At 40.3% G+C, this 72,089-nt stretch overlaps 2 protein-coding genes across 4 annotated transcripts in view; one reads left to right on the top strand and one right to left on the bottom strand.

Moving 5' to 3' along the window:
- The first annotated feature begins 9,762 nt into the window (after window positions 1–9,762).
- Window positions 9,763–45,751, top strand: cbfa2t2 (CBFA2/RUNX1 partner transcriptional co-repressor 2). Of its 2 annotated transcripts, none has more exons than XM_030730452.1 (11): window positions 9,763–10,016; window positions 35,291–35,449; window positions 35,653–35,894; window positions 35,988–36,077; window positions 38,383–38,567; window positions 38,673–38,926; window positions 40,533–40,618; window positions 41,279–41,471; window positions 42,879–42,947; window positions 43,152–43,342; window positions 43,902–45,751. In XM_030730452.1, the coding sequence occupies exons 1-11, from the start codon at window positions 9,989–9,991 to the stop codon at window positions 44,241–44,243; spliced, it is 1,839 nt and encodes a 612-aa protein (XP_030586312.1). In that variant the 5' UTR covers window positions 9,763–9,988; the 3' UTR covers window positions 44,244–45,751. The 2 variants fall into 2 exon arrangements, with proteins under 2 accessions (XP_030586312.1, XP_030586313.1); XM_030730453.1 differs by lacking the exon at window positions 9,763–10,016 and adding an exon at window positions 24,508–24,892.
- A 5,358-nt stretch (window positions 45,752–51,109) lies between these two features.
- The window catches only part of necab3 (N-terminal EF-hand calcium binding protein 3), a 38,008-nt gene continuing 17,028 nt past the window's right edge, over window positions 51,110–72,089 (bottom strand). The window contains exons 6-13 of one of the 2 annotated variants that reach the window (XM_030730171.1): window positions 70,383–70,519; window positions 67,160–67,281; window positions 63,241–63,320; window positions 60,100–60,153; window positions 58,180–58,295; window positions 57,635–57,712; window positions 56,904–56,995; window positions 51,110–52,140 (exon numbers count right to left, since the gene is read on the bottom strand). In XM_030730171.1, coding sequence (XP_030586031.1) covers window positions 52,112–52,140; window positions 56,904–56,995; window positions 57,635–57,712; window positions 58,180–58,295; window positions 60,100–60,153; window positions 63,241–63,320; window positions 67,160–67,281; window positions 70,383–70,519 — 708 coding nt within the window. In that variant the 3' untranslated portion in view covers window positions 51,110–52,111. The remainder of the gene's footprint in view (window positions 52,141–56,903; window positions 56,996–57,634; window positions 57,713–58,179; window positions 58,296–60,099; window positions 60,154–63,240; window positions 63,321–67,159; window positions 67,282–70,382; window positions 70,520–72,089) is intronic. The other variant, XM_030730172.1, reaches the window with a different exon arrangement.

Below are 72,089 nucleotides of genomic sequence, written 5' to 3' on the forward strand. Positions count from 1 at the left end.
AACAATTTTGGTGGTGAGGGAGAAAAACAAAGGCCAAATTTAATGGCCTGGTGTGACAAGGCCGTTTAATATTTTGTAAAGATTTCCACAATATTTGATGGGCTACTTGTGTAGATGATCTGGAGCCAATTTGGTGTCAGTGGGTGAAATGCCCTAGGACGAGTTCGTTCAAATAGCAGGCGTGGAAATCGCAAAAATTGACACCTTCAATTGAAGATGGCCGACTTCCTGTAGGGTTTGGGGTATGGGTCCAAGAGACTTTTTTGTACGTCTTAGTATGTTACATGAGCCTGTACATTTTCATACATGTAGATAAAACGTAGCTCCGGGGCTACTCAAAAAACATGCTATTTTAAGATATTCCGAGCTGCCACTAGGCGGCGCTCTAACGTTTATGGACTTTATGCATATGAATGTGTTCAGGGCAGCATGCTTATCACACCACTGAAGTTTGAGCCAGATTGGGCAAGTTGGCTTAGAGTTACAGCCATTTTTGTGTTCATGGCGAATCATCGAACTTTGCCGTCCCATAAGGGTCACGCCCTTTTGTCAAAAAGTCACAGTTTTGAAAACACAGTAAGTCCAACTTCTTAAGGCTTTCCAGGTGAAATTTGAGATGGTTCTGCTAAACCACCTTGGAGCTGGACCTCCAAGTGTAAAATATGACATTTCCTGTTCCCACTAGGTGGCGCTGCGACTGATATTAAATATTGTCATATGTATGTGTTCAGGGGGGCACCCTCATCCTACTGGAGAAGTTTGATGCACATTGGATCATGTAGGTATGAATGAGAGGCAATCAAATTTTCATGGCGAATGATCAAAGTTCAAAGGGGCATAAGGACCCCTCCCCCTTGGCAAAAACTCACCATTTTCGAGATTTAGATTCCCCTGGGGGTGTAGGTTAGACAAACCAAATATGAAGATGATAACGTCTAAAACCTCTGAGTTATTAGAAAAAGTGTGAGGGCTGCAAATCGCCAAATTTGCATAATTAATTCAAAATGGCGGACTTCCTGTTGGGTTTAGGGCATGGCTCCAAGAGGATTTTTGTGCGCCTGGACATGATATACATGTGTATGAAGTTTCATTCATGTACGTGAAACACAGCGGTGGGGCTCCAGTTTAGGGGGCGCTAGCGAGCCATTTGGGCGCGCCCTTGCCCGAGCCCATTAAAATACTTAAATTTTCACCAGGTGTGACGCATGTGCAAAGTTTCATGAGTTTTTGAATATGATAAAGCCCCCAAAAAGCCAATTCATTTGCCTGAATAATAATAATAATAATAATAATAATAAAAAAAAAAAAAAAAAAAAAAAAAAAAAAAATAATAAACGAAGCAATTACAATAGGGCCTTCGCACAGTTCGTGCTCGGGCCCTAATGATGTCGTCCAAAGCACGATTAGCCCAAAGCTCTCCTCCAGTAGGTACCAAATGAATTGGCAGCATGGTATTCGAGCATCGCAAAGGATGAATCAATACTGGATACAGACCAAGACCAAAGGACCTCAACTCCCAGACTGGGAATTTCATGAAAGTGAAGAAATGAGCTTAAAAAAAAAAATAGATGAAAACTTTGCTGTTGGGTTTCATTACATTTTTCAGCAGTTATAGGGTAGTATCATGGTTTAGGTCAGTAAACTGATTCCACCGGGGCTATTGCCAAAAAATTCAAACTCATGGTGTTTCAGAGAAAAGTGTTCTCCAAATGGCATTGTATGCTAAAGATTAGTGCCAGTCAGTGCCCCCCCATTGCAATCATTTTAGGTCCACAATGTTCCATTTTAAATTTCCATTTCTGAGTAATTTTTTAAGTTTTTTTTTTATTTTCTTCTTCAGTTCAACCTGTTTAGCAAGTCTTTCCATTTCTGCTGCAATTTGCACAAATCTGCTACTCTAGCTGTCACTTCTTTTTTTCCCTTTCAATAGTAAATAGTGAAGATTGACTGAAAAATATTGAAAATGATGTGTAATGTGTATTTTGAACTGTTTTGCAATATGCCATGATTTCAACAGTAATGAGCAATAACCAAGCCATTTAGTCTCAGTCTTGACTGAAACTCAACATGGATAAGTACTGCACTGTTGTGGTGACTCAGCAGAGGTGCACTTAATTGTGCAGAGTAGACATTAAGATCATGAAGGAGTCACTGAAACAAGCTGATGAAGCAGTCCTCATTTCCCATGCTCTGTTGCATCTGCAAGGAATCTGTCAGTCCTTCAGCTCTGTGTGTGTGTGTGTGTGTGTTGGGGGGGGGGGGGGGGGGGGGGGGGGGGGGCTGTGTTGCATCTGCTTCACAGCAGGTGAAATAGCAAAGAACTCCCAGCACTCAGTTTTGGTAAACACTCTTCTGGGTGGGCTGTTGAAAAGCAATTGCTCCCTTAATAAAAGCAAGTTTGACTGACTGAAAACTGCATTTAAACCCACACAGATGGTCTAAACATGCTCAACTGTCAATAAAATTTCTTTAAAATATCAAAGCAGCTATCAACGCGAATATTAATGCTTACTTGATTAAAATTGCTTCATGCTTACTGCAGTGAATATTGATGTGGTAACTTTATTTCTAATAACTTTTTTTTTTCTTTTTAAATCATGGCCCATATTGTACACTAAATATTAAACAGGGAATTTTAAAGCATGGTTCCTAATCTTTTGTCTCCCCCTTGTGATTAAAGGGCTCCATTACATCAACACTGGAAAAGATTTGAACAATTTATCTGTGAAAGGTTAAAGATGCAGATATTGTGTCATTAAAGGACATTACACCCCTTGATTATTTAGTTCATATCCAACCATATGCCCATTAGTATCCATGCATCTGTTAAGCAAATCATGCCACACAGTACTCAAAGGACAAAATAAGATTTTGATCATTTGAACAAATGCTGGACCCCAGCTGTGCAGCCCAATCACACATATTACTAAATTTGGGCTTTTTAGTTGACGAGGTGCTGAGTGTGACATTTTAAATTAAAGACAGAGGGTATACTGGGAAATGCTAAAGATACAACAATTATACTGTTAATCAACAAGCAAGACAAAGCTCGTTTTTATTGTCATAGTATATAATTTAATATAATATAGATTATAGTGGTGGTGAACATCATCTAGCAGTTAAAAATGTTGCTTCCATAATTCACTGAGGGCATGGAAAGCTTTTGCGATTAGAATAAATGTTAAAGAGTTCATGCTTAAATGAGTCAATATTTTCATTTTTAAAATATCAAATAATTCCTGTGGTTCCACATAATAGTTCCCTTTTTTTTTAAGTTTCCCATTGTTAACATGTGCTAATGTACTCTGTGATACAAACTCAGCTCTCACACCAACCCTGTTGTTTGCAACAACAGCAGGCAGCTGTTTTTAGTATTTTTTAAAAAGACAACTGTGATGAAACTGCTGTATGGCAAGTGTTCAAGTGTGAACACACTGGGACATTTAATTACCTGATAATTTGCCAACTAGAGTCCAGTTAAAAGACAAACAAACAAGAAGAAATTGTATTGTATTGAACTCTGAATGAATGCTGCAGCTGCTACATGTTTATTGGATTATAGCGGGAAAATGTGAGCCTGTTGTGGACAAGTGGCAGTCTCCTGGGCTGTCCAAGCAGACAAAAAAAAACAAAACAAAAAAGACAGACCCCATAGCTCACCTGGTAGTGTGTGCACAGTTTGGTTTTGTCCCAGGCTATTTACTGCATGACATCCTTGTCTTCCCGTTCTAAGAGGGCAGAACCCCCCCCCCCCCCCCCCCCCCCCCCAAACAAATCTTTATAATCAAAAAATATGTCACCCAAAGGAGACAGCTGTTTAGTTTCTCCAGTAAGTGCATATAAAAAAAAAAAAAATCAAGTCAATAATAGAATCCCATTAAAAATGACAGTGAATTACTGAGCCACCTTGCTAACCAAACTAGCCAGTCGTGGCATTAGCTAAAAACTTCCCAGCTTTAAGCTCTTGTCGTGATGCAGTTTTGTTTTCTTGCTTGTTGTTGTTAAACAACTCCAGGTTCCAAAAATTATGTAGCCCACAAACAGCTGGGTGACAGCTCTGTGTCTGTAGCTATATATACAGCCAATGTGGTTTAAGATTCAGTTACTCTTGGTACAGTTAGCGTAAAACAAACGATTTATATGAAGTTTAATTTCACATTTTCTTATTCCACTCATAAGCCTTCTCTTTTGTGTACTTTTGTTTAGACAATGATACTTTCTTATACTAATTAGTGCATGTATAGAACCACATATATAACCTGTTCAGCAAAAATGAATGGGAGACTTGAACAGCAGTGCTTGACTTAAAAAGTCGGTCTACATGATGATGAGTTCGACCATCTGACCCCGTCTATGCATCTGTTAGTATATTTGTGATGTGAGTGGCAGGTGGCCAGCCTCTCTTTCACAGTAGCACAACTTAATATATTTGCAAAATTCTGATGAATGCAAGAGCAGGATATCGTTTGAAATTGTTTGGATATCACACACAAAAGAAAAAAATGTAAAAAAAAAAAACAACACAAAGTTTACTTTGTTGTTTAAAAGTTTACACAAAGTTGTTTAAAAGTAAAATTTCTGTTAAATAAATGAAATCAAGTTAAATACTCAAAACATTTATGTACACACACACACACACACACACACACACACACACACACACACACACACACACCTGGTGACCCCTGAAGGGAGTACTCTGCCTCTCACCTAAAGTCAGCTGGGATAGAATCCAGCCCCTTCCCGTGACCATAGCTGGATAAATGGTTAAGAGAATGAATGGAAGGATGTACACACACTCAAACAGATAAACTACCCCCCCCTCCCCCCCCCCCCCCCCCCCCCCCCCCCCCCCCCCCCACACACACACACACACACTCGTCATCTCCTCTCATTCAGTTCAATCAGTCACATATATGCATGTTTCAACTCCCCAAAGACAGCGGACAGTTGGGGTGGCCTACTGATTAGTTTCAACCTCCCCCTGCATCCCTCTGCCTGCTCCTGCCATCCTCCAACCATCTTTGCTTCCCTCCAACCATCCCTCCCCTACTCTGCTAAGGGCAACAGCTCCAGAGGTCTACCATATGGGCTAGTGTCTGAGCGGCTGACAGCCTGCCTCCCTGCAGCTTGCCTGTGTGTTTTTGTGTGTATGTGTTCATTTCAACCCTGTCCTGACTGTTTAGTCTGCCCCACCTGTTCCTCTGTAACAGACCAGACCTCTCATCAAGCCATCCACGATAGATAGATAGATAGATAGATAGATAGATAGATAGATAGATAGATAGATAGATAGATAGATAGATAGATAGATAGATAGATAGATAGATAGATAGATAGATAGATAGATAGATAGATAGATAGATAGATAGATAGATGACTGGGACATTTTAATCTAGCAGAACAACTGGGAAATGTTTTATTTTTAAACACCTGGAAGTGTTTTAAAATGTGCTCAAAATGAGCAAAAAAGGGACAAAGATAAAGAAATGGGACAAAAGGCAGGAAAACAGATGGATAAGCTGAAGCAGACAGACAGATGAGGGCATAATAATAGATTAAAAAATCTGGAATAATTTAGTCTTAAAATATGAATGACAGACTGTGCTGTGAACAGACAGCAGTAGACAGACATACCACTCTGCTTCCCAAACACCCAAGGACACGGGATAACAATGAATGTATTTGGGGTGATAATGAGAGGTCAAACAGAAGAATAAGTCTCAGGCTTGTACACCTGTGGCCCACCTTCTGCCATCTAAACTACTCTGCAACCACAACCACCACAGTATTCAGTTACTCTCATTAAAACCTACTGAATAATGTAAAGGTATATATGGATGAGGTATTCAAGCGGAGGAGAGGAGACTGCACTGAGAGTTAGCAGGATCTACATAATAGGGGTATCTCTCTCTCCATCTGGTCATGTGTTTATAATCTTCCCCTCCTCCTCCTTAATGCTGATCTATCTGTTTGACACCCCCCAATCAGCTTCTCTAATATCATGCTCTATCTAGAGCCTGCCTTATTTTGCGTATTGAATATTGTGCGTGTGTGTCTATGCAAATGTATGTGCGTTTGTCTTTATCTGTGTAGTTCAGTGTCTGTTTGTATGAATTGACACAAGCACTTTGCAGCCTCAGAGGAATTAACCAAGCGTCTGCCACCTGACCCCGTTGACTCTGACCATCCTGGGCTCAGCTGATACGCGTGCCTTGTGGCCCTGACATGAGGAGTTTAAAAAAAAAAAAAAAAAAAAAAAGCATGAGGAGTGGGAGGAGGCCAGGGACAGAAGGACCGGCAGGCAATGAATGATTATGATGACTGGGGCCATCTTGCTGGCCTCGGCAGCCTCCCCACCACACCCCAGCAGAAATCCTGGCCTTGGCCCTGGCTCCCACATGGACAAGTGATCTGGCTTGGGTCGGCGTGGGTGAAGTGTCACCACCAGGCAGGGTCTGGCCTGTCAGCTGTCGGGGGATGACAGGAGGAGAGTAGAGGAGGTGTGTACATAATAGAGGAAGATCGGTAAAGGTAAATAATCACAAAAAGAAAATTGCTGAGGATTGGGAATCTGTGAAAAGACAGCAGGGGGAACAAGGGAAAAAAAAGATAATATTGGAAGGAGCAGACTGAAACAATGGATGAAAAAGAACAGGTTTTGCGGAGGTGTCATATCTGCCAGGCCTTATGCAACCTACAGAACTCACACAGATGGCACGACTGCTGAGAAAGTAGGGTAAACAGTACCAGCTAATGACTTGCCCCCTCTTGACTTTTTACAGTGAATTGAGAAAGTACATTACTGGAAAAAAAGAGCATTCTCTCATGGGGATTAAGAATCTGTCAGGCCAACCACTGTACAGTGAAGAGTGAACAGGTAAATATGTGGCTCATGTAGTAATTGTAGTGCCAACAGTACTGTTGGCAATGTCAGACTCCATGGACTTTGCAGAAGCAGTGCTCAGCAGCATGGTTAAAGAAGAATACTATGTCTCTACACTGAGAAGAAAAACACACGGTTTCTCAGAAGACCTTATTTCATAGCTAACATTTCTCAAAAAGGTTTATTAGTGTCATAGCGCTGAAATGCACTGGTGACCCTGAACAGGATAAGCAGCTAAGAAAATGGATTGATGGATGGATGAATGGGTGAATGGATAGTGGTATTACACTAGAGAAAATAGCATGATAAAATCATACTTTGCCAACTATTCTTTGTTTAAATAGTGACTAACTTAAGTTTAAGTTGGCGAGGAATCATATGGTAGGTTTTTATACCATTTTTGATTAGAGTCCCTTTGCAGTGCTAAAAAAAAAAAAATTGCAGATAAGAGCCATGAACTAAAGTCTGGAAGGCTGTGAAAGTAAAACAATGAGCAAGTAAGCTGATAATTATCCCATCACTTTACATATAAGAATTTATTTTCTCACTTTCTGACAATTCTTGACTGTTGTGCTTTGTACACACAAAATATCATTCATTTTCTTGGCATAAGCTTAAAAATGAACAATTTCATGCATTAGTTTACACGGTGATATTTGTCCTGTGAGTTAACTATATAAATGTGGAATTTTACATATTGAGAAAAACTTGCATTTGGATAGTCATCCAGTCAGTTCGTAGCTCAGGTCAGTGTATTTGTTGTGTAATAGTCCTGGTTTGATTAAAGAGGCTGCAACAAAGAGGCTGAAAGGGGATCAAGGGGGGGGCGGGCAATGGCCAGCTGTCGCACCAAGGGACCATAATGGCCACTGAAAATCCTACCACCATATAAGCCTGTTTCTTCATTGACTTTAGCCTCCCACCAACTGACTACTCACTTCTTTGTTAACCTGTCACTGGGCTAGTTGGCAAGATGAGTTAGGACATTGTTGTCACAATCAACGATAATGTCTAAACTTATTCATTTAATGGGCGACTCACTGAATGAGATTAGATCACCACGACTGATGGATTTCCCTACTGAAATAATCAAAGATGTACTATTATACAGAGATATTACATTATTTCAAATAAACATGTCTGAAGTGGGACACTTGTACTTAATTCATCCACAGAAATGGTTTAAAATTTGGGATCTATTCCACAAAATTTCCAGTTCAACCACTGTTTAACTTAAACAATCAGAGAGCTCATATTAATAGATTTAATGCTCGTTTTTCTGCATTAAACCTATTCACTTTGTGTTCTTCCATTTACTGTGCGTACTTGCTGGAGATCATGTTGGTGGTTGACATGTCTCCTGTCTTTACTGTGTCACTGACAATATCCTTCAAAATAAGGCAACTTTCAGTTTATGTACTGCAGCAACAGCAACATTTGTAATTTTTACTTCTACTACTAAGTGTAGCTTTACACTAATTGTAATTCACAAAACAAAAATATCTTGAGTTTTTCATTCGTATTAATGAAATATTATATATTTTCATATATCCCATGTTATTTCCTATTGCGACCTGCACAGGGTATACCCTGCCTCTCACCCTATGACAGCGTGACCCTGAACAGGATAAGCAGACAAAAATGGATGGATGGAAGTTTACTGCAAAATTTTAATGGAAGGTTATACAAAACAAGGAGCTTATTTACTGTGACAGTAATTAGGGTTCTTATACTAATATTAAGAAAGTAAAACTGTGTTACTCTCTTGTAAGTGTAACTTACCTTACAAATGCAAATCTAATGAAATTTGAAGATGTGAAACTATTTTTCTTAAGTAATCATTCAAGGTCTTTTTTAAAGAAGGGGTCTCATTCTGTTCTGTTGGGAATGTGTATTCTTTTGGTGTTACATTGCTTATGAAAACAGCACAGTCAGTAGCACCTGACTTTCGCACACACAGACTTGACACAGCATATTGGCTCATGTGTCCCCAAACTGTAACTCCTCCTGATCCTCTGCTTCTCATTTTAAACAATTAGTGTCCCTTACCTCTTTGCACATGAAGGGGGGGGCAAACAGCGCCGATAGCTGATAGCTCCTCAACTCTTCCATGGCAGGAGTAGTAGGTAATGATTTCTGCCTGCCACGGTGGACCTTAATTTGTTATTGTAGCACAGCAGCTGTGCAGCATGCTGCAGAGAGCAGGTGGCAGCCTGGCAGGAGTGGAGGATGGGGAGGAGGGGAGGGGGTTGCTGGAAGGGAGAAGAGGAGGAGGTGCGGGGTGGACAGGAGCGTGTGGCATATGTGGGTGGGTGCAGGAGGGGTGGGTGGAAAGATGGTGTTGGCTGTGTGCGTATCTGCGTGTGTCGGAGGTGGTATAGTTGACAGCCTTCTCAGCCAGCATCTAAATATTATGCTAGTAAAGAAAAATAACACTTGAGCATCTGGATGCAATCCAGATCCAATGCGTTTTGGCTTTCGGATGTCTGGCTTGGACTCAACAGATGACACACCAAATATTCAACTTTGTTTTAACTTGCTTGTAAGTTTATTGTTCAAATGCTTAAACATCAACATCAGTTCATCCCTTACGGTTAGACATCATATCCATCATAGCGTCCTTGCTCGTTTCAATGACAATTTGTGGGAGCATTCCGAGCATTAGATTTAGGCTATGCAAAAACAAAATCAATACACCAACAAGTTGAGATCATAAACGACTTTGCTCAAGGCAGCTGAAGTGTGTCTGCTGTGAGGATTATGCGAGCTGAACTAGTGTCCTATTGTTGCCGCTGGGAGTTAATCATTACCGTTTCCCTGCTGCAAAGGAGCGTTATTGGCTTTCTGCTTAAATGCTTACAATTAGTACCGCCCACTCAAATATTCTCTGTTGCGTTTGAGAAAGGATACCTGATGCCTGGCGTTGTACCGGATCGATTGTGTCCAGCAGACAGTGCTTCACTGTTTCTTTATAATTTGAAAGTGTTTAGAAGGTATTTTATTTGGAGAAAGGTCTGCCCAAGAAAAGCAAGAGAAAGTACTTGAAAAGACGCGCCAACCATCGGTCTGCCAAGAGCAAGAAGACTCAGAAAGACGAAGGGCATGGTCGGAATGCCGAGTGTTTTAACTTGTAAGTAATCCCTTTCTTTATATTTTTCCATACTGTCATTCATCTTTTTTTTTGATTAAGCCGTCTTTTATCTGCCATAGTGAATATCTACAGGTTTTCTGTTGATTTGCACCTGCACTCTTGTGCACACTGTTGAACCAGTGGCCCACATGTCTTAAGGGTTATTCTTGAGTTACATAATTAAGAATCCAGAAGCTCAGATAAAGCGATACCACCTAATGAAAATAAAGCAGAACTTTATCTACTTAATATGTGAGGAAAACAGTATTACTCTCAGTCTTCTACCAGAGGGGAGGGTAAGTCTTCACAAGGCATCTTTGAATGTGCTTCTTCACGTTACATCAAATCATTATGATGAGCAAACAAAAACTCAGTTATCCCTTTGTCTGCTAAGATCTTACGCTCATTACAATCCATTAAAGAGAGAGAATAAACTATGCATAACACATACTCTGTTGGATGCATTATCCCTCATATAGCCCCCACAACACAGCTATTATGCTCCCATTTGATTGAATAGCAGCTTGTGGTCTATGTGTCTTTTCAGTGGAGGATTTGGAGCCCTTAATCCACCAGACTAAGTTTTTTTTCTCTCTTTCCACCATCTGGAGTTTACAGCTTTTCAAGACAAAAACACCAGGCGGTGTGAAGCCAGGCTGGAGCTGCTGCTTGATGCCAGGAGGAGGTTTTATTCCTCTTTGCCTGTAGTTTCTTCCTGCTGTACTGCTGACACTGGGGGGTCAATAGTGCAGCCCTGCAATGCAGCTTGAATGTGGTGTACTGGATCCCACTTATGCATTTTGCTAAGTGTGGATTTGGTGCGAATGGATGTGTTTAAACACTGTATTTATAGCATCTCTTTGTAGCTCACTGGTCCACATGTGAGAACCACAACAAAGAATCTGGCATCTTCTGCTGAAATAATTATGACCAATGTTGCACGCAAGTGGGGTCAGCGGGGCCTCGAGGTTTGACTCTAGACATGTGTTGCTATGACCCCTGTGAGGATGCCAATTGGTCTCTTCTCACCACAGAATAACAAATAATCACATGCCAAACATGACTTTAATAAGATGTTGATGTGGTGGTGGTGATGGTGATGATGATGATGATGATGATGATGATGGAGTTACAATGGCCACCAGGGAGCAGCAGAGTGTGTACTCTAATGTGTAACTACATACATGATGGATGCTGGATTTGAAAGTGATTATTGTTTTGGAAAATTTGGTTCCAGTCTTAAATCAGAAAAGGATCAAATGTGGATTTTCTTCTGTTTTACCGTAATTGTTGTTTAGTTAGAGTAATTTGATGTTATGCAGAAAGCTAAATAGCCCTCTGGGAAGCATAGATGTTCTATGTTCGCTGGGAGAAAATGTACTGAAGAGCATTTGTTTCAACATTGCTACACCATAGTTGATCATTTCCATTCTCCCTTAATTTAATTAACTCTACTTGAAAACATGTGGATAATCTTGAACCCCGATTATTTTCCCCTTTCTCTTCTTCTCTTTGGGGTGGGTTATAGAGTCAGATTCCAATCCTCTGACATTAAAAGGGGGAAATAAACGACAAAGGGGCCCTGCAGGTTTGCATTAGAGACTTTTAATTGGTTTTGGCTTGAGTGGGCTGTTAGCATTGCCAGACGTGGGCCCTTAGTGTTTTGCCATGTGGGAGAATTTCCCTGCGCTGGAGGTAGAGAGGTGCCTGCAGAGCTTTTCTGAGTCACCCCTGCTCTGTTTCTTGTTGAAATGTGCTGATAACATGCATGTATTTGTGTCTTTATTTCAGTTATATATGTTTTAATGTGTGTTATAAATCCTTGTAGCCTGTATGGCTATGTGTCATGCATGTTGTTGGCTGTATTTTTATAAAATACGTGTGCTTGGGTGTGTTTGTGTGTGTGTGTGTTTGTGTGTCAGGCTGTGAGCCCAGTATCCTTCTCACTCCCTCTGGTCTCTGCGTGGGTCTTTTCCACCAGCACTACCACCTGTTAGTGTTTTACTCAGGCCCCAGGGCTGCAATGACTGCAGAACCTTGCAGATTTGCTCATCAAGCCCATCAGATCGGCTCTCTTGCCTTAAATCTGGCTCCCATTTCCGATCACAGAACCGTTCTGAGCTGGATTCCTTGCAGTTTAGCTGAGTCAAGACTGTGGGGGCAACTGAACAAGTTTGAGTCGAGCTGAGTTTGATTAATGACTCGTGAGTGACAACATTCTATTCAGCATGCTCCACTGCTGGATTCACACTGTGTTTGCTAAGTGTGGTTTTAGCGGTTAAAGAGATCTTTAAAGTCTAGATTTATTAGGTTACTTTGTAGCACAATTCGGAAAATGTGTCATACACAACCAAGATTCTGGCACCATCTGTTTGAGTAATAATTACTAGTGCCATATATCTAGTGTTAATCTTCATTTGTAGTGAAAATTGTAGTCAAAGATTTAAATGAACACTGATTGTAATAAACAGTATTTACTACCTTCTTACAGGAAATGAAAATATATCAACTCTGCAGCCTAAACCACTGGAGACTGCATCATCAGTCTATTCAAACAGATGGGATTTGTCATGTTTTATGTTTCGTGAGACCTCTGAGCTTTCTGTCCCATTGTCTGTTTCCAATTCAACCCTCTGTGATCCCCGGTCTATTACTTCAGACAGTGTGGCAACCTGAAGCAAAGCTTTTTTTTAAAAAAAGAGAAAGACAGAAGTGACCTAACAGTTAAAGGAACAAAACAGTGAGAGAATGAGAGTAGAAAGGGATTAACTGTCAGGGAGAATGTGAGGCTAATTGAAGCCAGTTTTGCACAGCTGTTTCTTGTTGCTGTGCGGTACTGCACAGAGTGGCTGAGAGGATAGGATCCAGATGTGATCTTACACTGAGGATCACCCGACAATAACAATCCTCAGAAATACCAGGCATAAGGGAGATGGGGGGATATTAGAGTGTCCGTGCTTCTCTACTCTTTTACCAAAACATCACTTCTCTATCTTTGAAAGATAACCCAGCTGTGCCTTTCACTCTTGATTGCAGGTCTCAGCTTGGCTCCTAAGTGGTGTTAATACTGTCATTTTGTTATACTGCCAGCCACCGCCATGACCTCTGTACTCAGGTGTCACTGGTAGCGTAAACATCGCTTTGACACATTTGACTATTCCAAAAAGGTGGCTTGCAGGATTTGAAAGTGGTTTTGCATATTTGTCATATGGCTTTTGAAAGACTCGACCAAAAGGGACTAAAGCTTCTTTTGTATGTTCATCTGTTAACAGTCTTTCGTTTAAATTATAATGAAAAAAAAAACCTCTATCCTTTATCATTTGGGAGGGAGCGGTGCAAGTCCTACGGTTGTGTGCAGACATTCATTTGTTCATCTATTTTAAGTGGAGGGACATTGGGTGGGAACAAAAGTCTCCAGTCACTTCAGTGATCTGGCAAGTGTGTGTGTGTGTGTGTGTGTGTGTGTGGGGTGGGGGGGCAAGTGTAAGAAACGTATTACCACATGCTTTTTTAATGCCTGTCTCTCTGTTCCCACTTCTCATGCCTTTCACCCCCTTCCATCATTTCCCACTTGGCTCAGACAAAGACGAGTTAGCACTGGTTACCCTTTTCTCCACGCCTTCCAGGGTTACTTGGGCTCCTCTTTCTCTCCTCCTGTTTCTGTCTCATGTTTCTCTCTCTCCCTCCATCCATCCTTTTTTGTTCCCTCTACTTTGTTCCCTCCATTCCCACCCTATGTTTCTGTCCCCTCGCATACATTTGCCTCTATTTATTTGCCATTCTTGCCTCATTCCATCCCCACTCACATGTCTAGTCTGCTGTGCTGAGTCCAGCTGCAGCTGGGTTGACACTGACCAGAAGAAAGCTGACATCCAGCTGTGTAGGAGTTATTTTTGAAGACTCATGTGAGAAATCTCAGTGCATGGTCTGACGAGATGAAAAAGCAATATCACACCTTTTTAAAAACAATCTCCTTTTTCCTTGTTGAATTTGTCACTTCTGAAAGACTTTTTTACATAAATAAATTCTTTCACAAAATGTTCCTTAATTCTTGTTTTGTTTTCTTTATATTGAAATAATAGATCAAAAAGAATCATTAATTGTCAGCTGTAACATGTGTAGTGTTTATGATAAGCATTGTGCAACAAGCACAGCTTGTCTCTGACCCAGTATATCACTGCTTCCCATGACAAATACTTGAATGAAGATGATGTAAAGCCTTGGCCTGGTACGCTTCATATCTGACACACAAACACACATGCAGTGAATGCAACACTGAATGTGCGATTCAACATTTAAGCTATTTTCCGTCTGTTGTGAATTTTATGAATTTTGTCGAGTTCACCTCATCCGTCCCTACTCTGATTTCACTCCTGCTAGGCTTTGTGTTGTCAGAGAAGAGGACTGGCTCTCTTTCTGTACAGACACATACATGCATACATAAACTTGCACTGTAGACTGCCTGTTCTTGCTCTCAGTGTGGACCATGTTCAAGGTGCAGTTGTTTATTATCTTGTCCTCAGCTGGTGTCTCTGCTTGTTGTCTTTGCTTGTTTGTCCCAGCAGGGTACTGTAGCAAGATGTCATACCTGCAGTGAGTATGCAAAGCAGGTGATGCCACAGTCCCCTATTGTTCATGTAGATATTTAGGGGACTTGGCTCACAAGACCCTTGGGAGATCAGGAGGAGGTTTGTCTTTGTTTGTTATGTCTTGAAATGAAAAAGAATCAGAACAAGTAAAACTGTAAATATCGCCATCATTCTATTAGTCTAAAGCAGACACATGTGAAGATTATATTGCAACACTGACAAGTCCAAACATCCCCGAGGCTTAACCTTGGGAAATGCCAGCACATGCCCCTGAATGTGCGCGTGGGTGTGTTAGCAAAGCCAGCCGTTATCTTCCCTCAGCTTTAATTGAGCCCTTCAGAAATCCCAAACACTATTACGCACAGACACAAACACACATTGAAAGTAAAGCCTGGAGGCGCTATCTCAGCCTGGCCAGGTGTTCCCGGCTCCACTGCCAGATGAACCACCTGCAGATCGCAGGTGTGGCCATCGCCAGGGAAGAGAACAACACAGCTGCTCCTGCAGCCTCAGGGAGAGAAAGAGAGATATAAGGTTCATAGAGAATGACCCGCTGGTAGCAGGGAACTTCACACATCAGGTAGAAAAACAGTCCAAAGTAACATTAAATCATAGGTGTTGTTGTTCTCATATACCTTACAGAAAATATGACTTTTCTGCTTAGCATGGGTAGTGTGCATTTAATGGAATCAGCTCAGTGTGACATGTTTGGGACTTGTTATGACTTTTGGCACAGCGTGCAAGTCAATTTATTGTTATATTGAAAACAGAAAGTGATACTCATGCTATTTATAATTTTCCCTACATGAGTACTACCAAATGGAAAGAAGAAGCACAGCTTAGTATATCTAAACCTTTGGCCTTTTTAATCCATTTGAGGGAAATCTTCTGTTATGACTAAAATTTATATCTATAATTGCAAGATGTGAATCACTGTACTGCCAAAGATAGCAGAGTGGTTCACTTTTGACATTAACACACACAATAACTTATTAACCCACTAGTACATGAAGGGTATTGTTTATCAAATAATTTGCTAATTTATTGTTTTATTCTTTAACATCTAAACACAGGGTATGAGCAGTGAGGATGGATGGGTTTGGAGGTTCAAGTTTGTCCTCTCAAAGGGACATCCTTCACAAAGAAATACCTATAGATGAAATGATACATTTCAGATGTGGACCATTAATTTTTTTTTTTTTTTATTTATTTATTTTTGCTGCCAGCTTTAAACAAAAATGCCACTAAAGTGTATCCTGCTGTCCTGAAAGGAATGCCCAGAACATGGTTACTCACTGTATATGTTACATCTGTGTGTGGGCTTGTCTGAGTTTTAGCAAGCACGCACTCTTTTAACACAAAACGTCTCCCAAACATGGAGTTGTTTATGAGAGCTATTCATGTTTATGTGCCGACAATTGGGTGAGGCTGGCGACATAGAGCAAGTTGTGATCTGTGGTATCATTTTCCAATTAGCAAAATTGCTGCATTTAAGGATTTAACTGTAAGCGCCATAGATGGATATCCCTGACTGTGTATCTGATACATAAGTTAAACAAGAGCGAGGCTGGAGAGACTTCGAAAAGCGTGTGGTTGTTGAATATCGTTTCAGCGGAGTTACTGGTGAGAAGGGTTTGGCGTCTGGCTATGCACTTGGCTTCGCTGTGTGGAAACTTTAGGAAGATGCAGCCAAGCGAGCGTGTGACCCGCTGCTCATAAATTTTAAGCACACATGCAGCCACACTCTCACTCGCCCTCATACCAGCACACAAACACTTTCTTACTCACTTTCTGTTTCACTCATAAACAGACACTTATGCATGCATCTCCCACTTCTTACACTTACGCATTTCTGTTTGTCTCCATCTTGTTTTGCACACTTAAACACACTCATTGCACCCAAAGAGCAGCTTTGTGTCTCCCCTCCGTGCGTGGAGTGTAATAGGAGATCTGATGGTTTTCCGTGGGTGAGTAGGCGGGTCAGGCCTTACTTAAACTAATGGCTCCCAGCAGTGTTGAATAGCCAGACACAGTGGAGCCGAGGCCTGAGGTTTTGGAATGCCACTGCCGGCTCAATGCCTGCCTTTCATCGGCACTGAGTGAAGGAGAGAAAGAGAGAGAGAGAGAGAAAGAAAAAAAAATAAAAGAAAGGAGGGGGGAGGAAGAGGAGGGGAAAGAGGAAAATACTGGGCTCATTTGTTATGGGTGATATGAGGATGACTGAAAAGGAGGGCACAATAGTCTTTGAATAGAAGGACAGAGTGGGGTGAGGGCAGGTCCGCAGACTGGGGGGAGAGGTGAAGGGAGAGGCGTGTTTGAGCTTGTGGGATGTCAGGAGGGGGTAAAGTACCAGTCGCTAGTTGTTTTGTGTAAGAGCAACGTGGGACCTCTTCTGACCAGTCACCCATTTGTTCTTAATGTCTTGATGGATGAGCTTTGAACAAGTCTTGAGGGAGTCAGTATAGTTTTGAACTGAAGCCATGTCCAAACTAATACAGATAATTAAAACATTTTTTCCTCTAATTGGCCTCATATCCAAACTGTGTGGTCATTATTAGCAAACAAAAACTTGTTGGAAATTCCCTAAAAACCAAATAGGTTTGAAATGCAGATGTGTATGTCATATTACATATGACTGAAATACCCTGTTTTTGATGCTAAAGAGCAATGTTTTGATGGGCTTCTATATTTATGCTATGCAAGCATTCACTGTTAGCCAGTGCAGCATTTTTAAATATTTCTGATTTGTGTTGGTTGTCATCCTGCTTCATGGGGCAAAATAGTCTACTGGATCTGTGCTTTGCGTGTTGGGACACGATGGCAGAGGTGTAACTGGTGCATCAGAGAATTCACTAAAGGGGTTCCCCTTTGCATTGACATATGACAACAAGAGAGTTCTTAACCAAGTGTCAGTAATATGATGAGCTAGGAGTGGAAATGTGCTGGTATGGAAAGTTTTGAAGGTAACAGCTACATACATAAACTCATCTGCAGCTGAGTCTAACTGAGCCATGTGTATGGTATGTTTTACTGAAAAGTCTTAGCAGCAAGCATGCATAGCCTTTTTGGGAGCCAGGGAGCATGCATCTCCCCTCCTTCCTTTTGTTGTAAACTCACAAAGTGTGTTAAACTTAAAAATGTACAAATAGGAAAATCAGTGGAATTGAAAAACTGTCTTGTCGTAAAGTATTTATAGGTCATGTTTCCCAGTTTATGTGGTAGTGATTTAAGTGTGCTACAGAAGCACATCACCTACATCTTTTTTTTTTTTTATACAGTCTAAGGGCTATACAACACTGCTGTGTGAACCAGACCATGCGGCTTCTGGAGAACTTGCGGTCAGACTGTTACTAGGCCGCAGGCCACAGGTGCGCCTGATAATGTTCGACTACAGGTTTACCCAGTAACGTGCTTGAGTTTAGATGACTGATTCAAAACAGTCAGGGACACTGACAGAAGGCTAAATAATTTCAGATAGGTTGAAAATGTGTGCAGCTTATTTATTTGGGATAGAGACAAGGGTCAGATGATAATATAAATATAAATGAATCAGTTATCAGTTGCTTGCACCTCAGCAGTTTGTTACTATGGCAGTGGCATATGTCTTTGTAACCAGAGAGGTGTGTGTAAAATTTCACTCAGCCCTACTCTTCAGAAAAAGCTTATAAATTCAGAACCACAAGTTGTATTGACATGATTAAAAAAAACAAAACAAAACATGAGAGTCCTGAGAAGTTGCTGTTTTTTGTTTTCCTAATCTTAAAAATGTGGTCAGGGGCATGAGATTAAAAAAAAAAAAAGGATTTTGTTTATGCTCTTTTTCTAAACTCCTTGAATCATAATGGGAGTCAGTTGGGTATTTAGATGGCATTTCTCTCAATCAAATGCCTCTAGCTCAAAGAGTGTGCATGTGTTGGCTCTGGGGATTGCATTGTTTGGAAGAAGACAAATTTTCCTATCATTTGGTGATAAGGATGTTTTGGCTTATTATTAATTAGTTCACTTTAGCACTCTAATTCACTTAAATGGTGAGAATTTGGGGTTTTTGCAAATTTTAAATAAATTGAAAATGTCAAACGTACAGCCAAAAAAATTTTGTTTCACCACCGTGCAATATGAACAGTACAGAAAGAGATATGCCCTAAAGAAAAATGTAAAAGAATTTACCTGAGCATAATATAAAATGGTATTGTTTACTTTGCAACAGTCCCACTAACCATAGCCTTAAAATAAATTCCATTTCCTAGCTCTGTTTTCTGGTGGCATCAAATGGAGTAATTTTGGTGAAAAAGTGTATAATTAGAGAATTATCGTTCAGCCACACTGCTTACCAGACGCAGTTTTTGGATTGCCAACTGCTATTTAACTAAAAATGGAAGAAGAAGAATAAAGTTTTTTTTCAGTTTCCATAAAAATTAAGGACATCAAAATAGAAGCAAAAGATGTGTTTGGGTGTGTGTGTATATGGGTGGAGGGTTCTGGGAATCTTAATATCCTCCAATACTTTACTGTAATTTTCACTGTCAATAACACATACAGTAAAAAAGAGCTTTACACTATCTGTTCTTTGTTTGCGTGACCTATCATTTATCTGACCCTGCAGATAGAGAGAAAATAGCCCTCACTTTGCCCTTAATTATTACCGAGAAGCATCTTATTTGATATCTATTTTCTGCCTCTATCTGTATTTTTTTTTCTTTTTTTTTTTTTTTTTACAGTAAATGGTCCATCAGACAGCAATAGACCTTAGATAAATGTGGTGTAGATACTGTAATGGAAAATGCATTCTTTCAAGATCAGACAGAGAAATCTATGGCTGTGTCAGATTAGCCAACATCAGGAGTCTGAACAGTGATCAGATGAGGTAAAGAGGGGAAGGAGACAGCGGAGGGGGGGGGGGGGGGGGGGGGGTCCATGCTGTAAGATGCATAAAGAGAAGGGGGGGCAGCGCTGATGAGATTTGGTGGGGAAAAATAGCAACAGTATGGATAATTACCCACAATTTTTATCCACTATCCTGGGAACTAGCTGCTTTCTTTGCTGCTCTGACTAGCCCAATTAACAAAGAGAGACATTTGAGTATGTCATTATTATTATTATTATTATTATTATGTGCCAGGTTTTGTAATAAGATAAAATGCAAGCTGATCTGAGGCAAACATAAAAAGCAAATTGGCTTTTTTTTGTGCAGTATTGTGCTTTGTGCCATGGCCTTATAGAGACATTCCGTACAGTGAATTTGAGATTGATGGGAGTTTGGCCAGTGAATCAGCTGTTGTGGCTCACTCCACACTGTAATAATAAAATACAAGCTGAATAACTGATAGCATCACATTCACATTACAAAGACAAACACTATATGCAAACAAAAACTAACATAGAAAAAGTGCAAAGCTGGAATATTTCTGAATTTATAAAGTTATGGCTCTGAAAAAATACAAAGAGGCACATTTTTTTTATACAGTTTTTGTCATCATAGGTTTGGCAGCCATCCTTAAAGTAAAGTAAAATCCTATCCCTCAGATCACCCTTTCAGACACGTCAGAGACAACCTTGCTGACAACAAAGTCATTTAACTATGTGGGAGTTGTGTAGTCTTATGAAAGTAAATGTAATTCTTCTTGCAAACTGATTATTGAAGTCAGAATTTTTTTTATGGTTAGCAGCAATATAGAGTCCTGGAGCCCAGTGACTCTGTTTCTTTAGAAGACATCTATTCTTTCCCAGTTGTATGTCTTGATAGCTGTTTTCACATGATCTCAGCATCATCAGTTTGGGTGATTGATTGAGGCTTCTGCACCTGACTTTTGTGTTTCCACACGCATGTCCGTCAGGTAGTGTTTAGGAAAGTTCAGGTCTGCACTGCATGTGTAAAAATGACTGAAATTTTATTTGCTATGAAAATGATGGTGAAAATATTAAACATATGGGTGGGAGATCTATAAAAGAGTTCCATTTTCAGTTGCAGCTCTTTAGACATCTTCTAGCATTCTAGCATCAATCTAGCATTATACTACCAAGTCACTTATTTATATGCACAAGCAACATATGTTTAGCATCTAGCACTGCTAGCAAGTTTGCATTTATTAAGACCTCTGAACTTGTTGGAATATTATTATCTTCACCTGTTAGATCATACCAGCAGATTCCATTGTTGTTCTTCTGCTGCATTGCTATTGTTTGTGTGAAAGAGCAGCTATTTGAGTGCTATCAAAAAGTTGAAGTCTTTTAAAAATGTAGTTTTCTACTCTCAGCACTTGCACCACTTGTGTATGCCACTCATGAAGCTACAGACAGGCCACGCTGGCATCTGTCATCACAGTAATGACCCATTAGAAAACCGTTTTCACCAGAAGCGCACATGCATCCAGTGATCCAGCGATCCAGCCGTGTATCGACTGTGTTAAAAATGAATGGATGCAATTTGTTTCACATTGGTCTTGAGTACACAGCGTGGTTGATAAATTAAGATAATCCAAATGAAGGAACAGACACATGATACACTCAGCCTTTCTGTTTTTTCCCATCAACATTCTGTGGTTCTGAACTTGTACACACACACACATGCAGAGACCTGATGTTCTATCTTGTTTACTCAATCACCAAATTCCCATATAGTTCCCCTTTTCATCCATCTTCCTCTCATTTTTTCTGTACTTTCTAAAAAAAATGTTGTTTACTTTTTCTAAAAGTAGAAGCTTGGCTCCGGGAGCGTGTGAACAGTAACAGATGCTGCAAAGTCTCTTGTTCTGTCTCTGTCTCACTCTTTATCTCTCACACATACACACAATGGCAAACAGCTGCAAGGGACTTGAACAGCTACAGTAAAAGAAACCCATAAAGTATGCATATATATATATATATATATATATATTTTTTTTTTTTTTTTTTTTTTTTTTGTGCAATGATCGCTTATGGTATTTAATCAGTGTCAACCAGCATCTCAAAATCTTATCCAATAAAAAGCATGGGGGAAAAAAACCATTGCAGCATAGGTATTTTGTTATAGGTACTGATGACACAGCAAAAGAAGACCAGTTAGTGGAACAGAAAAATGTGTCTGTGTAAGCACAGACTTGAGCGCTGCACAAAGGTTCATAAGAATCCATTCGAACTGACTGCAGCCATGCAGTCAACACAGTAGGGGTGTCAGAATGTTGCCTAGAAAAAGCTGAACCATCTCAGTTTGTAACAATGCATTGCATACTGTTACAACTTCTGGAGAGGGGACAGAAATTTAGGCCACAGATGCACACTACATAAATTACAGGTAAATATTTCGTGAAAAAATCACATAAAAAAATACAATTAAACAAATAAAGAAACATAAAGTCTATAAAGTGAAAGAAAATGGAAATCATGAAGCAGGTACGGGGAACATGAGCAGATAATCTGACAAAGATAGCAGTAATGACAGGACTAGATATAAAGTGAAACTAAGGGGCAGGGCAGACAATGACAAAGGAGGGAAAGGAATATAGCAGCAAGGAAATATTTTCTTGCCAATTGTAACCTTTCATTCATAAACCTGCTGCATCAACAGAATAGCTCCATGAAAATCCATCCATCCATCCATATAATCAGTAAATAAATGAATACCTCACCTGGTTCACCCTCTGCCTGCCTTACGTCGCCAAAGAGTTTGCTGGATAATGTAACATGTAACCTTGCATATTTAGTATTTATATCCTCATGCTTATCCTCCAAATGTCTTATTATGCTCATTTTCCGCTCTGTATGTTTATTCTCTGACTCTATAGCTCAAAAATAATATTTATCCCCTTCCCCTTCAAGAACACCCTTCCTTTAAGATCATTTTCTTCTAATTGGCTAACCCTGGCAAAAAATAAGGTTTAATTAGCAAATGGCATATACTGACCACTTTATTTGAAGCTTTGGCTCTGTATAATATGAGCATTCACCATTGTAACGGTATGTATATGTATGTAAAAGCATAACAGGTTCAGATTAGTCTATATTAAACTAAGAATAAAAATAGCTGATTTCCACAGTGTTGTTGATCACATTAGTTATTCTTGTTTCCAAATACAATGCATGTCAGTACTATAGTCAGTGCTGAGATTGTGGTACTAAAGGCAAAAAAGCATTAAATTAATTTGTTAATTTGAAAAAATATATATATTGTCTGTCTTATTGAGATATTGAAATAGAGTGAAAACAATTTATAGGTAAAATTTGACATTGCTTAAATTTGGGCATTCACCGAGGACTTTCTAGCCAGTGATAGCAGCAATGATAAAAGACCATGCTTGTTCATCTAAATCAGCTCGTATCTGATATCCATCATTGGTGTCAGCTCCTCCAGTATGTACTGCCATCATGTACTGGTTAATGATATAGCTTCATATGCTTCTTAATTTCCCCACCTTTTCACCCCCCCTTGCTCTCTCACAGCCACCTGGTCCTTCCTCTGAGCCTGCTGACTGACCAGATGCACTCTGAATAGCGCAGGCCTACTAGAACAGAGGAGGGAAGAAAGAGGTTATTAAGGCTGAATATTCACTACAATGTAGGTTTAGGCAAAGCACAGCAATATCAAACCCCACAGTGAACTCTTTTATGACTCTGCTACATTATGTGGTTTACTAAATGATAAAAAAAAAAAAAAAAAAAACAAAAAACATATTCAGTCTTCAGTCAGTATAAACCCTGGGAGAGTGGTAGCCCCAAGCTCTTTTGCAAAGCAATAATCAACTATATATCAACACCTAACAGCAAGCTAGATTGTTATGCTTTTATTCATTCTTTCATGCAAAGAGTTTTGTTCATGTTATTCATATTAATGTGTGATTTCCACATCAAATTTAGATTGTTTTAAACATGATCCATGAAAACGAGATAATCATGGATACATAAAACAACCAGTAACAATCATGCTAATATAAAATGTACTTCATAAGATCACAATAACGTATAATTTTTTTCCTTATGTATTTTTATGTGTTTCATCATTTTAACTCTGTGACAGCCCTCTGCCTTGGCCAGGGCCTGCTGTTGTCTGTTTGTCCAGAGAATAGTACTTTCAATATAGTTTACTACATGTACTTTAACCTAGTATGTACAAACACAATAGCCATAGATATTTATGTTCACCTGTCTGGTTCAAATGCACGTTCTTATCATCTGTTATTTAACTGAAACTCAGACCGTAGTATTCTGGGCAAGAAAAAAAAAACTATTCAATTTAAGTGGATCCATGTCATATTTACTGTGGGTTTGTGTGGACTGCCCAGCCTCCACTAGGTTAACCTGCCACTTGCACTGTGCATAAATCAGGCAGTGATTTAAGTTCAACTCAGTCAAAATAGATTACAGAGGACAAGAGAGTAGAAGAGGAGAGAAGAATAACTTATTCATGCTCATCAAGTGTTCCTCAATCTGTTGGCTGGCAAGACAAAGTTGAGCTGGCTGCATTAAGGAACTGAGAAAAAAAGAGGGCTATGCTGAAAGGGTTGAAAAATGCTAGGGAGGGTGGTTAGTATTAAAACATTTTAAGAGGAGATCCCCACTTATCTTGAGGGGGTGGATGGGAGTGAGGTTGCCCCCCTTTCTACACACACACACACACACACACACACACACACACACACACATATACTTTTGTCTTCCTTGGCACAGCCTCTTGTTTAGCCTTTAGGTGCCAAAGCAATTAGTTATGTTAATTGCAAGGTCCATTGCACTGAATGCAGGTTGAATGGGGCCAGTCAGCAGTGGATGATTGGCCACGATCCACAGGGGAAGGGGAGTGGGGGTTGGAGAGTGGGGGTTGTGACGTTGCTGGAGCACTCGACCCATGAAAACAGAGGATGGGATAGTGTGTGGGAAAATAGGGGAGGAGCCAGAGCTGGAAGAGAGAGATTGAGAGGGTTGGAGACAGAGCTTGAGAGAGTAAGCGTGAGAGAAGCCGCAGATTCAGTCAGTAAAAGAGAGAGAATAAAATAATACAGTTGCGGCAGACTCAGTAATAGATATAGTAAGAGTGACAGAGAGAGCTTCACATGAGCGAAATTAAAGTAAGTAAGAGTGTGTGTAGTGCAGTGTTTGCTGGTCTGCTCGGTTATCTGTCTCCATCTGGGTGCCATCTGTGTCTTTGGCTCTGGCCTTCACCACACTGGGGCTCACATATGTGGGAATGCAAACACATGCCTGACATATGAAGGCGCAGAGTCACAGAAAGGGACAAAAAGCAAAGGATAAGAAAGCAAAACCCCAACACTGCAGCTGACTTTCTTAAAGGACTGAAGAGTGGACTCTACAAGAGTGGAGGTAGGATTGAATATGTTCCAATGTGAATTTGAGTTTGTGTTTTTGGATGATTCTTTTTTAGTGAATAATGTTTGTTTGTTTGTTTGTTTTTATGAGTGAGTAAGTGTGGCAAACAGTCCAGTTTATGTGCCTAGTTTCTGTGTGTTCCATCCTAATTCCCAGAGCTGTTCTGTACTGTACAGATGGTGCTTCATCCTTATCTCTTCATCCTTGTCGAGTGAGGTAGGAGGGAAGCCTCTTTTACCTGTGCACAGAAAATTTCTCCTGCCATATGGGCAAAATATTAATTGCTGTTTAAAAATACTTTATGTTTAGAAATATATTACAATTTTATGAAGCATTGATGGCATTTGTAAGAGAAACTACATGGGTGCAGTCCAGATTTTGCTTTGCTGTTTGGTTTTTTTCTTTCATTTACCATAGCTCATTTTTCCTTGTATATTAGTCCTGTGGAAGTTTGTCTCAGTGTGTTGGAAAAAAAAACTAGTTATCTATTGTGAGAAAAGAAGTTGCAGCATTCTCCAAAGTTGGAGCAATCATCGGTTTTGTTTTATAAACCTTCCCTGGATCCAAACAGTTTATTCCACTTAGGGCAATAAAAAAAAGTGGCTGGATTGGCTATGATATGTGGGCCACTTTGTTTCACTGTGGGATTTATGTGTGAACAGCCAAAACAGCAACCATAACCAGATTAAAAAAAAAAAAAAAAAAAAAAAAAAAAACTGAGCAATGAGAGTGACTTTGTGTGTGAAAGGGGCTTAACTCTCTCAGCTGTCATTTACTCAGATAGTAATCAGTTTTTCCACATGGCAAGCAGAGCAGAAGAAACTAGGTAAAGAAGACGTGTGCATCTGTTGTACAGTATCCCAGACATATGGGAAGAGGAGGGAAACTGCTGTGTCTGTCTTTCATGCTGTGCCTGCATGTTACACACTGACATCAGTGGAGATGTTGATACCAGTGCAAATGTCACACAGTTGCATTGCTCTATATTTTCTCTGAGTCTGGCCTTTTACAGTACCTTACAGGAGATATGCTCATGTTTCTTGTGTGCATGGGGAGGATCTGACTGGAGAAGCAGGCAGAGGAAAGGCAGAGAGAGCTGGCCAGTGTCACACCAGACCAGGCCAGTTCATCAGGGAGATAGGAGCGACTAACTGTCGGCTGCACAGACTCAAACCAGAGATCCCTGTTGGGTCTGCTGGACTGTGTCATATTCCTGACAACAGTCACTGTGCTGTATCTGTGAGTTGTGTATGTGTTTGTGGAGAGGCCATTAAGCTTCTTTTATTCAGAAATTTGATTCCACTTACATTCATCCCCGATGAGCAGTTACAGTTTTTGTCTTAAATTTATGTGGCTTTGAAGTTTTTGATCACACATTTCATAAGTGTACAGTATGTTTGAGTCTAAGGAAGTGAATGTGTCTCCATGTGTGTGCCAGGTGTCTTGCAGACTTTGTGTCTGCTGAACTACAAGGTTGCCTCTCTTATAACTTTGTGAAGCTTTTTTTTCCCCCTTCTGACCTCAAACCCAGCTGAGTTTCTCTGCTAGAAGCAAAGTAATAAATAGAGACCCAGACCACCACCACAACTACCACAGACCATGACCCTTGCTTACTACAGAAAATACCCCCTGTTTTGGAATGCATATATACGGTGTACACACTGAATAGAGGAGCTGCTTCAAGAGTTTGCTGCAGGAAGTAGTCTATTAGTTCCAGTGGCAAGGGCTGTGATATCTGACCCCAGGGGTTCAGTCAGAGCTTGTGCATTTGAATTAGTATGTTCTTGCTTATGTTTATGTGTGTGGACATAACAGGGTCAGGTCATTTAAGTAACTCAAACTATTCAGTCAATACAAGTAGCACCCTGGGTGTTACTGAGTATGGAGAAACATATTTGCATCAGTGGGCACCGGCACTCTGGCCATCCTTCCTCTTGCAACCCAGTGATATAGTGGCTTCTCTCACCATTGCATGACTCAGAGTTCTCTTGGAGTGGTTCACTGACCCTTTGCTAGACTGAGAGATCCACTCAATGACCCATGACAAGACTTCACTGGGATAATGTGGAGAGGGATGCTTAATAGGGTGTGAAATTACATAAGATGAATTCCTCAACGAATCTTAAAGTTCTGCAGTTTTGGGTTGACATTTAGTCGCTGTGTAAATAGAAGGTTAACATTTTTATATTTCAGAGTTGATGAAAGAATAGTAGTCTGTATTTAGAGCAGGTGATCAAACCAATTAGCTCAACGTGTTTAAAATAAGTGCCAGGTTAGGGTATGGCACAGAGCTTGTTTGTTCAGTAGCATTAGCTTTCCTCTCACATTGCATTGTCATTTCAATGTTAATATCACTATTATACAATGGAACCTTAATGCCAAGTTTTCCAAGACTTAACCATGCAGACACACATAGATTGATGGAACACTACTTTTTTATCCTCCCAGAAAAAAAAAAAAAGATGCATTTAAACTTGTGCAACTCTCGTGGAAAGATTGTGTAATTTTCCAATGCTAAACCCAAAAGTCAAAAACTGATACTCAAGAGAACTAAAAAAAAAAGAAATGCATTTGCTGTGTTGTTAGGTGTGTGGGTGGATAAGAAATGGGTGGCGTTGCCTCTCCATGAATTGTCTGTCATAGTCATTATTTTCTCTCTTTCTCTGGCTTTCCTCCCCCCTTGCCTCAGTCTAAAGAAGTGTGGATGTAAATGAGAGCATTTCACTAACAAAAATAGTCTTTTGCCTATTATGATTTGGTTGAGACTTTAAATGATAACACTCATCAAAACACATCTTAGCCCACACGTTTACCCATCCTCCATTAGTATGATTGTCTCATTCTCTGCATTATTTTGAGCACATCTGGCCTCTTTGTTTGACTTATCTGTCTCTCTCAGCGGCTGTTGAGCTCTGGTTTTTTAAACAGCTGGGCAAAGCTTGCCCGCAGCTCTGTGTTCTGGTTTTTTATGGTTCTTAGCTTTGAGTCATCGGATCACCAAAATCCGAGTGTGACAGATTAGTCATCTCTATAGTCAAGTTTAAGAGAATGGCTCATTTTTACTACAGTAATGCTGCTTTCACACACTGACTCCAGAAAATGAGAATCGGGTTGGGACACATTTCAATGCTCTCCTTTCTCACATTTTACTGTGCTGAGAATTTGCTTGAGTAATACTTACTCTTTTCTCACATCGGTGGAAACAGCACATCCCAAAATCCCACAGATTTTTTACCTGGAAGCTGGGATGTTAAAGACTGTTTAATCTGGCTTTTGATTTGTTTTGTAATTTTTCTTTGGTTTGCCTGTGAGCTAAGTTTATGCCTCCCTTTTGATGTGTTTGGCCAATAGTGTGTTTTTGAGATCCTGATCAGTGAAATGTAAGCCTTGTGTGCCTTGATATAACTCGTGATTGACAGAACTTATGCAGCCATTTATTGCTAAGTGTGTTGGCAAAAGCATCGCTTAGAGATTCAGTCTCAAAACTAAAAGGGAAGATTTACAAGGCAACTAAAACTGACACTTTTAAACAAGACACTCTGACCCCCTTCCTGCTAAGCCATTTCAGCATTAATGTAAAAAAAAAAAAAAATCCATGAGATTAATTTAAACATGAACCCTAATACTAAGCCATTGTACCAGCTTTCCTAGTCTGGGTCAAGACCGGCAATTTAATTGTCTTCAGCATGCCACGTGGTGATGGCAACATCTGGTTGGACCTGAGCCCAGGCCATTCCGTTGTTAAAGCCTCTGACACCTGGTCTGAAGCAGGCCAGTCTTAATGTTAGCTTTGTTTTCTCATGTCTAGAGCTTGTATTTTTTGTTTTATGGACTACTGTAACTTACTAGTTCAGTGTGCACTTTACTGTGTGTGTGTGTGTGTGTGTGTGTGTGTGTGTGTGTGTGTGTGTGTGTGTGTGTGTGTGTGTGTGTGTGTGTGTGTGTGTGTGTGTGTGTGTTAATACAGAGTTGATGAAAAACAGTATTTGGCCTTGCTGTAGTTTAAGTTGAATGCATGGGTTTTTAACATATTAGGAGATATGCATAATCCTCCAGGCAGACACAATAATATACGTCACTGTGTGTCGAGGGAGAGTGGGGGGTGGTGGGGGATTGTGATGAAACATGTAGACTGGATGGGAAAATGTTGATAACACAACTTAATTTTTAATGCTGTCATGCTTCCTTAAATGCTGCCGCTGATTGTACTTGATCCTACTTGCGGGTTTTGGGTTTAAAGACTCATCAGTCTCTTGATGATTGATGGGCAGGCTAACCAATTAGTTACAGAGAGGTGAGAAGGATTGTAACCAGATAGGCAGATAATCCACTGACCTCAGAGAAGGCAAGCCGGTGGGTGTATGTGTGTCTCTGTGTGTGTAATTGACAGATTTGAATTGTCCTTGTAGTGCCACTGTTGTTATTTGTGTGGCTATGTTTACATGTGCCCTGGGCAGGCAGCACCTGGTGAATAGGGCTAACACACACACACACACACACACACACACATACAAAACACATGAGCAGGATGACACAAATACACTTCTAGCTCTATACGTTGGCCCAGCTGTTTGCCTGAGTAAAACACTTTAATTTAACCTATTGATTGTGAAACAGAGCCCAAATGATATTATATAGGTACATAGAAGGTATATAGGAGTCTTTTTTACTAGTTCATATATATATTTATGGGCTTTGATATAAGCTGAATCTAAATAACAGTATTTGCATTCAGTAGTATTTTCAGTGCCTTAAACAGCTGAGCACTAAATATTTGGGGTTTCTAAGGCAGTTTAACAGCAGTGTAGGTTGATGTTGTGTTTTTTGATGAAAGAAGGAGCTTAGACCACTCGGTAATAGGTTTTTTTTGTCAGGTTTCTACTTCTTTTTTTCATGCACTGCTATGGTTTTTAAAATGTCGCAGCAAACAGTGATTGTAATGCTAAATGTAGTGTTTTCAAATGTTTGTAAGGTCAGCAACTTCAGATCCCATCCAGTCAGTCTTCTCCCTGCGGTCTGACCTCATACACATGGACACTCTCCGTATTGCTGTTTGACCTCTGCCAAACCGCCTCTGCTTCCAGCATCACATCACTCTACCTCTTTTTACTGCTCATTCTTAGTTTTTATGGACAACTTCTGTCTGCCTTGCTGTCCCCTCTTTTTCGTTTTCCTTTTCAATTTGCCACTAAGTATATTTCCATCCCCAAGTCCCTTTTTTTCACTATGTGGCATGCTGGATTATGGTGGTGTTTTTGCAATTATCTCACTGAGTGATGAGGTTATGCAAGGGCTTCTCTCACCATCAGTCTGTCATAGAAATTCACTTCAGGGACATATCTGTGCTTCTTCTCGTGTGAATGACAGTATTTTTCTTCCAAAGCCGTCCCTCCTTATTCTCCCTAAGTATACATCTTTCTCAACCTTTTCCCCTTACTGTCAACCTTGCCACCTTCCCATCGCTTCCCTTCCTTGCAGAGTTAGGAGCAGAGTGTTGACATTGGGTTTTATCCAAATATATAGTCTACGAGGCTGGAAGGTGGTAATGAAAGCCAAGAAAAACAGCCGGGCTCTGAGTCTAACAACCAGGCTTGTCCTTCTGACGAAACCAAATGAAAACAGTATTTTCTGTCCTTGTTATTCCTTTCCTCCCATCATATATGTCTTTCCCTCTCTCAGCTTGCATCCTCTTCTATCTTTGGTGCTTATAATTTGAATACCAATTCCTTATCTTGCTCTGTGCTTTTTACAACATTATTGTAAAAGGTTATCCAGCATTTATTCTAATATACATTCAAACTCAAAAATGCCTTTTTTTTTTTTCTCAACAGAGAATAGATGTAAATCTTAATGCCTGTATAAAAATACATTTATTACATGAAGCTGCTGATATCTTTGAAATTAGCTACTTCTGAACTGGTCTGTGAATTTTTACATGGAAGCACGACAACTGTATCACTACAACAGTTGAGGAAGTGTCAGTGCCAAGAGGGTCATAATGTAAATGAAGTTGATTGAAGCATGTCTCTGAGTTTTTTCAACTCTTAAACTTGATATTCTAAAATACTAAGTCATGTAGCCGGTTGTTTAGCAACAGTATGGCACTGAGAGGGACATGCACTGTTGAATATCTATTTGATAAGTGGATGTTTTTGTGTGTATGTGTGTGTGTGTGTGTGTGTGTGTGTTGCTTCATGCACCCTTGTTCTGCGTGTATGTGTGTGTGTATGTGCACGTGTGTTTGCGTGGGTGGAGGTCAAAACGAAGTGCAGGATAGAGGAACAGATGTGTGCTGTATTGTGACTGTGTGCGCGGATGGACGGAGACCAGGTGCAGCCTTTGTCTTTTCAGCATTTAAGTCCACTCACTCGCATTCAGCTGCCTCGTGCCTCCCCTCCCCTCCATGCCCCCTCCTTCTTCCTCCTCTCCTTGGAGGGAAGGCAGGGATGTGTGCATTTGCGTGTATGTTTGTTTGTGTGTGCATGTGTGTGTGTGTGGGCGGGCTGGGGCTGCCTTGGCTTAGAGGAAGGGGCTGCAGCAGTCCCTTCTGCACCCCCCTCTTCTCTCACAGGTGACTGTTGGAGGTCCCAGCTGGCCAACTCTTGGCCGATTAGATCCATATGGTACAGGAAAAGGAGGAGGAGCAGAGAGAACCTGGTTAATTTTCAAATCAATTGCCATTGCCTCTTCTTAGTTGAAAGTGTTTCACTGGTTGAATAATAGGCTTCTGTCAGTTGTTTAGAGCATGGGTTTTCCTTTCGATTCATGACTTCAGTAGACTAACAATGGCATTTCAGAAATACGGCAACATAGATATGTGTGCTGTTTAATCGAGAGTTACAAATTTCATTCAGTGTAGCTGTTTGTAGCAATGCTTAAGACAAAGAGTAGAAATGGTTAAAGGAAGCTAACCCCTCGTAAAATTAGAGGAAAATTGGGTTGCGCTTACTCAACTTCTCTTAAATGTGTTGCCCTGCTAGATGGTTACCGTGAAGTCAGGAAAGTGTTCCCACTTTCATATGACTTACGAGTTGCTGTATTCATATTATTTTTGGTCAGAAAGCTATAGTGTGTGTATGTTTTGATGTATGATTTTCTCTCTCACAGGTAGTGCTCACAGCCGAGCTAAACATTCAACCAAACATCTTGTTGATGCCGTCTTTCTTAAAATTCTGCAAAATACTCTGGATTTTATATTTTGATAAGGTTATTTTTATGTGCGTGTTTGTTTGTGTTAACATGTGCGTGTCCTGAGCCCACATAGTTTTATCGTTGCACATGCGTTCCACAAATTTTCTTTCTGCTCACTGATAAATTAGTCCAGCCTGCGTTACATCGTCTCTCACCTCATCTACACTGACAAGAAGTAGAGCATTTCAGTTGGAAGCGTGCACACACACACACACACACACACACACACACACACACACACACACACACACACACACACACACACACACACACACACACACACACACACACCTTACAGCTGCCAGCCTTTCACATGGAGTTTAGACTTCAGAATTAAAACATGAGCTTAATAAACCCTTACACTGAACCCATTTATTTATACGGCACATCAAGTGTGATTTATTTCCGTGGACTCCTTATAGTTTATCCATCTCTACTTTATGTAAGGAGGTCGATAAATGTTCACACAAATGCATTTGTCTTTTGGTCTCCAATCTCATTAGTTAATGGATTGCTTTCACAGCAGTGGCTCAACAGGAATAGTCACATTATGTTTCTCTGTTCTGCTCACCCTCTCTCTTTCTGAGCCTCATTTTGAATCATCACCTGCAGAGGCAGCAATTAAAGCCGGCTGAATGTTTTAATGCAGATGAGCGTCACCTGAAGCTGAACAAACAAGGAACACCTGGCTAGCAACAGCCATCACCGCAGATGTATTTTACTTTTCCATCCCTATGATAACAACTGCTGTAGAAAGCAAATACGTAAGGCCATGGAACTTATGAGATTATAAAACAATATATTAAGCTGTTTGTTTGAGAAGACACGAGACCGAAAAACAGCAGCACAATACGGTGCGAATCTAACATACAATCCTTTTTTTTTTTTTTTTGGTTATGTCATGCAGAAATTAGTTGATGGAGTACCCAATTTTATATTTTGTAAGCATCGGTAACAATTCTGTCCTCTTTTTTCAAAAGTATTGCCTATTCATTGTTGCATTTCCATGTAATCCTGTTGATGTATGGTGAGGAGCTTTGTGTACCTTCCCTTTGTTCCATTAAAGAAAGGATGACAGGTGGCATTTAGACCAGACAAACACCCCACATCCTCCTCTAAGCCAATATTCACCTGAGTTAACATTAGGCCACTTTATGCACTCTGTGCATATGCGTTTTGTGGCTGCTGTGACAGCTGCCTCCCCAGACAGCCCTGTGACTATACCATGGACTCAGGTGCTCGGAAGCCAGATGAAGTCATCCAGCTATGTGTGCTGTCTAATTGACAAGCAGAGGCAATTCTCTAAGGGTTGTCAGGAGTACACACACACACACATATACACACACGCACACACACACACACACCTGATGTCTTCTGTTTTGGCTGTTACCTCTGGCACGGCTAACAACAGACTGTGCCACATCTTCAGATTGCATGAACACTGCTGCAGCTTTGTTTCTGTTTCATGCGAAAAAGTTGCACAGTAGGGAATATATACAATATGTTGCTGTGTTTATATTCTGTAGAATTATACAAACCTGTCAAACACAAATTACTTTTACAAGGCTGACAGTCAGTTTGGATCCAAACTACTGTTCACAACTGGTGGTTAATTGTTGATAATGTGTCACCATATCAAAGAACTTGGGAATACATTTCAAGTTGAATTCCCAAATCCTAGCTTTCGTGTATATATGAAGTTGTTTACTTGGTAAGAGTGTTGATGCTGAGGCTGTATGCCCCGTTGATTCTGTTATTGAGATGTCAGTCTAATTTCCTGGCCATACGGATGGAGTGTGCGGAGTATTGGAGCCAGTGTGTGTGCGTGCTGCAGGCTGCTTCCTGCGGTGCTCTGGCAGACCGCGTGTGTGGTGGGTATGACAGTCCAAATGTCTGCATAGATCCCTCCTTCCTGCCCCCTATGTTGGCGAACAGGTGGAGCAATGGCAGGCAGGCCACGGGGGCTGAGAAAGAATGAGCTGGAACGAGGCAGAGAGTTTTAAGAGGACTGCGAAACAGAAGGAAGAACAGTCAAAGCTGTATAATGAGTTGCAGACATGACAGATGAGTTGCATAGGGCAGACTGAGAAAGTGTGCACATAGGACACAAAAGGCAAACAGGGCTGAGAGATTCATTGTCAAAACTTTAGGAAAGTGAAGCTTTTGCATCCAGATTCACTTGTTTTTGTCATTTAAATTTTCTGTTTATCCCTGACAGTTTATTTCTGCATAGTTTCACATTTTTTGCAGTCATAAAAATACCTTTTATTCATTCAGTGGGCTTCTTTTCAATTTCCTTTGAGCTACCTACTGACAGCTTAAACCTTCTGACTTAAGCCTTTATAAACTAGGACCTTGTGGCTGAAGGCCATCCGGAGTTCATAGCTGTGAAAAAGAAATAAAGGGTGCCATTGAGTCCAAAGCCCTAAAACCATGAAACCACATTTAAAAGCTGCTTTCTGCTAACCTATGACCTGTGAGACCATGCTTGTCTATTAATTGTCAATTCTTGAAGCTGTTAGAAAAGTCTGATCCACTCTAAATGGAGACGGGACCTGGCCCTCACGGTTCTCCAAAAGACAAAGACAGCTTCTGATCCCACATCCCCCACCACTCACCCACCCAACTACACTTTCTCCATACCCCTTATCTGGTGGTCTCATTCAACGTCAGTAGCATATTGAGAAGTTGCATTTAACATTCAAAGGCTTTGTCGATCTTGTTAGTAAAGCGTGAAATAGGCCCGTCCCTTTCTCTCTGTCTCTCCTATTTCTTGGGGAGCTCAATAAGTAGGCATTCTACTCCCAACACAATAGCCTTCTTCAGCATTTCTTCTGTTATTGATCTGAATGGGTGAGAGTGAAGGACTAAACTTCAGACATCTGGCTCTTTGATGGGGGCAGGGTGGTTGGTGCCCTGGCAGTGTGTGTTGTATCATGCAAAGTGGGTTGAGGAGAGGGGGGGCAGGGCATTATTGTTTTCTTTTGTAACAATGGACCTGAAGCTTTTGGATTGATTTAAACAACTGAGCTAATGGGGGAAGTTTAAGTGGTGTTTCTTATTTTTCACGTGGATGCTATAACAAGTTAGTCATTTAACTTTGGTTCACCCCTTTGCTCACAGTACAACAAAACTTCAACAGACCCTTCTGGTTTCTGAGCCACTCACCTCACCGTAACACTTTCCTCTCTCCCGCTCCAGACAGTAGAGAGAAGAAGAGCCCTGCCATGCCCGGTTCTCCTGTGGATGCTAAGACTCATTCCAGATCAGCCCCCAGCAGCAGTGCCAGCTCCACTATGCCACCCCTACCTTCTGTCAACCCCAGCGGCCCTCGACCGGCCTCTTTTTCCACCACAGCATGTAAGAGTAATAATTATATAATAATTAAATCTTTCTAAGAATTTGTCTCATTAGTTGCCCTTCCGACTTTGGTTTTTGTTTCCACTTCAGTCTTTGTCCATTTTTATGTGCTAAAATTGTAGATACACTGGACTTGTGACCACACTCAGCAGGGTTTATTTTGATTTCTTCTCTCTTCATGTTGCTTTTTTCACCTTCCCTAGTAACCAACGGGAATCATCATTCCCCACCAACCCTGAATGCAGTGCCATCTCCACCACAGCGCTACAGCAATGGACCATCCTCTTCCTCTTCCTCATCGCTGGCTAACCAGCAGCTGCCGGCCACCTGTGGGGCTCGCCAGCTGAGCAAGCTGAAACGTTTCTTGACCACACTGCAGCAGTTCGGCAACGACATTTCTCCTGAGATTGGAGACAGCGTCCGAAGCCTAGTTCTGGCTCTTGTGGTAAATTCTACGATGGCATTCTAAAATAAAAAGAAGAGGTGGTATTTTGTAGAAATACATTTAAAATGAACCATCCCTTTTCCTTTCTTTTAGAATTCAACAGTTACCATTGAGGAGTTTCACTCGCGGCTTCAGGAGGCCACCAACTTCCCCTTGCGACCCTTTGTTATTCCTTTTCTCAAGGTAAACATACCTCCACCCCCTTCTTCCTATCTTCCTGTATTTGCTTTATGTAATTCTGCATGGGATTAATTCCTTTTTAACTTCACAGCACTAGTCCCCCCCCCCTCAGTTAAGATTAAGCTTTATGCCGTGTGGTGTAAACTTGCCTGTCAGACTGCTGCTGAAGTGTAGTTTTGCTAATTGAATTTACCATTTCAGGTTCAAAGTAACCATCAAGATTTGTGTGTTGACTTGACAAGCAACAGATGAGTGTGTGTTAAATAGCCTCTTGAGCCCCTTTGTAACCAGGAGAGTCTGCAAGTGTATACTTTTTAGAAGCTCCCCTCAATAAAGCAGCCCGTAAATCTTGTACGACTGTACTTCAAGCAGTGAAAAACGGCTTTTTTTTCACACTTACCTTTTGCTTACCTTTGGAGCCCCTCCGTCTGTTTGTCTAAAACCTTGATTAGACTCTGTTGTGGACAGCTAAAGACCTGACGGCCAAGTATTCATTCCTTTTACACTTCTTTGAAGTCCGCTGCCTGTTTGCGCATTGTAATGTAAATTCTCCTTGGAAGAGTCCATGCAGTCCCAAAAAACAGTAAGATAGGAATCTTCTGTTTTTGTCTTTCTGCTGATTTATTACAATGATGTGGGATCCTCACAGTTTCATTAAAATTTCTTGAGAGTCTCTCTTAAGGAGATGGGGCAGAAAGGGCAAAGTCTGTGAGAAAATGAAAAGAGAGAGAAGTGAATGAGAAGGAGAGAGGGAAAAGTGGGAACTCGGAAGTGTGAAACATGCCTATAAAGTGTTCCCTTCCTTTTTTATGGTCTCGACTGCGCCATATGGAGCCGTTGTCCCGTTAAAAGAGCATTCAGCTGCCAAGGCGCCACCAATCTAGCATCCGCCCTTCTGAAGCCCAGAAAACTCTATGTTCAACTGACACACAGCACATGTGTCTGCTAGCTGGGGCCCCAGGGAAAGAAGGGATGCAGAGGAGCATGGGAAACAGAAAGAAGAGAGCCCAGGGGTATTATAGAGAATACACAATAAAGCAGAAGTGTCTGCATCTGGAGGGCAAAGTATAAGAGATACTGTAAGCCTCAGCCAACTGAGACGTAGAAGAATTTTCGATTCAGATTCAAAATTATGTTTCATCGGGTTCATGGTGAAAGGAAATAAAAACACTAGATAAATAAATAGCAACCCCATGATCTATGGCATTGCACTATATTGCATCATATTATATTGTAGATTGCACTGTAGTTGTATACAATATTTTACAGTAAGTAGTAGATATTGTATAATAGATTGTCTTAAGATTTTGTAGTGTTCGACAGTCTGACGGTGGTTGGATAAAAACTCACAAAACCTTGTGGTTCTGCATGTCAGGCTGCAGTATCGTCTACCTGAGGGCAGCAGAGAAAACAGTCCATGAGAGGGATTCAACGGAATTAAAGATCTATGTCTTTGCAAGTGTTTGTTAAATGATGTTTTGAAATGCTGTGTGATAGGAAGAGGTCAGTCACAAAATGAAAATGGTTTTAGTTATTTAGTTGGTTGCTCAAGAAGAGGGAGACGAAGCAAGGAAGTGGTGTAATTGCAAACACACTGAAGTCTGTTCCTAATTAGGGAAATGCAGGGAACAAAAGAGAGATGGAAAGATTGGATGGACACAGTCCCAGATAAATACAAAAAAACTGAGAGGGCGATGAATTAGGGAAAAGTCTGTGTATCATTTGTTCTAAAATGTTTCTAAATTTCTCAGCCTCTGTATCATCATGCATACCTTTGCTGTGACCAAGACATTATGTTCAGCACACATGTTGCTTGCAACATTAGTTGCAGCTTAGAAAACTCTGATTTTCATTTGAATTAGGAAAGCCACAGAACGGCACGCAGACATAGATCTAACCTTACAGCCAGACCCCAAGGAGTCACTGCCCCCCCTTAAAACCAATTTTCTTCCAGCCAGGCGACTTCCCCAGGAGGCAGATCTGCACTGTGTCTCTTAGCTCTGTTGCAGCATGGAAGTAGTCTGTCTGGGATAGTTCTGGTCTGTTTGGTCCAGATCTCCCCTCTTGTTTGTCTCTATCAGGTTTTCTGGTGTTTCTCTGTTTCTGGCTGCCTCTGTCTTTGAATGAGTTTGATCCACACTCATTGATATAGGATGCGATAGTATCAAAAGTCTAGAAGAAATCAGTATGAAGACTTATAAATGGGTACATTAGTGCTCTGTAAAAATAAATGTTTTGTAATTTTCTCTTTTGAATTTATCTGTAGATTATAATGAAATTTCATTATGTGTAATTTCTTTCTTGGTAGGCAAACCTCCCTTTGCTACAGAGGGAGCTGCTCCACTGTGCACGGGCAGCCAAGCAGACCCCAGCTCAGTACTTGTCCCAGCATGAGCACCTCCTGCTAAGCACCACTCTGGCATCTTCTCCAGACTCCTCTGAGCTGCTGATGGAGCCTCCAGAGCCTGGAACCAAGAGACATAGCCCCAGCAGGTTAAATAACTGGACAAAAAAGAACTATAATATATGACAGGAATACATACATAAACACGGTCTTCATTTGAGAACTGCATTAAGTCACTGCTGTCTCCTCTTCAGGACTAAAGAGAATGGTTTCCACGAACGCCCACCTGTAGCTATGGAGCCTGCCGCAAAACGGATTTGCACCATTAGCCCTGCTCCCCGACACAGCCCTGCCCACCCGTTGCCACTCACTGCCCAGCTTCACCCAACCCCACCACCCTTGCAACACTACGCCCTGGATGACATTGCAGCACCTCACATCCTACATCGTGAGCACAGCCAACGTGTGCTGGAGATCCGCGAGCTCAAGGACAGGCCAAGACTCCCTGGTATGTGATGTAGACTCAGTAGAAGGTTATTCCTGATGAACTTCTACATTGTGGGTGATGAGGTGATGCATATTCAGTCTTAGTTGTAGCTTATGTGACAGCATTGAATAAGAGATGTAGGCATCCTCGTGAACCAAATACCCAAGTGTGTATAAATCCACCGATACACCAAAACTTTGGTTCCTCACAGTATTTTGAATACACATTTCTGGTAAAAAAAAAATTTGAAATGATTGTACTTGCATGAAAACGGATGCATACAAATAACATATTCTATACATGATAATGGGTGGTCTTTGTGTTTGTGTAGGCAAGACCCATATATCTCAGGATATGTATGTGTATAAACAGAGCTATACTGTCCAGGCAGGGAGCGTTGAATCTACTCTGGTGTATATCTAGCCTTCATTTGGGGCTTGTCAGCACTCAGTGGAAACATCAGTAGCACACATACACACATACAGACACACACCTTGATATGTTCCTGGTAGAGGTGCTGTGTTTATGAGTCCTTAGTCCCCTGTCTGACAGCCTCCCGCCCGCCTGCCGCCACTTAACTCATAGGCACACATACTCGCGCATAAACACAGCAGTCCACACACTGGTGGCTTTGAACTGATGGACACTGATGAGAACCAGAAGTAGCGAAGATGTTGAGAAGGCAGCGTGTATGAGGGTATCATTGCTCTCCTAAACAACCCTAGTGTGCAGGGTCTTGCTGGCTCTTTCTTTCCCAGTTTTAAGAGATTGTGGTTTGCATCTTTGTTGACTCCGTGGGTCTACGTGTATGAACATGCGGATGTTTTTTGGCCTCTGTATGAGTACAAGTTTGTGTGTAAACCCTGATTACTGTTAAATGTATTTAGATATCACTGATGTCATAGTGTAATTACTGAATTTGAATCAGATTAACTTTGTTTTGTGTGTGCGTGTGTGTGTGTGTGTGTGTGTGGTGTGTGCATAGTTGTAATAGTCTACAGTGAGTGTCAGAACGGCTGGTTGTGTTTAGAAGTGGAGCCACTCCACTCAGCCTGAGTGTCTCCTACTGGAATGCTGTGAGCTCCAGGAAGGGAGGTGCTAAGGGAGAAGTTTTGGGTGTGTGTGTGTGTGTGTGTGTGTGTGTGTGTGTGTGTGTGGGGTTGACAGCTGACTTCCAGATGTGTGCGAGCTCTGGAGCTCAGGGTGCTGGGAGTCTGTTTTACATCACAGGGGTCTCTTTTTCACTTTCACTCAGTCTTTGTTTCGCACTGTCCCTTTATCTATGTTGCACTGCACACTCACCTGCCCCCAATCAAGACATAAACAAAAAGAAAATTAATAACCCTCCTTTTTGTCACTCTTAATTGGATGCATGAAGGTAATGTTTTTTGAGTTTTAGCCAGTGAAAAAAAGTGTACACTGAGTTGATTTAGTACTTTTAAATTAGTTTTCTCATGGTGGGAAACGATGAAGTTATCTTTAATTTTAAAGTAAACGAAAGCACACATTTACCATATATGGACATGTGGATGCACCTTTCACTCACTCACCATCACTTGTGGCTTCTCTTGCATTAAGAATGTTAATCATGATGGCCTGCGGTTTGTCTCGTGTGTGATTTAATCAGGCACTAATGGGGGCTACCGTGAGGAGCCGGTGGACCACAGACTGACAGACAGAGAGTGGGCTGATGAATGGAGGCATCTGGACCATGTAAGTCTGCGGGCAGGCACCACTGGTGCTGTTGACTTTTGATACAGAAAGAATGTAATTTGTTTTACAGGGGTTTACCACTAAAGTCATTTATCATGGCTTAAAAGCAGATATAATCAGTAGGCTGCAACCTTCTGATAAGACATCAAGTTATATAAGATGTAATAAATATATTTGCTATGGGTTAAAACATTTTATTAGTGGTTCATTATTAGTTACAAGCTGTTAATAAGGGCAACTTTGAGTTGCCAGGTTGTGAGAAACGCTCCCTCAGTGTGAGATATTTTCATAGCTACCTGTTTAATTCTTTAGTGAGAATGCTCTAATAGACTGTATGATTTCCTAGCATCAGATCAGGCTTGTAGGTGACCTGGAGTTAAATATGCAACCAAACTGTTTATAGAAGTTAACAAAGGGTTATCATTAATGTATGTTTTTGTTAGGTATTTAATAAGGTATTTATGTTACCTCCTCCTTGGGATGAAATTATATCTATTTGGGTCTTGGTTTGATGATATGGGGGCTTTTTGAATCTTCAGGCATAACCGTTAAATACAGGGAAAATACCTTCTGTGATGTAAGATTTGCAGATTTGAATAATTTCTTTCCCAGGAAGCTAAAAGAATCTTAGTTTGTAAAAATTTGTTTGTCGTCATCAAGGTGTTGAATTGTATTGTGGACATGGTGGAAAAGACACGGAGGTCAGTGAGCGTGCTCAGACGATGCCAGGAGTCGGATCGTGAGGAGCTTAACTACTGGAGACGGCGTTCGAGCGAGCAGGAAGACCCACGCAAAGCAGGATCCGGCTCTGCTCCATTCTCCAAGACGCACAGCCCTCACTCTTCAGAGTCGGGTGGGTACTGCTGTTTTTGGATTCAAGTGTCTTGGTTTGTTTCAGGAACCGATAAGTTTTCATAATTTATGCTTGTTGCTTTTCACATTGATTGCTTCATGACTTTCAGAATGAAGCCAGATTCATATAAATCAGCTTGGTATTCCACATGACCTAAACTTTATTTAACCTGGTAATATCATGTAGCAATACAGGTGGTTTTAAGTGCCCAGGGTTTTTTTGTTTTGTTTTGTTTTTTAAATAATTATCACAAGTTTTGGGTGCTGGACTCTGCTTTAAGGATTACCAGTTTATTTCTCTTTTGTAATTGGGTGACGACTAAAATTTCAAAGACCAATGTCTTTTAAGTAAGAATGATTTATTTTAAGATATTTTCACTGAATGAGCTTTAAGATAGGTTCCCTAGAAGCAGATGTCTTTCCTAAATAAATATAACCATGGCCAGTTCATTCTGGGATAATGACACATGATAAACTACATACATGTCTTGTGCATTGTGAATAATCACACATAATGATCTGCACATCCTGAGATTAATTTAGATGATACCAAAGTCCAGACTAATTTCTGTTTCACAGTCGTTACATCATCTAGTGGTCATTAATAGAACTGCGCCTAAGTCACATGTCAGTGTGTTAGTGAGTCCATCCACAGTTAGTCCCTCAGTCTGCTGTGTACTGGCAGTGTTCTTTCTGTGTGCCAGCCTTGCCATCCCCCTGCTGCTCCATAGTCACAGACAGGTGCCAGGACTGGCCTCCGCCATATCGGCCACAGAAGGGCCGTCCTGCCATCCTGCAGGCACAGAGACCCAGAGCTAGCTGACTCGCCAGAGCACCATCTGGGCTCCCAGTCGGAAAGCCTGCCTGCTTGCCTGGGCTTGGGCTGTTATAGTGGGGGTGTATAAATACTTGGTGGAAGAGAAGGGATGTAAATGAAGGCAAAAAGAGAAAGAGGTGGTGAGATGGGATGTGAGAGATGGAGAAAGGGGAAGAAAAGGAGATGAGAAAGGCAGCAGTGTTAGAGAGGCAGAGCCCAGCAGTGACTGAGGAATAAATTGCGATTCAGGGAGACAGATTTGAGGGAAGAGGCAGAATATTGACACAGCTTGTTGGTCTGCATTTCTCTCCAAGCCAAACACATTCCTTTCTGAAGCTGTCAGATCTTGGATTCATCCAGAACTCTGATAACTAACAATAACATTGGTTGTGTGGCATGGATATTTGAAATTGTTTGCATCAGTGACAAAATAAATGTCAAGATGACAAAGAAACTATTACTGTCTTCCTATCAGGCAGACATTTAATGAATGTCAGTCCCAAAGTCTGCCATATATATCTACACTTTCGTAAATACACTTTCGTAGCTGCCGGCTGGTGCTAATTGCTTCCGTCTCTGCCTCTCCTGCAGACTCCCAGCGTGACTTTGCTCCACGGCCAGGCTCAGCATATGTTACAGATGAAATCTGGAGAAAAGCTGGTAAGAACACAAAATAAAATTCAGTTAATGACAGAAACGTTCTCCAGTTTTTTGATACCCAAGCAATCAAAATGTCTTTTACTCAACCCATTAAGTTTACAGATTCATATTTGACAGACTTAGCAGACTACTTTACTTATGCAAGTGTACACAGCAGAAACAAAGTGAACCACACCTAAATCACTTGTCTTCTCTGAAATATAGAAGAGGCGGTGAATGAAGTTAAACGTCAGGCCATGGAAGAGGTTCAGAAAGCTGTCGCAGAGGCCGAGCAGAAGGCGTTTGAGATGATTGCTGCTGAGAGGGCTAAGATGGAAAAGACTCTGGCTGAGGCTAAGCGGAAGGCTCAAGAAGATGCTATCATGGTCATCAATGAACAAGAGGACTCCAGTGAGGTGAGCGAAGATTGTCGACATATTATAATATTAATGGCAGATCTGAACAATATCATATATCACCAGAGTTATACAGGATAGATATATTTACAAGCTTATACAAACTTAAATTTACAAGTATGCATGGTATTTTTAATAGCAGTTAAATATAAATAGTGGAATGAAACATTAACAGTGGAGCAAATTACTAGATTAAAGTGGATAAAGGCATTGCCTATAGTGATGAATGCACACATAATTTCTCTGTTGAACACAGACCTCATAGGATTTAGTAAACACTATATGAAACTCGCCAGATGGGCAGAAAAATTACTCAAAAAGAATGTTTTAGTTGCTGATCTGCTGCACGTGTAAAGAGGCAGCTGTTTGCTGACAAGTTCACAATGTTAACTCAAATTCATTGTCGTGTTTACTTGTTTCTGCTGCCCCCAAATGGTCAAAAAACATCACTGTAGTTTTGTAAGGGGTTTATTTAAAATGGAATAATACAAGTTTGAACATGTGACAGACAAATTTAAAAAAAAAAACAACCTGGATCGTATCTTTCCTCTCTCCTTAGTGTTGCTGGAATTGTGGCCGCAAAGCTAGTGAGACATGCAGCGGCTGCAACGCTGCTCGCTACTGTGGGTCCTTCTGCCAGCACAAAGACTGGGAGAGACATCACCTCCTCTGCAGCCCAGGACTTCAAGCTCAACCCAAATCGGTTGCTGCAAGCAGAGTGGCAGCTGTGGCCACAGCAGCATCAGCCACTGCTGTTGTGTCTCCTGTCGGTCTGGCTGGGGTCAAAGTTCCAGACAGTGTGCCTTCAGTCTCCAGTCCAGGTGGGGAGAAGGCTTCAGTCGCTTCGCGCTCATCCACTCCCTCCACCCCTGCGTCAGCCCCTGAGACTAATGGACATTAGGAGGCAAAGGACCTTTGTGATGGATGTATCACCAATCCTCTCCAAAAACCGGAAAGAACTGAAACAGCAGCATGAGGGAACTATTTGTGGGTTAAGTTAGGATAACAGATTTTTCAACATACTCTTTGGCAGTTAAAAAAAAGGACAGATTATGGATGACTGTTTGAGTGATATGTCAACTGGGACTTTGGCTTTGGCAAAGAACAGAAGGACTCCTCTTGAATGCATTAATTGGATGAACAGATCTCCCTAACAGATGGAAACGTGTTTCTCATCGTCCAAAAGCCCAAATCATGGATGTGTGAGGGGTGGAAAAAAACACGATGATTGATCTCCGTTTGTCTGTGGCGGCGGGGTGGAAGTTATGAAAGGAAGGCATATGAGAAGAAACACAGGAGATCAAAAAACAATGAGGTATACCAATATTCTCACTTTGATGTGCATAAATCTAAGACAGGGAGGGGGTGGTGGTAAATGTAAACAGTGTAATAGTACCAGCGCTAAAACATCTGTCTTTGTCCTGTAGGAAAAATCTGACAGTAGACCGCAGAAGAGCTGCCTCTGCAGCACCAGTGTATACATAAATATTTGCTCGCCAACTTCTTGTCAAATTATCACGTGTGTGTGAATGTGTGTCAAACAGTCGTGCCGTCGGTGAATATCGTAAAGCATATGATTATTTTTGTCAAAGCAATATTGAAACAAAGTGTTCAGGTATTTCAAGACATTTCTGCATCACCAAAGTCGCTAAAGAGAAAGTCATTGTAATTGCTTGTAACTGTCTTTGTGAAAAAGAGATAACACTACACTAACCCCCCCCACATGCCATATTTACTTTTAAAAATACGTTAATCTTTGGTCACTACTTTTCATTGCCAATCAGATGTGTTCAAGGAACACGGACAAAGTGATGGTGAGCACAGAAACATTCAGTTTGGGCTTTTTTTTTTTTTTTTTTCTGGTTGCAGTTTCACTTTGGCACTTGTTCATATCACCAGCTGTGCATGGCAGGGTCAGATGTTGCTCAAAACACCTCCACCACTGTAATATTTGCATCCGGGGACAGGGGTGGTTTGTTTTCCAGCGTAGTTTTAAACAAAAGCAGGTCATTAAGCCATGAAAACCAAATCCACTTCACTTCAACTGAAGTTTTCAGCCATGGCAGACAATGCCGTGGTGGAGGTGCAGAGTGGTGACTCTGTCCCACGGAGAATCTCAGGAGCTTAACTGTATTTGTATGTACAGATCTTTCTCGTTCTTTTGTCACAACGAAACCTTGTATAACTTGACAGTTAGGAGAAAGTCAGACGTTTAGTGAGGAAGTTTGATTTATGGCACTCTGCTGTTACAACTGAGATATGCTCGTTTTTGTTTGTTGTAAGATGACTTTGTAAAGAATATTATGAGAGAATGCCTTTATTTTGTGAGCCACGATTTTCCTCTTCATTCTTTGAACATGGTCTTTTGTTATGAGACGTAACTTCATATGGAAATCATATCTTGACATGAAGTATGAAATAAAGAAGTAGAGTTACTTCAGAGAGTTTTCCTCATTCTTTGTGCTCAGCTTTGCATTAGAAAGCTGCAAAATAAGCGATCCTAATAATGCTTGATGAAATAAAATGTGTCCATGAACACAGGTACAATATCATATACTCAACTGAATCCAGAAATTCTTAACATTTTTTTAGGTCACATGATCACAATTAGCTGAAAATGTTAATTTGTGATATTACTTGCTTGATAGAACGGTAGCAGTGAATAAAACAGCTCCTATATTTTAAGTATGATCAACATATTTTACTACAATTAATCCAATCTTGAAGCTATGCACTGTAGAAAAAAAGTGGACAGAGGTGGGAGACGACTGTTTCAACAGTTTTGTCATTGTTGCATTTTAGAACAAAAAATAAATAATGCAATGATTCAAAGATACCTGAGTGGTGTAATATGACATGTTGCCACAAGGTGACAGTGTAAGCCATATGTTCAGCAGTGAAGCCTCTTGCTTTAAAGATATAGTATGTGGATAAGTTGATGCGAAGTTATCTAAGAAATGCATTTGAGGCTTACAGTAGTTTCAAAAGTAGCAACAAACAACTGAAAATGAAAGAATATTACTTATATTACTTATAATATTTAAGGTCTATAAGACAAAATATCAGTCGATCACCGCCTTCTCATCTTGAAACTAAACTCACTATTTGCTAAGCAGCAAGTAAGTGGCTGCAAGCAACACTTCATAGAAGACTAAAAAGTATATACTTCCACAAAATGATACAAATAATATATTTCAAACTTGAATATCTCACTGGGGGGGCTTAGTGGCAGACATAGCATTGTCATCTTACTGGATATGTACACTATATTGGCAAACGTTTTCATTCGTCTGCCTTCGCACACATATGAACTTGAGCGACATCCCATTCTTAATCCATATGATGCCAGCCCACCCTTTCCAGTTATAACAGCTCTGAGTCTTCTTGGGAGGCTTTCCACATGGTTTAGGAGAGTGTTTATGGGATTATTATTATTTATTTTTTTTTTTTATTTACACTGATGTTTGACGAGAAGGCCCGGCTCGCAGTCTTGGGTTGAGGTCAGGATCATGAAATTGTCCAAAATGTCTTTGTATGCGTTAGTATTAAGAGTTCTTTCACGGGATCTAAGGGGCTGAGCCCAACTCCTGAAAAAAAACCCTCCACACCATAAATAATTTGTTAAAAAAAAAAGTTGAATCGGTAAACAGTCCCAGTTGTGTTAGAGTCATAGTGTTTATGTGCATGTGCAAGTCATTGTTGTGGACAGAGGGGCATCTCAGTGTGTGGTTAGCTTATTTCTTGGCTCTCTCACCACACTGTCGTAGTTCTTGTGGGGAGATACTGGTTTAATTATGTGCCTGGTTTATGTCCCAGCTTCTTGCTGGAGGCATATTAATAGAAGTCACTTAGGATTCATCATCTTTTTCATAACTTTCCTCAGAGACCCCCCCTCCACAACAGCCTGTCTGCCCTTTGGTAAAATTTCCTAATGGTTTTTGACAGCACGCTATTATCAACACTTAGTGTTGTTCAAGGCCAGGAGTGCTTTACGGTAATCTACTCTGAGACCAATTTTGGTAGTTTGTTGGTGCTGTGCTTGACCTGCATCAGCTATAGCACGGATTTTAGCATCATATCAAAATCTAATAGTATAGCCTACTATATTCCACTCATAGCAGAACCCAAGTCAGTGTGATGTCAACAAGGACAAGTAATTCAGCATTTCAGAGGCAAGTTGCCCTCTGAACATGTTACCTCCTACACAATCAAGTCTCCAGCCTGAAAGAAATGGAGATACTGAGGCATGAAATAGGACAACAGCTGTTGCTTTTTCAACTTTGGCCTCCAGCCTTGGGATTTCTGAGCAGGCTGCAGCAGAACACAGCAGACGTACACAATAAATGTAAAAAGATTGATGGTGAAATCAGTGAAGACTATGTTTTAAATATATATATATATATATAATATTTTATGCACAGCTTTTTAAAACCTCTTAGAAATCAGGTTTAAAGAGAAAATGCACTGACAGATAATATTTTGAAATTTCCGACAGTCGCACATTTGTTATTTTGCGCTGAGATTGTTCAAACTTTTCTGCCATCCACTACATTTAAAACCAAAGGGATGGCATGGGCTTTGACTTTGGGTGCCTTTTGAGTGTTGCCTTCTGTGCAAGAGCATAACATAGGTGGGGGGAAACTGCAAAGGAAACAATGAAACAGGACAACAGATGTCGTTTGGTCACCTTAGCCCTGGCCCTCGACTTTTTTGAAGTGATGTGTTGTGTTTGCACACATCAGAGCCAAGGGCATCTCCCTGTAAGAGAATAAAAAAGCCTCTTTTTCTATGTCGCTGGAGGAGACGAGCACAGAGAGGCGGCAATGTTATTCTGATTCAAAATAACAGCACAAGGTTTTAACCTTGACTTTGGCTATTCATTGGTGTCCCTTTCCACACGCAAAAAAGCCTGTTTCACAACTAGGAAATTAATAATAAGAAACTATTACTTGGGTAGAGAAATGATAAGGTACATGAATGTGTTAGAGCTCAGTGTCCATCTTTGTGTTTGTTAAAACTGGTGTATTGAGTAATAACTCATATCAGAAATATATATAAAATAAAAACCCATTAGGGCAGCATGGTGGGATGGTGTGTAAAAAAAAAACCATTAAAGTGAAAGAAGCATTTCAGGGTCTATATTACTTCAGTATCATGCTGGAATATGTAATGTGACTGCAAGAAGAAATCCCCTGACACTCTAGGGTTGTATTCTGAAAGAATAATGCATTCCACTGTGGATTTAGTATATACATTGCTCAGCTACTGCTTGCACAAAATCCCTGTTGTCTTTAAAAATGGAATAGTCTGGGACAATCCCTGCTGCACCTCAAAAATAGACAACAAATACAGTAGGATGCTGTATCCACAGTCTGTGTAGGAAGGAATCAGCAAAACCAGGAGGTGAACTCATATTTACTGCACTGCAGGAGTTAAAGAGGAGCTGGATACATTTTGTTGAAGACTGCAGAAGAAAAGCTCATACTATCTTTAAAAAATTCCAGAAATCAAACCCCCGTTTTGATCATGCCCATAGTCAGAATTTTTAAGCAATTTAGTGTGTTGAGATTTATTAACAAATAAACTATTTGTTCTCTTTGCCATGTGTAATATTTGCCATGAGTCCTAAATTAAAGTGACACACAGTATCCAGGCATGTAGATTAGAGATTAGATTAAACTTTATTAATCCCTTTTTTTGGGGGTGGGGGGGTCTGTCAGGGAAATTAAAGGTCAGGCACCCTGTAGGGGTACCCTGTCAGTCATTTTAAACAAGAAAGACTGAGATGCCATCGCTACCTTTGCCTTTGGATGGGAAACTTCCCAGACTGGAAGTTCTCAGAATGATGGAGATGTCACTGGATCTGCTGGATCTGAAAGAGCTGGGTCATGACCTGGTCATGCCACACATTAAAAGAAAAGCTGATGCTGCTACATTACAAGCCCAAATGAGCCAGTGAGGAAAACTCCACCTGCTGCTGGAAGGTCTATTCAACAAAGGTGTTAACTTTGCTCCTGAAACAGAAGCACAAAGAGAACAACTGCTTGAGCATCCTGTCACATGTCAGCATGTCCCGAGCATAGCATGAGGCAACTGGGTGCTATAGCTGCCAGCTTTAGTTGCTTTTATTCTGGTTTTTAGTCATTTCTGGTCTTTGGACAGTCATAGCTTGGTTTGCGTTGCCAGCAGTAAGTCAGATTAGGCAGACAGGGTTGGACTTTGTCACAAAATCTGTTCATAATATTTATGGACAGAATTTCTAGGTGCAGCGTACGGGTGGAGGGTTTGGTGGTGTCAGGATCTCATCTCTGCTTTTGCAGAAGATGTGGCTTTGTTGGTGTCATTGAGTCATGACCGTCAACTTGTGTGGGGTGGTTTCCAGCTGTGTACGGTTTGAAGCTGATGAGAATTCCAAGTTGCTCTCAGATGTGAGAAGGATTCACGAGAAGAGCCACAGAGCGAAACAACAGCTGGATGCAGACTCAAGTGTAACGGGCAGATATCAATCTTCATACCAACTCACTGACAGGAAACAAACTATATTAAAGTTGCATATAGAGGCTACAGTTATTTGGGGGAGAATTTGAGCATTTTGAAATGCAAAAGAGGAATAGGAGGTGGAGGTGCCCATCCTCTGTGCCTCATTGCCATTCTGCCTTAACAGCAGACAGCCTGTCTGAGCGGAGGGTTGCGATGAGATAGGGCTTCAGCTTGCCAGTATCAGTCATACAATCAAATATTACAGCGCCAGCAATCAGTGCACGAAATGAGTATCTGTACCTGTGAACATGTGTGTGTAGACTTGCAAGTTTGGCACAAATATTTTCATTTATGCATTTCTGGTGTAAAAAGACACTGGCTGCAAGGAAGGAACTGGACTTTCATTTCTGTTTAGAGCTTGTATTAATCTAATTTCAAAGGCAAAGGAAGCATTAGGTCAACATAGATCATATTTACAGCATCCCAGTTCTCACTTTGTATGTTAACAGTGCATTTTTGTTCACACCTTGATTGAACTCAATGCAATGCAACCTGTGATTAAGTGACAACCACATGCTGCTGGAAACCAGTGGAGTGCAGTGTGCAGCTTGGACTCAATTTTGAGCTCTAGTTTAAATTTCAAGTGCTGTGCGGAATTCATAGCTCAGAGAATCCAGACAGTAAAATTATTGCCAGAGGTGGAGTGAGACATGTGGATGCTCGCTATTTGTAAGCTATATTGTAGCCTAATTCTTTCCCCCTCTTTTTGTCAGATTACCGACTGGGTTATTTGAATTTCCACTTCTCACTGTGTTCAAACGTGCCATATCTTGTGTGTGCAATCAATTCAGACACAATAGAATGTCCAGCTAAAGTTTCATCGATCAGTGTCTTTGGTTATACAACTGAATGAAGTGACAACAACGCAATCGCTTGTTATGAACCCACAGAGAATTTTCACCCAATTAAGCCACTGACCTTTTCTTTAAAGTAAACAAAGTTGAGTGGGCTCGATAAGTTTGCTAAAATGTCAGCGTGTGTTGGGTCCCCGTCATCTTGCTTGCTAGTAGTTAAGTTGATGAACCTAAACATCAGCAACATTCACACAGAGTGATGACACTCACTTTTTCCTTTCCTATTATATTGTTTTTATTTATTTATTTTTGGTCTGGCACTCAAAGAATATTCCCCTGGATGTACACACGCTTGCTCTTTTCTCTGATCCAGCCATTTGAAAGCCAAAGGAAACAAGCAATTGTTATCTTTAATTTTTATTAAAGTTGCTTTTCAGTCAATTAGTTGAATGAATATATGTGAGTTTCTATATGTACAGATGGCATAAACTCCACCATCATCAAAATAAATACATGATACATTAAATACATTTTTCTCTTTATAACTTAGTGATACAATATCTTCTCACAAAGTCTTACTTATTTTAAATATGCATGTTTTTAATTATATTTTTACATTTGAGACTTATAATGTGTCTCAGACTGAAGATTGAGAAGATGCACTGCAACTAATAACAGACCACTGGTATATCTAGCAAGAGAAAGATTTCAGGCCAGGTGTGGTGGTTGTAATAGCATTTTTAGCATTCTGTGCACATGAGAGTAGGATAGCAAAATGAAAGAAAAACAGTGCTACACTATTACACAGCATGTACAGCCAGGATGTGGCCACATCAACATGCATGTTAGGCTATAGTAACCTTTCATCTTCTCATCCTCACTGCTTTTTCATCTTTATTAATTGTATTCAGCAGTAAATAACTCATCAGAAGCACAAAACACTACTGGCATTGTAATTTGCATTCCAATTTGGGTGTGCTCTAGTAGCCTATACTAGCGTATTTTGAGTTTCCATCCACTGGCATAATATCAAACAAACACTGCAAAAAATAAATAAATAAATTAAAAAAAGAGGTCATACCACAATTCAGGCAGGGGGGAAGAAAATTCATAAAATGGATTTTGCATGGCAGAGAATCAGTTACTTTAAAGTCAAGAGAGTGGCTAGTGGTGCAACTATCCCTTTTCATAGAAGCGGCACAATAATGAGCGGTCCAAGACACCAACATTAAAAGATGCTGCTGGAGAATGCTGGGTGACGCCATTGTCTCCGTCTCCTGTTGATTTCAAACACATGGATGTCTTTTCAAATGTTCTGTATGTGTGTGTGTTTGTATGAGTGCAGGAGTACATGTGGGTGGGTGGGTTGATGCGCCAGCGTGCCTTTGTCCGTGTGACAGTGTAGGCAGTAGATGTGACATTCTGGATTCAGTTGCTAGTTGTTAGTCATAATCCACCAGGAAGCTAGAGAAGCACATGTAGAAAGAGAAAGTTTAGCCAACTCACACCAAAATAATATATAATTCAGGTCAACAGTGTTCAACACCGAAAGATCATTAATATAGTTTATATTTTATAAAACTCCAATGTGGCTAATTCTTTTATGGGTATGATTTTATGCCAGTGATTTATATCACTGACAAGATATGATCTCTCCAGTGTGTCCTGGGTCTGCTCAAGGGCCTCCTCTGAGTAGGACATGCTTGAAACACCTCACTCAGGAGGTACCCAGGAGGCATCCTAGGCAGATGCCCCAAACATCTCAACTGGCTCCTTACGATGTGGAGGATTAGCAACTCTATTCTGAGCCCCTCTTGGATGACACTCTTCATCCTATCTCTAAGGGAGAGGCCAGCCACACTTTGGAGGTAGCTCTTTTCTGCCACTTGTATCTGTGAGCTTGTTCTTTTGGTCACTACCCAAAGCTCGTGACCATAGGTGAGGGTGGGCGTAGATCGACAGCTTTGCTTTTATGCTCAGCTCTCTCTTCAGCACAACAGACAGGTACAGCGTTCACATCACTGCAGCTGCAGCCCCAGTCCATCTCTGAGCAAGAGCCCAAGATACTTAAACTCACAAACAAACAGATCTAACAACACTGAAGATCTAAAAACACTGAAGCAGCAGACTTTGTGAAACCCAATACCTGTGTCATTCTTAAAACTTTTGGCCATGACTGTACGTTTAGGTGCACCAGGTCTGTCCAGCATCCTCATCCGCCACCTGAACCAATTCACCACCAGGTGGTGATCAGTTGACAGCTCAGCTCCTCTCTTCACCTGAGTGTCCAGAACACAGGGCTGCAGATCTGATATTACAAAATTGATCATTGACCTGTGACCTAGGGTGTCCTAGTGTCATGTGCACTTATGTTCGAACATGATGTTTGTTATGGACAAACTGCTTTTGCCCAGAAGTCCAATAACAGAACAGTACTTGTGCTCAGATCAGGCAGACCATTCCTCACAATCCTGCCCCTCCAGGTCTCACAGTTGTCACTCACGTGAGTGTTGAAGTCACTCAGTAAGACAAAGGATTCCACTGACTCCAAGAAGGCTGGGTACTTTGAATTGTCATTCGATTCATAAGTGCAAACAACAGTCAGGACCTGAAGTCAACAGAGAAACAACCCTCTCATCCACTGGTGAAAACTTTAACTTACAGGCAGCAAGGTGAAAGGATACAAGGATACCCACCCCAGCTTGGGGCCTCTCACCAAGGACAATTCCAGTTTGGAACAGAGTCCAGCCCTTCTCCAGGAGACTGACTCCACAGCCCAGACCTTGGAGGTGAGCCAGACTATATCTAGCCAGTATTTCTCAACCTCATGCACTAGCTCAGGATCCTTCCACACCAGAGAGGTGATGTTCCATATCCGAATTGCCAATTCCAGGAGGGCTTCTGTGCTTTGCCACCACCCAATGCACACTGCACCCAACTCCTACAGTGTCTCCTGCAGGTGGTGGGCCTACAGGAGGGCAGTACCTTGTCTCCTCTTTGGGCTAAAGCTAAGGCCCAGCCACCAGCCAACCTCCCCAGGCTTGGGTCCAAGGTGGGACCCCATTAACCCTGTCCCTGGCAGTCTAAAATGTTCCCTGGATCTTCCTCTCATAAGGGTCATCTGAATTGCTCTTCATCTGGTCCCTCACCCAAGACCCTACCAGGGAGCAAAAGCCCCCAGACAACATAGCCCCTGGGATCCCCACAGGAGACACAAACCCCTCCATGATAAGGGGGCTATTTATGTATATAAAATTATCCTTGTTCCCAACCACCTACTGTAGCCTTAAGGCAACTTTTCTGCTTTGCTTTTCAGCACCAACAGTGAGCAGCATGGTATCAGCTTAGATAGTGTACTGATCACAACTGAGTGTGGCACAGCGGTGTATTGGTTTGGATTGTCTCCTTACAGTAGGAAGTTCTTGGATTCAAATGCACCAGTTATGTGGAGTTTGCATCTTCCACAAGAAACCCCTATCTGTTTCCTGTGTTTCAATGAGAAATGTTTAGTTTACAATACTTTGCAAAAGTCTTCAAAACCCTTCATTTCTTTATATTTTGCTCCAAGCAGCCAGATTTTCTTGTCATTTTTAAAAGTGGTCTTGAGTTATAGTTTTCCAGGCTTTCTGAAGGACTTTCAAAGTTTTTCTTTGGACACTGGCTGGCATTTGGCTTGCACTTTGTTACAGTACTAGCAGCCTGTTGCAAAACAAACTGCATAATTTGCCCCCATTTCTTTACTGAAATCTACAATATATAGATAACACAATTTGACAGGCATAACATAGTACTTTTGAATCAATAAGGTGATTCCCAAAGAGCTATTCACTGAAAACTAAACTTGGCATATGTTGACAGTGTGTGCAGTGTGCCCTTGTCTAAGAAACTAGACAAGTCAAGGACAAAAGAAGAAGCGGCAGGCCTAAAAAGAAAAAAAAAAAAAAAACTATCTACAGCAGATGAACAATATCTGAAAGTCATGTCTTTAAGAAACGTTTTAGCAGGACAATGATCCAAAACACACTGCCAATGCACTAAATTCACACCTGGATAGAAAAACATACAATGAAACACTATCACTCATGGATTGACCTCCCCAGAGCCTGGAATGGAGTGGAAAGGCAGCCAACATCCAAAGAAGAGCTTTGGAATGTCCTTCAGGAAGCCCGGAGATCTGTTCCAAAAGGCTACTTAAAAAAATTACAAGAAAACCTGCCTAAGAGAGTTCACACTATATACACTATGTAATACTGACTTTCAAGCTCATTAGAATTACTCTGCTTTTGCCTTATATATTGTTTTTCCATGTATATTTGCATGTTCCATTTTCCTAGCAAAATGTAATGAAATGAGGAGTGACTCAGGACACTTGCACAGTACTGTATGTCTAAAACAGTCACCATGCATACATGCGAGTCACAGATGCGGACGCAAACAACTGTGTACAGTAACCTAGCAACAAGCACAACCCATACATCCCACACAGATAAATCACGACTGCAATGGAGCTATGAGGCAGAAATAAATATCAACACTGTTGCTTTCTGAAGAACTTATTTGTTTCCTGTAAACAGTTAATCAAATGTGAAGATGAGCGAGATGAGATGCGAGTCACTGATGCCTCCGCCGGAGTGGCAACGGTTGTCAGTGATATGATGATGAACAAAATAAGATATGTGCGTCATATGGAAATCATTTTTCTAAATGTGTTTGTAATTGAGGTTTTTTACAGCTATGGATGTGTCTTAAAGAAAACAAGAACACAGTACTGTAAAAAAGTATTTGCCCCTTTCCTGATTTCTTATTTTTTGGCATATTTGTTGCATTGACATATTTTGAATCATCAAACACATTTTTAATGTTAGACAAAGATAACTCAAGTAAATACAAAATGCAGGTTTTTTTTTGGATGATTTCATAGCTCACCTAGGGTCAGGTAGGTTTGGCTATCTTCCTTAATAAATGAAATAGTCGTTTATAAACCACATTTTAAAATTAAAATAAAACATAATGAGTTTGCTATCAGTTTGTGACTAAATGGGATCTTTTTGATAATACAGCGAATACCTGTGACAAATGGCAAAAATTGTATATCTGTTGACATCTGTTACAAATCGGCTGCCTTCTACATACTCAGAAATTCACATTAGCTGCTCACATTTAGTCCAGCCCAAATCTCATAAATTTGAAGCAGAAATTCAGAAATTCCTCCACAAATAGTGACATAATTGCTGCAGGAAAGCGACTTAACTGCAAAATAATATAGGGGCATAGAACCTTGCTTTTATATAGGAATATAACCAGAATACAACCAGCCAGTACCAGTTAAGTTGAGTCCCCTTTTGCAAAGAGACACGTCCGAGATGAATTGTGCTCATGGAGCAAACTGACTCAGAGTGCAATATTTTGGCAATCTGTCTAAAAGCGACTGCAGTCAGTCAGACTGTGATTGTTTGGAGACAAGTTGCCTCCCACCAGGTGACCCGTGCAACTGCCTTTCAATCAAAACTGGTCATCTAGACGTTGAGGGTGTTGAACAATCAGCCTCTGGGTGACCAGCTGGTCGCCATACGTGAAAAAAATTCAGTGACAAGTTCCACTATTTTTAGTCTAGTGTGACTAAGCCTTTAAGTACTTCTGTTTCTTATATACTAACTGCAGAATGAGATGAACAGTGTGAATGTTTCACTAGTTACAGACAAAATGACTACTGACATGGTAAATAGTAAATACCAAGTCTTCAAAGCCATGTGATATAAGCTGGATACATGAAGCTCAGTATACAATATGATTTACACCTCTGCTATCCAGGCAGGTTATTTTTCTAGAGAAATTCTTCACAAAGAGGAAACAGGTCATTGTTTGAATAACCCTGCCAAGCATCATAGAATGCTTAAGAAGATTGACAAATCATAAAAGCATACTACAAAAGCAACCTCAGAGTTTCTCAAGGTAAAAATAAAAAAAGGGATATTTTTCAATGGAAAAGCCATTTGCTTGATCTAAACCCAAGAGCGCATGTTTTTCCATTATTAAATACAAAACTGAATGTAGAAATTAAAGCTGAAATTCTCCACTTCAATCACATATTGATTCTTTGATTTCCAATCCACTATGGTGATGCATAGAATCAAAACTACAGAAACATGTCTTTGTCCCAAACATTATGGAAGGCCCTGTATTCATGATGCATGTGGTCCATAAATATCAGACACACATATACAAACCTGGGAGCAACATAGTGGATACTACTTCAGCATCCTCTAACATGTCAATGATGCAGCGCTGGAAGTCTTTACTGCTGTTGGACTGAAGATAGCTGTGGGGACAGAGGGAATGGAACAAAACAGACTTGTGTGTTATCAATTGTTGATTTCTGTTGAAATAAAAGTTGTCCTGGTAGACTTGATAATATGAACAAAAATATCTTCTTTTTTTTTTTAACTTCATGTACATACATGAGGCAATAAAATTGTATTTTTATTGATTTTATCTGTGATATGTTGTAAAGGTTTCTAAAACTGAATGTACTATACAGTACATTAAAAGTTATATGCACAGATTTATTATAATTAATAATTAAAACTCACTCGTTACTAAAACTCTTTTGGATTTCCTTTTAGAAAAATGTTCCAAATGAGAATTTAATATATTCATCGATATGCATGTAGCCACAGATATCCTTTAAAACCATTTAGGCTGATTCCTTGTGTGCAAGCATGTTTGGGTGTGCGTGCGTGTGTGTGTGTGTGTGTGTGTGTGTGTGTGTGTGTGTGTGTGTGTGTGTGTGTGTGTGTGTGTGTGTGTGTGTGTGTTTGAGTATGCGAACTGAGAGATGGGCCATCTGCTCATTTTCACTGGTGGGGAACATTTCCATCAAAAAGTTAAGAGTGCCAAACAGTCTGCCAATATCTAGCTCACAAACACATACATGCACACACAAACACACCATACTGACCTCATCCAGGAGATGCGGTCTTGCCAGAACTCATACATTATGTAACACAACTTTCCTGGGAGCTTCTGAACGGACACACTGACGGTGAGATCAAGAAGAAAAGTGGAGTGGGGCAAGAAGAGGATACAAAGTGAAACAGAGTTTGCACTCAGCAGGGATAAAGTACATGAGAAGTTTGAATCTTTTGAGGGATGTCATTAGAACTAGGCGAGGAAAGCAAGACAGCAATAGAGCATTAAAACAAATCAAGGTCTTGTTTTTGTTATGTAAGAGGCAGAGTCACTTTGTGAACCTAGTAAATTGTTATTACTTTAGACATGTAATTTGTATCATGCTGCTCACAGTTTCGGGCCACATATAAGCCGATACAATGTCCCAGGAGGATTTGTACTTTCCATTCTTTCTGCTCATTGGCACCAATTTTGGCATAGCAGGCAATTCAAACCTAGATCTCAACATTGCTCAATACTTGTGAAGTTTTCTCAGCAGCTGATGCTACGATTCAAATATGCATTGCTTTTCCTGGAAACTAGCGAGACACTTACTGCAGGTTGTCAGAGTGAGCTGAGGTGGCATCAATGTAGCTCTTCAGAACTTTCCGGAAATTGTCCAGATTGACATCAGTCACCGACATCTGCCTCTGAACCAGCAGGATATTCTGTTGACAATAAGACATCAAGCAGAAAGGGATGAGAAGAGATTAAATGACCACAGATATCTCTCTGTGTTTGTGCCCTTACATGTCTGTCTCTGAGAGGACTTTTTTTTTTTTTGAGATTTAGACATTTGGGATACTGACATTTGTTTAAAGTCAGGACATTTTGCTCAGCTTTTAGTCTAGGACTTAGCTTAAGGATTCATGTTAGGTAGTTAGACTGGAGGCTTAGATTAGGCAAAGGGTAGGTTAGCGTTTGGCTGTGGGGGTTAGGGAATGCATTATGTGATATGTGTACTCACAAAGATACAACCGCTGCGTGTGTGTGTGTGTCCACGTGTGTGTGTGTGTCCACTCACCCATTCATTTAAATGGGTAAGTGTGGGTAAGTGTGTCCAAACCTTTGACTGGTACTGTATTCATAGATGTCTCATGATTAAAAACACAAAAAAGTGATAACATCATACTGATAGTAGACCTGGGCTACAATACCTATGTTGCCATGGCCCCTCAGTGATGAGTCTCTCAATACTTTGTCACTTTCTTTATACACTGATAACAGCAGCTGAAGGTTTTTTTATTCTGAAAACATATCTCAAGTTTCTCAAATGCTTCCCATGGCAGTCTATCCACTTTTGATAAGAAAGAAGAAGAAAAAAAAAGGGGGGGGGGGGGGGGGGGGGGGGGGATCCTTTTTGCTCCTTATTATAGATGTACCTGGCAACAGAACAATCCTGCAAGTGGCAGCAAATCATTCTGGGCTTGATCTCAGATAATATTTACCATTTGGTCTGCCACCGCACTCAATTGACATCATCTCCCCTTTACTTTCTCAATAATTTGAAGGTACAGTGAGTCCCTGCTGCAGCTAAATAAAATTTACATTATGGGTTCCACTTTATGTTCATAAATATACCGTTAACATGTAAGTTCACTTATAATACAAAGACATATTATGGTTTGACGTGTAATGTGTCTTCAATCACTAGAATCTCAAGCTTTTTGTTACTGCAAACTACCTGAGTTAGATGGAGGAGGATGTAAGTTATGGTACTCTTAGCATTTAAAATTGGATGACACACAGAGAATACTTGTAAAGCAATTTCACTGTATTACTTCGTACCGAATGTAATTGCTGCATTTTTTTTCACTGTTCTGGGGAGCAAACCATTACTGTACATTGTCAGATGAAAAATTCTATTTAGCCCAAAGTGTTACCACACTAAAATTAAACAATCTGTTTAACAAAACTCAAGCGACTGAAACTTTCCACTTTTTGTTATTTACTACTGTTACAAGTAGAAGGCCTAATCTCAAATGCTAAAAGAAGCAAATCAGACAATTTGCCATCTATATATTTTATAACAACAAATACAAAGCATCTTACTTTTCTATTGTTATAAAATATAACTGTCACCAGTTACCAGTAACAATAAGTTAAAAACTCACCATCTGTGTTTTTACACAGCAAACACTGGATCTGAATTGGCACATGAGTCAACATTTGAATGAGTGGTACAAGTTGTTGTGGTGTCATATACTTTTAGAAGAAAACTGATATTTAGAATGAGAATGACAGAAAGGCCATGAATATGATCTAACTCTGTATATCTGTGCCTTATATATCTTCTTTTTGTGTGTTAGTGACAAAACTATAAATCACCCTGTAAAACTTCAACTTGTAGTGCTGTAGGGGCCATGTTTTAAGCTTTTGTTAGTAAAAAACTCAAGTACTCAAATGATAATACAGTACCAGCCTACTAAAAGGTCACAGCCAGAAAGGCAAAATCCTGCTTCAGCGCTGACTTACAGACTTGTATGTGCTGGCCAGTGTGTCCTCCTTAAGTGGCTCCAACTTGGGATTCTAAAAGAAGAAGGTAGCAGACAGGAGAATAAATTAATGGCTCTGCTACACATCAGAGTAACAAAGATCAGTATATTATTTTTCTGGTCATGAAGAACATTTAGATTTACTTTGAGTAATGCTTCAAACAGAATCAAACTCACATAATGCATTTGCAATAAATGCTTAAAGGTTACTTTGGTGATTCTGATATTGGTATACAGAGCAGGTGTTACATAATGAACAAAAACAGACTGAATAAGCTCATTTGCACATTTATTTGCACCTATGCAAATAAAACTGCGATAAACAGGATAAATTTCCTTTCTTTCTCCAATGTATGATCTGATTTTTTTTTTTCAATTTATGTAATTTCTCTTTTTTATTGTATTTTTTTTCCCCCCAATATCTACTTGCACAAAAAATAAATAAATAAATGAGGAAGTCAGTCAAAGTTGCACTAAAGAGAGCAGAAAATGCAATTCATCAATTCATTTTTTTGGAACCATATCCTAGCAGTGAATGTAGTCTGTGAGAGTATTATGTTATGGATAATGAAATACAATAAATGAAGAAGAACAAGATTTCTGTGATAAATGTTATGGCTCTTGTGTGCACACGCGTGAACACAGAAAACATGACCTTTGAAGCAGAAAACTCATTCTGCTGCATTTGAGAGAGTGGTGAACATGAGGGAGATGGACAGAGGAACTGTGCGATGCTGGCAGTGCTGAGGTGTGGGGATGGATATTGCACTCAGTACATCCTGCAGGTTATGAATTGCTTTCATATTGCACTCTGAGTCCCCCCGAGTTGACAAAACTGAGGGCTGGAGAGAGAGAAATGCTCTGAGAGAGACTGAAAAGATGAACATTAAACACTGTGAAAAGCAGGCGTTAATAAACAAAGAGAACAGACAGAGAAGAAAGGAGATGGAGCATAAGATGAGGCAGCAGAGCATGAAAAAGGCTTTAGGATGATGTACTGAGAATGGGTCACAGGATGAGAGGGAGGTGACTTTGTGTTTGACAGACAAAAAACCGATGAACTCCATTTAGAAAAGCAGTATTTTAACTTGCGAGTCGAACCATTTTCTTTTTCATCACATACCCATATAGAATACATAGAAACTGAAAATAAACACCATAATCAACAATTCAGAGATGAAATATACTGCATGTTTGGGCAGGCTTTTTTTTTTCACATCTTTACTGAAATCATTCAGGTGCTCCCATAATGATAAAAAGACAATACCAAAATGGTCCAGTGATATCCAAATGCTGTAAGAAATTTCTACATAATGCTACAGAGATATGCACAAATCTGCAGGGCAATTGTTTTCTCATTGTTAGGATTTTCATATTCCATGCCTCAAAACAAAATTATGTTTGAAAAGACAAATGCATTAGGGATTTCTGTTTTGTACATTCTCTGCATAATTCATTAACAATTGTTTAGTATAAAACGCATTCAAAAAAAAAAAAAAAAGGAGTGAGGAAGGCTTAATTGTTTTATGTACAGTACCAGTCAAAGGTTTGGACATAAGTGTGTCCAAACTTTTGACTGGCACTGTGTTATTTTATTATTTTATTTTTTGAATTTTTCCCATTACTAGCTCAACAAAGTTAATGGATTCAGGGATGATGATTGCTCCATATTTTTATTCATAGGAAGGTTATGCATTTATTTCATCTATGGGTGAAAACCAGGACCAGAGTGCCACAATATGAAGGCTTTTTAGTCTTATTTGTTTAGCCTTCAGAGATGCAATGTATTTCCATGAATATTAGTGTTACGTTTAGTTAGTGTTTTTTGAATAGTCATTTTTTAATACATTATAAAGTGACGTCCAAGTTAAAAGACTTGCAGAATGAATATAACTGTAGATCTCATCTTGATAATAAAATGAGACTCATCTGCAAAGCTGGCCAAAATCATGCATTCTGCCACCAAAATGTAATAGTTAAATTATGTATTGAGCAGTTAGGGGAACACTTGTACAGGCTACAGTCTTAAATTTTCTTAGACAATAGTTACAGTGTCAGCCAAAAGTTTGGACACACTCACGCAATCATATATATGGGTAAGTTCAATTCAATTCAATTCAATTTTATTTATATAGCACCAAATCACAACAGTCACCTCAAGGTGCTTTATATTGTAGACCCTACAGTAATTGTGAGTCCAAACTTTTGACAGGTATTGTATATTATTTACAAGCATGCTGCCTTTTCTACACTTCGTTGTCTAGACTCTGTGTATCACAATTCTTTATGTTTCATATCAATATTTGATGTCCAGTACACATCTGGTTTCTTGGCCTTCATTAAATCTAAGTAAACAGCAGCACTGCTATACCTTTATAGGGAGAGGTTTCTTATGCAACATCATGAGCACATTGCTCAAGACTTGTCCACCATATTGTATATGATTGCTCAAGAGTTTCCCGTCATTGGGCATGATACAACTACTGGCCTCAAGGGAAAATGTGTATTCCCCGACCGGTTGGTAAATGGTTTCTGGAGGTTGTTGGCTGTCGCTAGATGAAATTGGTTACAAAAACCATGCTGAACCAAAAACCTCCTTGTAATTGCTTTTGTCACTAGCAGATTTCCACAGTCACCCATAGTTTCTAGCTGAACTGCAGTAAAACTTGAAAAAGTGCAAAGCAGATCAGAAATGGAGAAGGTTCACCTTCAAAATAAAAGCTGTGCCTCGGTGCTGCAGCCAACATGTTTCAAAAGGTGCAACTTTTACTTTGAAGGCAAACTGTCTCCATTTCTAATTTGTGTCACATTTTTCACAGTTTCACTACCACTGACAGAGAAGTTGGTGTTGTAGCCAAGTCGGCATCTTGTAAATTACAGACAACTGTGGTAATATGCTAGAAACTAAAGCAATTGCAATGAGGTTTTTGCCAACTGGTCAGGGAATAAGTGTACTTCCCAAGTGACTGGTAGTTGCCAGGGTGTCACACACTGGTCTCTTCGACTTAGGCCCCGGTTACATGAGAACGTTTTCCGATGAAAATGACAAAGTTTTGATGTATTTCGGCCTGCCACTTACACAAGAACGGCATGAAAATTATATTTTTTGAAAACTTCATACCTGACACTCCAGTTTATCCAACAGTTGCTGCAGCCTGTTGATCTGAGAACACCAGTTTTCTTCGTCTTCCATGTTGACACCTGGAAAAAACACAATACTAGATCATCAGATTATTTTTTGAGTAAGTGTCAAAATTTGGGTATGTCCAAATCTTTGACTGGTACTGTATATAAAGTAATATATACAGATACTGATGGTCTTTATGTATTTTAAGGTTGGGGTAGAGCAGACAGTTACCTCTCTGTGTTCAAGTATTTGATTTTTGTAGTACAAAGACACATTGGTCAAAGAAGAAATTCCAAAGGGATGAAGAATTCATGGAGAAGCATTTGAAAGAAGGCATAATACATCTCTCACACTGTGTATACTGTAACTGAAAACAGATTAAAGGCTTGCTGTTTATTTTAAATCTCATTTTGTCCTTGCAGAGTCATGATTTGATTTTTAGTCTATCAATACTATTGAATAAGAAATAAATGAGGACCAACTTAAAGTGTTTATCTTTAGAATATGTCGATATGATCCTGGTAGGTGAAAACACTCTAGAGGGAAGCCTTACTGTCTGCTCTGATTATGCACAATACAAATGGCAGTAATGAGAATAATCCTTGTATACAACACAAAGCACAATATCCCTCAGGTGCATTCAGTAAGAAGTACAACTCATTACTGATATAATATTCATACAGTTTGAAATGATAAACTGCTGTACTCTGGCAAAGTAGGCAGATTTTGAGATGTTCTTGATGTATTTACAGTGTGTAGAAAATATTAAAGAAAAACAAAATGAAACAATGTTTTCTAAGATGTTATTTTTTCCCCAAAACCTGTGAATATGCAGAATTATTAAATTAAACCTGATGACAAATGTGTTAAAGTTAAAGCCTATTATAGCTTGTTCAGTTGTGCCAGTTTATTCCATTATCCCCAAAAAAGTATTAAAAACACATCACTGTGTAGACTGCACTGGCTGACACGTTTCGGTATTATGATGAAAAATCTTTATTTTGAATCAGTCCCATAAAGACTTTCTAACCACCTATATATGCTTATTAGAAAAAAATCTGTAGCAAATCTTTGTTTTTTTTCTTTTCAGCTGCTCCCATTAGTGGTTGCCACAGCAGATCATCTGCCTCCATCTCACCCTGTCCCTAGCATCCTCTTCTGTCACACCAACCCTCTGAATGGCCTCCTTCACTACATCCATGGCCTTCCTCTTTTCCTCCTGCTCAGCAGCTCCAAATTTAGCACCCTTGTCCAATATATTACACTATCTCTCTCTGTACATGTCCAAACCATCTTGGTCTTGCCTCTATAACTTTGTCTCCAAACTGTTCAACCTGAGGTGTCCTCTCTGATATATTAATTTCTAATCCTGGTCACTCCCAACAAAAATCTTGGCATCTTCAGCTCTTCCTTCTGTCTTTTTGTCAGTGCCAACATCTCCAAAACATACATCATAGCAGGTCTCACTACCATCTTTTAAGCTTTCCATTTCGCTCTTGCTGCTATCCTTCTGTCACAAATCACCCTGACACCCGTCTCCATCGGCTCCACCCTCCCTTATCTTCACTTCTCTTGCGCACTGTCCATTGCTTTGGATGGTTGACCCCAGGTATTTAAACTCATCCATCTTCTACTGTTTGCATCTTCAGCTTTCCACCTGTCTCCCTCTCATTCACACTCTGGTATTCTTCTACTGACTTTCATTCATCTTCTTTCCAATTAATACCTTCATCTCTCCAGGCCCTTTTCTACCTCCTCTCTAATCTCAGTACAGATCACATCATCTGCAACCATCATAGTCCACTGTCAGACCTCATCTGTCAGCCTGTCCATCAGCACTGCAAACAAAAAGGGGCTTAGATGCTGATCGCACCCCAACCTTGAACCCAACTGTCACTCCTACTGCACACCAACCATGTCCTGCACCACCCTCACATACGTCTCTGCCACTCTACTGACTTTCTTATACATTACCACAGTTCCACTCTTGGCACCCAATCATATGCTTTCTCTAGATCCACAAATATGGGAAATTAACTATTTAATAATGTTTGGGGAATGTTTGTTCAACAACAGTACCTAGTTGTTTTTACACTGCCCCCGGAGGGAGAAAGAAGGATTTGTTTTTGATATGTTTGTTAATAATATTACAGCAAAACTACCAGTCTGATTCATAATGAATTTGCATGAAATGTGGCCAGCGGCCCGTAGATCACCTAATAAAATTTTTGCCATAATTGGGTCAAGGTAAAAAAAAAAAATAAAAAAAATTTAAAAAATCCAGAATCTTATCTTTAGAACTTTGGAGTCGAGGGAAGCGCAGATGCCTTCAAATTACATTGTCAATATGAGATAGTAGCAGGACGCAGACTCAGTGAGTTTCATTTTGTGTCAAAAGTGTGGACTTCAAACTATGTACCATTTTTTTTTTTGTTAATGGACCAAGCAAAACCAGAGTTATGATCAATAATTTCTGCCATGCTTTTTCTTGCATATTGTCCTCATATTGTCCTTGCAGGAAGAAATGGTAAAAACAGGATACTAGCTAGCAGAAAGTACTTTTGAGCAAACAAACAAATCAGAAGATCTCTTTCCCATTGGTGGAAAAATGCACAATATCAACCAATCAAAAACTTACATGGCAACATGTGGCATTTGGTTGCTGAGAAACAGTTGAAAGATGTGGGAGTGATGTGGTGAAAGAGAGACAGCAATACTGATAGGAAGTTTTGAAATATGAGAGGTTTTAGTGTGTTTGGAGTGTATAGTTAGTGTGTTGTGTAGTCATGGACAAAGTAGATGATAGTCAAAAAGCCACCAAAGGCAGACTCAAATGTAAATGCTGTCTCCAGGTGTACAACAGGAGGAGTGACACACCTGGAAGTGTCAGGCCTTTGTCTTGTGGTGGGCAGGAACTGTTTTTTAGAGTGGTGCAAATAATTTGTGTGGCATCTCATGGTGACACCTGATTGTTTTGGAAATAGTTGTACAAATTTGAATGTATTGTTGTATTGTTTAATGCATTTTAATGTAAATTGTTGTGTATATAACTTTGTTGTCTGCTAAATCTGTACATATGTTTTTGAAGATTATAACTTATATTTGGATTTTCAGTTATAAAAATTGTTTGTTAAACATGTTTGTGGTTTTCACAGTAAAAAAAAAAAACAAAAACTTGTGAAAACTTTTTTCTACTCAGATATTGTGTTTTTTGTGTGATTTTTAGGTCTAATGTGTTAGTACAATATGTCAAAATGCAAAAAATAACTGTGCAGCCACAAATAAGAACAAATGGGCTTGGTGTTGATAGGGATTACCAGAGTAGTGAGAGCAGTACTGTTATAACCCCAGCACAGCCTGCTGTGATTTGGCCCCAGTGGGTGTGCCTTTACTTTACTCAGCAATTAGGCCAGAGTGCTTGAGGCTAAGAGGCCCTTTTTGTTTTGCAGCTTGTGAGTTGTGTGTTGTGGTAGCTCTTGCTCTGTGGAGAGGAGGGTGTTGTTGGTGATTTAACCTTTTTTAATTACTTCTTTGATCAGTGATAGTGATCAGTGGTGATAGCAGCTTTTCCGTCTCTTTTAGTTTAATTATTATTAAAAACCTTTATTTTGTTGCCAGTTTTGCCTCTTTGGCCCCATTTTTTTCTCAACCTGGTTACTTTTTGTTACTTTCACACATCCCCTGGACATTTAGGGCAACATACAGAAAGATCAACTAATACTTTGTGGATTTTGTTCTATGAAATTAATTATTATTATGTGGGCAAGCTAAATATACTGCACCTAAATTCTACTGGTAAGTGACTTGGAATAAATTATAAGTGGATAAGTTGATGTCTGGTGTTCCCTTCTTTAGTTAATGATAGCAAAGAGACCATCTTTCTCCGTTACCAATTTAACCCTGCTGTTCTTACCCGTGGTCAGGATGCCAGTGCAGAGATCTGATGGAGACAGGCACAGGTTATTATGGACCCTGCGACCACAGCGCCTGCCATTTCTCTGTACTGCTGTCAGCTCTGGTGCCTTTACCTCTCTCCTGCCATGACAGCAGTGGAAACCCAGTGAGGCAAACATCAAAGAGAAAGACAGCAACTGTCAGAGTAACGTGGAAAAAAAACCTTAAAATATAACAAACAGAGGTAGTCGCATGGGAAAATATGAAGCAGATATAGAATGAAACATAGGAGGGACTGGAGAAGATTGAGGTTCAAGAGAACACAAAGAGAGAAAGGGAAATATGTGGAGAAGAATACATTAATAATTGATTTAAATCAGAAACGGAGATAGGTTAATGTGTGATGTGAGAGACACACCATAATCAATGGCGCACACACACAAATTGGAGATGTCTAGAATAGAGGTGAAAACACTGTGAAGAGGCAGGCACAAAACAGTGCTTATTACCCACCAGGCCAGAGATTTAAGAAGGACACACACACACACACACACACACACACACACACACACACACACACACACACACACACACACACACACACACACACACACACACACGCGCTATCTATATCTCTGTTATAGATGGAAAAGTGTTTGCTGTGCTAAATGCAGAGTGTCAAGGGCAGGATGTTAAGCACTTTGTGTAGTCATGAGGGTGTGACACTCAAGATACACACTCATAACAACTGTGTGTGTGTAACGGCTTTGATTTAGTCGTGTGTCTGTGTGTGTGTGTATGTGCCAAATGCTTCTGCACATTTGTTTGTACTTGGTAGTGTGAGCCAGCCTATCCCTCCTTTTGTTGTGTCTTTGTGTGTGCAAGTTAATATGTGTGTGTGTGTGTGTGTGTGTGTGTGTGTGTGTGTGTGTGTGTGTGTGTGTGTGTGTGTGTGTGTGTGTGTGTGTGTGTGTGCAGGATCACGCTGACAGCACAGAGGGAGCACATTGCTAGGAGGTTTACATGCTGAGAACAGCCTGGAGCCCAAAGGCCACTGCAACCACCATGAATCTACGACAGTGAAGCAGAGGAGAGAGAAATACACTGTTTGCTGTTTAACTCAATATGTCACTCACACACTCACTTTGTCTGTCCTAATCTATCTGTTTGAACAATATTAAAGGTGACAACCTCATTGACAAGTGACAACCACAAGGTAAAAACCTCATTATATTCCTTTGTATAGGCCGCCTCTCTCCTTTTTCCAAGTCATCTCAGACTCTCTGCATCATTCCACTTTGCAGTTACTTCTTTTTTCTACTTTTTTTTTCTGCTTTGTGAATCATTTTCTCCATATGTCATTGCCACCAGTATCATCCTTTCTTCTTCTTCTTCTTCTCCTCCTCTGCCTCCCCCAGTCTCCTCTCATAATTCCCCCCCGGCTACAATTGTTCTATTATTTCCAATAATGCCAGCGTGACACCCAGAGGCGAGAGAAGAGACAACCCAGGCTGCAAGTAGTGCTAACAGATTATCTGGCCATGAAAAATGTAGAAAAGTATCCCTGCTATTTTAAATGAGAACAGTCAGTGTTAGCAAAAGCATTAATCATAATCTTGACCTTTACTGACACAGACTTCTACTCATTAAATGCCTGAGATGGATTGAGTCTCTGAACATTGTATACAGTACATTTTCTGCATCAAAGACATGCAGGAACCTTGAGATCTTTGAAGAACCACAGATATTTAAATCATACAATTTGAGAAAGCACTTTTTTTTCATAGCAAAAATTTGCAAGCCATTACTGGTACTGCATACAATGACTCATAGTTGGTGGTTCAGCAAATTTCTAATTGGTGACAGCAGTTTAGGTATGTTTTTATTCTAGGAGCTTCATTTACATTAAGGTCTTTGACAGAAATTCTGAATTTCAAGGAGTTTGCCTATTAGTGAGGCATCTGTTTGAAAGCCTATGAGAATGTAATAAATTCAAAGCTTTCCGCTCAAAGGCACATCTTGAAAGAAAGCCATAGGAGACATGATTAAGTGAATTTCTTTAATGCTTACACCGGTACTAACTTTGCTGCCATTTTTTTTTTCACTTTTAATAAATGTTCGTGCTGATAATGAACTATGGAATTCCTTTCATGTTGATACAATTTAAAAGTAGCATGCATGACTATACTTTGTATAGTAATTTGCATTGGCAACTGTGGTCTAGAAATTCTGTGGATGAATATTCTTTAAAAAAGAGAGATATTAGAAAGTCAGATATTAGAAAAACTTTTCAAAAGATGAAAGATACAAAAAAAAGTTATTTCCCAGTTATTACAGTGTACTATGTAAAAAAAAACACACAGTATTGTTATATTAAATAACACAGACCAGCATGGTACAGCAGAGTGCAAAGTCTAGCAGAAAAATCATCCCTCAAGCGTGAGTCATTTTTCTCTCTCAGCTAACAAAGCCCCGGCTCACATACTATACTATACCTCACTAAGCAGTATGAACATACATGCAGCCTTTCCTCTGACAGAGCCATCATTTCTGCACCATACAGAGTGGAGTGGGTGCCGCACTCATTTAAGTTTTTGGGCTGCCTACAGCACATCTCAGTTGGGCTGAACCTATTTAGCCACTGAATAAAAAAAAAAAAAAAAAAAAAACGTAAAATGTTCCCCTTTTTTAGTGTAAAAAAAAAGAGGTGGTATGTGGAGATGCCATGAGAATAATACAGTTTCAATAATATTTTTCAGTTAATCCACATTCTTAAAAAGGCTACTGTCATAAATGTAAGAGAAGCATCAGCGTGGCCTCTTGGCTCAATCATCTTGACTCTGTGTGTTGTGGCAGGTGAGAGGAAATAAGTAATAAAGTTTTAAAACTGATGATGCTTCAGGCCTCTGGCTCAGATGTAATTAACAGTTTGGAGAACTCTCATGGCGTGATGCACTCTGCAGACCCGCAACAAAATGCTTCACAGTACAAAATACGGTGTAACTCAGAAAATTATGCACTCCATTTCTACGTACTTCACAAAGCCATTAGACCCTTTGGCAGGACAGGCTGTGTGTTTGACAACCCTGGAATACCACTGACCTGCCAGCCATTCAGAAATGTCAGTCAGCAGGTCTCTACTTGTATTATGACTAAGACTATAACAGAGTATGGAAACTGTGTCAAATAACACATAACAAACATCAGATAACACAAAACAGATTGTCATAAAGAGTACTAACGGTGCAGGGCTGCTCTGCTCCTCCACAGCCTCCATGGCGCACTGCAGGGACCTCTGTAAAGAAAGCAGCTGGCTGGATGTCTCTCTTAGCATGAATCTGGTGACAAACTGGCCCAACACGCTGGAACCTTGGTACTCCTGAGACAGAGTGACACACAGAACAAAGGGTTAAAGAACAAATTGCTCAAACTGAAGTGAGAAGAAAGGAAAAGCAGCTCAGAGACAAGACACACCACAGAGAGATGGAGAGAGAGAGAGAGATCATGTGATAACTTCTCCAAAACAACTGCAGGCACTTGTGAAATGTGTGACAGCTGCAATTAAACGGGCTAATTAATTCTCAGAACACATACATTATTCAGTAGCGCATATTCAAATTCCAAGGTGGAAGAACTTTAATAGGAGACATAATTGCTGCTCATGTCCCCAAACACAAATGTGATTACACATTCTCAAAGGAGAAGTATTAACGCAATGTGCGAGTGAAGTAACAAGGCACAGCTCATTGTCAAAACTTATGATGACAAACCTCTATGAAACAACACTGTGGGATTAGCGGTCCAAAGCACTGACAGACCACAGCTGCTAACCAGTGACTGCACAACCCTCTAAGGATTTACCCACTTCGACAGCTTTAAAGAAGAGGCCAAAAAGTGGAGTGAGGTGATCTAATTAAGACAGGCTGCATTATTATTCAGAACACATTCCCTTCACTCTTAATTTAACAAGTATTTCTTATTTTGTCCTATTAATTTGAAGCCCCTGATTCATGGTTGTTATTTCAAAAAGTGCTGAACTAGTTCTAAAATATCTTGTCAACTGCAGTTGAACGATATAATGATTGGGGATCAAAATGCTAGGCTGTGCAAAACAGCTACACATTGTGACATGAGGTTTTTGGTAAACACAGTGGGAAATCAGGAGTATCAAGGGTATAGTTGCAGTTAGGTTTCAGAATTGTAGACTGAACAAGGGTTAAGGATTTGGCATCGCAGTGCATTAGTAGTCCACTGGTGCTACTCAGACCTTTGCACACCCCCTCTACAAGTTGTTGCATTGTCATCTGGCAGCACTGCTCGCTATTTGATGCAAGTGCATCTCTGTAACCGCTGTGTTGATTGAAATATGATAAATCTTTTCTCTGTGCAGCCAAACAGCTGTGCAAATGGACACAAAGAGGACCCATGACTCCAACTTTAGTGAGAGGGTTGACACCACTCTTAAATCTTTACAGTAAATATAAGGCTACCAGCAGCAGCTTCTTAAGTAGCAGTGGGGAATAGCTCTTAACAAGAAGCTAGGCTGGCTCTTTAAGTAACAAAAACAAGTAATCAACAAGTCTCTGTCTCTTATTAAACCAATTAAACCACTACAATAACAAGCATTGGACACAACCAGACTAGCAGTTCCCTGCTGTTCTAAGCAGTTCTTAGCATTAAGCTAACCCAAACATCTTCTTTCTTCAGCAGCTTCTCATTAATCTCTCATTCTGAACCAGTCTCCTCATCTAACTCTGAGCAAGAAAATGTTCATCCCACAATGCCGAGCTACTTTCTTAAAAGCAAGCGTACTATAATTGTTAGAAATGGAATTACATAAGTCAGACTGATTATCTGGATTGATTCTATGGACTGAGTGCAATCAGGGCCCATGTGACCTGCAGAACATGCAGTAGGTGGGCAGACTGACTCCCAGCAACTGCCTAAAT

Source organism: Archocentrus centrarchus, chromosome 5 (genome assembly GCF_007364275.1).
Source record: "Archocentrus centrarchus isolate MPI-CPG fArcCen1 chromosome 5, fArcCen1, whole genome shotgun sequence".
Classification (NCBI taxonomy): Eukaryota; Metazoa; Chordata; class Actinopteri; order Cichliformes; family Cichlidae; genus Archocentrus; species Archocentrus centrarchus.

Coding starts and splice junctions, on each gene's coding strand:
- cbfa2t2 (XM_030730452.1), top strand. CDS start 9,989: ATGGTCGGAATGCCGAGTGTTTTAACTT. Junction 35,450..35,652: donor CTCTTTTTCCACCACAGCAT/GTAAGAGTAATA, acceptor CACCTTCCCTAG/TAACCAACGGGAATCATCAT. Junction 40,619..41,278: donor AATGGAGGCATCTGGACCAT/GTAAGTCTGCGG, acceptor GTCGTCATCAAG/GTGTTGAATTGTATTGTGGA.